We start from the raw sequence: 71,515 nt of genomic DNA on the forward strand, positions 1-71,515 counted from the left end.
TTATTGTGCCCATGTTACAGATTAGGAATAGGGTACAGGGGCCCTTATAGATAATAAGGGGCAGATGGGGACCTGAATGCAGGTCCCTTCTTCCTAGGGTCTCTCTCTAGACTAGCTTGGCTCCCCCCATGTGGTTTTGGGACTTGACTTTCTCCATTCGATCCCTGTTTTCCTCCAACACGTCTCAATGTAATGGAGCCGTGTGCCTGCTGTGATGTGCGCTCCCGATAACTTCGGCCTCTCTGTCCCCCATCCCGGCTCTCTGGTCTCAGGCCCTGACTCTCGCAGTCCTCTGTCCATGGCTGCTCTCCGTGGCCTCAGAGAAAAGTGGCTGTGAGGGTGCAGACACGGGTGGGCTGCCTCGTAGAGCAAGGGTTTCTGTGGCTCCCTGAAAACAAGGCTTACTCTGTGAGCCATGCTGCGGAGGCCAGCTGCTGGGGGAAAGCAAAGGAAAGAAAGTCTGTTTCAAAAAGCCCAGGTGAAGGTGGCCAAGACAAATACACTCAGCCGAGGGAACAGGAGGGCTGGAAGATTCCAGATGCAGAGGCCTCCCCGCACTACCACGATCTGACCAAGGGGCTGGGCAGAGGAGGGAGGGAGAGGAAGATGCCAGGCAGGGTGTCTTTACCTGCTGCCCTCTGAGCCCAGGCAGGAGACGTTCTCCTGGGGGCAGGCCCTTAGTGGGTGGGGGACTGAGCCGGATTCAACCCAACAACACAAGCTTCCTCTGGAAAACCACGGCCCCGCAACGGGAAGCAGGGGAAGGGGTGTGCAGACAACACCCGGCGTTGTCCCAGGTGATGATCAGCAAGGGAAGGTGGCTTTTTGCTCCCTCTCTTCCTCATTCTAGGCCCCTGCCTTACTCACTCTTGTGTCACGTGGCTCTTGAGCAAGAGGTGCTGAGGGAAGGTGTGGGTCCTTCTTTTATTGCTGTTCTGGGAACCAAACCTGGGCCTCACGGAAATGTATGTTCTGAAAGGACAGCTCGTGGTCTCCCAGCATGAGACATTTACCCAGGGCGGGCCCCGGTAAGTCAGGGGGCCACACGTCCCGGGAGAGATTCACGCCAGTGGGTTGCAGGCCTGAACAGTAGGGCATTTTGCTGCCGCCTCATACCTAACCCTCTCTCACGAGCACAGGGAAAGGAAGAGAAGGGCAGAACCAGCAGCAGACAACGTCGACACGAGGGAGAGGACCACACTGGCTGCAGGAAGCCCGAGGACCTGGTCGGGCCAATGCCTCTGGGGCTGGGCCACCAGGCAGAGGCTCTGGGATCTGCGACCAGTGGCCCCCTCCCTGAGTGCTGGGAGCAGATATGTGTTGGCCTGATGTCAGACACACCGGGCAGGCCCAGAGGGAGCAGGGCAGTGGGACAAAGGCCTCCATGGGCAACCTCACCATATGTCTGAGGCCTCCTGGCTAAGACCCAGGGGTCTTTTCCGAAATGTTGAAGGGCTAGCCTCTGGAAGAGAGTGATGCTGCTCTCTAGGCCCCCCCGAGGGAACTGGAGGGATGGATCAAAGAACCTGGAGACAGTTATCCTCAAAATAAGGAAGAGGGACTTCCCTGGTGGCGCAGTGGTTAAGAATCCACCTGCCAATGCAGGGGACATGGGTTCGAGCCCTGGTCCAGGAAGATCCCACATGCCGCGGAGCAACTAAGCCCGTGCGCCATGGCTACTGAGCCTGAGCTCTAGAGCCCGCAAGCCACAACTACTGAGCCTGCGTGCCACAACTACTGAAGCCTGTGCGCCTAGAGCCCGTGCTCCACCACGAGAGAAGCCACCACAATGAGAAGCCCGTGCACCGCGACCAAGAGTAGCCCCCCTCGCTGCAACTAGAGAAAGCCCGTGTGCAGCAACAGACCCAATGCAGCCAAAAATAAAGAAATAAAATAAATAAATTTACATAAAAAATGAAGAACTTGTCAGTAATTGTGAAATCTCTCTGAGGACAGATAAGGTGTTTTAGAAGATAATGAGTTTCCTTCCATTAAGTGTGTCCAAACAAAAGGTAGCAACTACTTTGGAAGGATGTTTGGAGGGGAGTCATGAATTGGATTAGTGACTGCCATAGATTTTCGTAAAGGCATGTCTCATCTACCCTGAAAGTCTTTAAGTCCCAGGAATTGAGTCAGTGACATGCACATTGGCAAGTGTTTTAATCTCACTGAGCCTCAGTTTCCCCATCTGAAAAACAACATGTCTGGGTCACATCATGATGGGGATCAAATGAGCTTTGACACTCTCAAAGCTATAGTGTCATGTAAGATATCACTAACATGGGCTCTCAGTAAATATGGGTGGCTATTAAATTATCAAGGTCAGTATCTGACACCAATGGCAAGACCCCCATATCTACTGAAGTCTCTAGTGCCAAGCCTTGCCTCATTGTTCCCTAAATCAGCAGTCAGACTGAAACACACACACACACACACACTCTCTCTCTCTCTCTCACCTCCTCCCATTCTGAAGAATCTTTCAGGTTAGTCAGGGAGCAGATCACCTTCCTCCACCTGGCTAACTTTTACTTTTTTTTAAAAAGACTGAACTCAAAGACCATCTCTTAAGTTCTTTATTACCTACTTGCCCTGTTTGGACTAGACCTTCTCGCCCGAGCTAGTATTTCTGTAGGTCTTTTGTAATGGTCTGTTTCCTTGCGTATCTTTCCCACCAGGCTGAGCTCTGGGGGCCAGAGGTGGTGTATAGTGTCATCATCAAGGCAGGAGAGTTCAATGGTAAAGACTACGTGCTTTGGAATTGAACATACCTGGGTTAGAGTCCTGGTCTGCTCTTGACTAACTGTTGCAGGACCTTGGCCTCCTTGGCAGGAACTTGAGTCTCAGTTTTCTTGCCTGTAAATGGGAAGAATAAAGTGAGGATAGGGTGGGATGAACTGGGATATCGGGACTGACGTATATACTCTATGGACAGTATGTAAAAAACTAAATAAAGTGAGGAAGATACGCTCAGAGTCATTTTGAGGATTAAAGAAAGAAGGTGTGTAGGAGTTTAGCATGGGGCCAGGTACACAGTAAACGTCCAATTGATTTAGCTATTGTGATTTTGATTATGGATTATTTGTTCCTAAGTCACAGTGGTAGTTTAGAGTGTAGGTGACTGAATGGATGGAGAAAAGACTGAACTAATAGACATTCGCCTGTCCCCTGGCTGGCAGGGCTGAACTCATAGCAACCTTCTGTGGTGGGCCTCCTGTACTCTGTCTCCCTGCGGTGGAAAGTGCACTGTGTTAGGGATCAAGGAGCAAGGAGCCCCTTAAGGCAGGGAACGGAGGGACCAAGGGGCTGAGGCTTTATCTTGGGTCCCACCAGAGCCACTCTGGAACACTTCAGAGGAGGCCCAGGAGGGCGGTCCTTGTTGGGGAGCCCTGGAAGGTCCTGGTGCCACAGCCTGGGTCCCATCCGCTCTTGTGCAATCCTCACTCCCAGGGTGACTGTTGCTTCTGGAGTTTGCTTAAGGAAAGTGGCGGAGGGAGCATGAGCCTTGGAGCCACTCGGCGTCCGCTGTGGCTGCTCAGGCAGACACACAACAAAGCAGCCCATTGAAGGCCAGAACAACCAAGTCCCATAAACAGCCTTCAGAAGGGACACCTTGTCCCACGTTTACAGAAATGCACCCAGGGTCTATTTAAAGGCCTACACACTGGAATAAGCACAAGTCGGTTTATTTCTGATTGTTCACGTGGCCCCCCCTGGGATTTTCTCTGAAGAATGAATCCCACTTCCCTATTGTCCTCACCTATCCCCAGACATTTTAGCCTCTCTGAGTCTCTTCATTAAAACGAACAAACAAACAACCTAGTCTATTAGATTTTTAAATTTTTTCTTTCTGAAACATGGTTTAGCCAGATCCCCCTTTGTGGGCTGAGCTTTGGCCAAATATAGATGTTTAAAATTTAATTATTTTGATGTTACCAAGTAGCAGAGACTTGTTTTCTTGGGGGAGGACGGGCTTGGCGGAGGTACCAGGTATGAAATATAGGCCAACTGCAAACTTGGAGCCTATGATGACTCCTCTCTGCCTGGGCAGAAAGAACTTTTAAAATACAAACAAGAGGCAAAGGACCCCTGGGCCCAAACTACCCGCTTCTAACCAGCCACTCGTAGGGAAGGAACTGAGGAAGGGAAGGGCAGTGCCAGGTGTCAAGCTCTGAGCTTGGAGTGTGTGTGTTACACACCCAGCCTGGGTGTCGCTACAGGGAGGGGCAGGGGGTGGGGAGCTCTGGGGTCAGGCAGACGGGTGTTGAAATCCTGGCTCCACCAGGGAAACGTCTTACCTCTCTGTGCCTCAGTTTCCTCGCCTGTAAAAGAGGATAACAAAAGAACCAGCTCATAAGGTGGTGGCAAGGATGACATGAAGTGATATTTGCAAAGCAGTTAGAACAGTGCCTGGGTCATGATAAATAATCAATAATTATTATTCCCACATTAGAGAGGAGGAATCAAGGCTTGCAGAGATCCGGCGAGTTGCCCAAGGTCACACAGCTAGCCAGTGGTGGAAATGGGTTTCAAGCCCGAATCAGCTCGGTCTAGAGCTAGTGGGCTTGCCCTCACCCTTTACTGCCAAGCAAAGGAAGGGGATTCCTGCTGAGTCTTGAGCTGAAGAGGCTGAGGGGGGACCTTGCCTACCCTTTCCCATGCCCACATCCTAAGGGGGCCCAGAGAAAGAAGGTGAGTCCTAGGATTCTGGGATTATTTAAACACTGACATTTAGCCAGTGCTTCCTACTGCTTATATTCAACAGGAATACAGCTTTCACTATGGGCCAGCTCTGTTCCAAGCACTTTACATGTAACTTACTCATTTAGTTCTTATAATAATCGCCTATGAGGTGGCTAGTTATTGTTATTAGCATTATTTTTCAATGAAAATCATTTATTATAAAACCACTGAAACTTTCCTTAAAAGGTCAAGCTTGCAATCACTTGAACGTGACAGAATTAAGAACGGTTTTCCCCACTCCCATCCTCAACCGCATATTTCATGGCACAAACAAAACTGGATGGAGCCTTAGCCTCCCAACCTCCAGAACAGCACTCCTGCGGGCAACACCATCCTAGTCCTGGGTCTGCCACCAGCAGTCATCTGGATAAGGGATTCTGGACCGGCCCCGGCCTTAAACGAAGCACCCCCGGCCCACGCAGAATTTAGCAGCCATCTGGTCCAGAGCGCTCGCTCGATTTCCCAGGATACGAAACTGGAAAGACATTGCCACAGTGAGGAGCGTCATAACATACTGGTAAAAGGGCGGTCCGATGATGAAGATCCAAGAGTCTGCATCCTGTGACCGCGCTGATCATGAGGAAGACCCTGAACCACATGTAGAAGGCCGTCAGCATCTTGCTGACCTGGCCAAACAATGCGGGTAACATCCACAGCTCGACGTAAATGACCTCTGGGTTGTGGCGCCTCTAATCTGTCTGACTTCGGGCACGAACAAGCCCCATGAGCCAGAGGGGCACAGGGAGGAACATGGGCCCGCTTCTACAGATGAGGAAACTGAAGCACAGAGAGGTTAAGTAGCTTGCTCAAGGTCACACAGCTAGCACATGCTGGGATTTAAACCCAGGTCTGGCTCCAGAATCCATGCTCTTAACCATCATGTCAAATGTTTTATATTCAAAAACATTTAAATCTGCAGCTTGCCCCTCCCCCCTGCCCTCAGCACCCCATTGCTTGATCCTTTGCCACTTTTTCTTTTCTCTATAGACCTTGTCACCCTCTAACTTAACATACACTTTACTTATTGATTATGTCTATTGTTTATTGTCTCCCCACTATCTTTAATGAATATAAGTACCACTAGGAGCTTGTTTTGTGCACTGATGTATCCTAGTCACCTAGAGCAGTGCCTACACGCAGTAGGCACCAATAAATACCAAATAAATCATTAGACGAAGAAGCAAAGGGCTTACGGGGGTTGTGTTGTATCAAGTACATTAAGCAATTTGTTCAAGCATTCATTTGGTTGAGTGGTGAGACAGGACTCAAACCCAGATCTGACTTGATAATGCTCTTCTTAATCATGGGTTTTCTTTTAAGAAACGATGTGTTTAACCATATATATATATATATACATTTTTTTAAACCAACAAAACTCTGAGAGAAGTCATGTTGGGGCTTATTGTTTGCTGGCAAACATAGCTAACACCAAACTTTGCAGGTGCTGTTTTGAGAAACCAAAAAGCGGAAGCAAGTTTCATAAGCAGGGCTGGGTAGAGACTTTGAAAGTTGCTATGGACCTAGAAGAATATGCCCCATATGTAATCAATATGAAAGCCACACTAAACCAATAGGAGTGTAAGGGAGGCCAACAAAATTTTCATTTGCCCTATAATAGGGACTTTGATGCTTTTTTTAGAAATGTCAAACTTCTAACTTCTTTCAAAAAAATCTTATGTGTGTGTGCCCCTGCTGTGCTGGTGTGCCAAGAGGCTGAGCTGGACTTGGGGATGACACAGTTCCTGCCCTCGCAGAACTCAGGCCAGTGGGGGCAACCAAAACGTAGTGCCTGGTGACTGTGGTGCGTGGTGTATAGAAGCTTAAGGATGAGGCGCTTGGGAGCACAGGGGTTTGGGAGCTTCAGGGAAGTCACCCAGAAGAGGGAGGGGACATTGGAACTAGTTCCTCCCATGTTCCAAAGTCCCTGAGTTTCGTCCATTTTGCACCACCCCTTGCAAGGAACAGGGGTTGACAAGGTCAGGGCTACTCACCTCCATGAGGTCCTGTAGGAACACAAGGCCTGGGATGATGCTGGTTGTCATGACCCTGCTTCCTGTAGTCTCAGAACCAAGCCCCTCCTGAGAAACTAGCGCCCCCTCCAGGCAGCATTCCCTGAACACCACCTCCAGTCTCTGCTCTTAGAACAGTTGTCCTTCCATTAGGCCCATAATTTACAGTCAACCCCGTGGGGCAGGCCTCTTTTCTCACCCACGCTGTAGCGCCCTGCCTCTTCCCTCTGCTGTGCCTGACTCGCAGCCTGCAGGTGAGCCTGCTCCAGAGATGTCCAGCTGAATGGGCTGTGCTTGTCCTTATTCAGCCCCAGAAGCATTGGTTAGTTCCCTAACAACTCACATTTGTCAACACTGGAGCTGTGTTCCTCGCTTTGCTGCTTTATCTCAATTCTCACATCAACCCAGGCATGGAGGTGCGGGCATTATTTCCATTTCACAGATGAAGTGACAGAGGCAGAGAGAGGAGTCAGGTACTGCCTGAGTCACACAGGTTACGAGGGGCAGTGCTGACCTTGATGGCAGGTTGTTGACTCTGGATCATCTGTACAGTGTCTGTACAATGTCTGTACTGCCTCCCACATGTGTAGGTGAGGGGCCTGAGGGCCTGAGCATGGGCCTGGAAGGGGCAGATGTGAGGATATCCTAGACATAGGTCCACTTCCTCAACTTAAGCTCACTCTGGACCCAGAGTGTGGGCATATTCCTGTGAGGTCTTTCCGCTCCTATCCTTAGGTGGAGGTCCAGGCAGGCCCCTTGCCTCCATCCTCCAGCTCTCCTGGGACCCCAAGATCTGATGTCCAGCAGGCTTGCCCTTTTATGGAGGTCCTGTGCTCCAGACCTTTCCTGACCCATCCTCCACCCCTGTAGGGATTCTCTGGCTTCCCAAGGTACTCACCCCACAGGAATGCATTAAAGACAACTGTCCTTCTTCCCTAAGCAGGGCTTTCTGGAGACATGGCATTATGACAAAGATGAGAATTTCAGTGGTGAATTTAGTAGGGCCTGTATCATCTTCTCCAAAGCCGACTTAAACCTTCTGATTAGAGCTCCTTCCTCCAGGACTCCTAATGCTCCTGTGCTGGTCTCCCTGTCCTCTTGCCATCTCTCCTCCTGGAGCCGTGTAAGCTCAGGAGGCTGCCTCAGCCGCAACATAAGGGCTCAGCACTCTGCTCCCTGCCAGGCCGAGGGGAGCAGCCTGTGTGAGCAGTTTGCACCTTGGGATCAGCTCCTGCTGCTTCATGCATCAGGCCTCTAGGGACTACAGGACAGAGCTTAAGCTCTTCATTCTTCAAAACTGGGAGATTTCTGGCAACCTCGGGGAAGGATTTTATATTTTGTCTCCTGTTTTTCTTTAATAGCCAAGGGATGGAAAATGTAGAAAACCCTGTGCTCAGCAAAAACCTCCTTCTATAAGGAAATAGCAGGAAACCGCGTTCCAGGATGAGCACAAGGCCAGCTTAGGTGTTTCTTGGAGCCTCTGGCTTGGTTCCATAATGCCTGATGGCCCAGCCCAGGCGAGCTGGCACCTCTGGAGCTTGGCAAGCCCACTTTGCTTTGTGAGCCCCCTGCCCTGGGCTGGCCAGGCCCTGGGAAAGGCACAGGCTTTCTCTGTGATTAACAGTTTTCTATTTAATACTGACTCCTCTTGTGCCCCTTCTTCCCTGCCCCCTGGCTCATTTTTCATGGAAAAAACAACAGTTTCCATGATGAGCTCAGCGTACAGGCAGGAACTAAACCTGTCTGGGCCTTTTGCTTCCCCATTGGAGGGGTGTGGATTAAGTGACCTGTGGTTTTTGCTTGGAGCCAACATTCCATGATTCTATGGTTTTTCTCGCGGAGGAAAGCTTCTCTCTGTTCTTGAGTCTGCAGACTGTGACTGAGGGGGAAGGCTTCCAGGCAGAGCCATCAAGTTCCCTCCTAGTTCACTGTGACTAATCCTGTCCTCTCCGCCACCTAGCAACAACACACACATACACACAGTGTATTAAGCAAGCATGCCTCACATGGGTTGCCTTCCTTCTTTCATTCATCCACCCATCCATTCATCCATCCATCCATCCATCCATCCATCCATTTATTGGCTTATTCATTCATTCCATGACTGTTACTTAAGTGCCCACTGTGTCCTGAAGACACAGAGGTGGTTGGATTCCCTGCCTGCCTTTGAACTCACAGACTGGTGGGGGAAGGGCACCATGTAGATCAGACAGGCAATGCTGAGTGAAAGGTCTAGTGCAGCAGTCTGGCAAGGGGTTGTGAGGAGAAGTGGTCACAGCATACTGGTCATATCACCACCTCCTCAATTTATGCTTGCTCACACTAGACCCAGAGTGCAGGCATACACCTGTGAGGTGCCCTAAATGCTTTGGAGACCCAATCAACCCAGGAGGGTTGGCCAAGGTTCAGGAAGGGCATGCAAGTGGGGAATTTGGGACCAAACCCAGGATCCCTGAATGTTGTCAAGTTGGGGATTCTTATCTTGATGACAGCTAGCAAGACTCAGGACTCTGAAATAAGACAGGGTGAAAAAAAAGCACTCAGGCTTCATTGTAGAATTCCAGAGCCAGCGTTGTCACCTACTTCCACTTCCTCTTGGCAGGCAAGGAAACTGAGGCATAGATCGGACAAGTCATGTGCCTAATGTCCCCAGCTAGGAAGGGGCTGAGCTGGGAGAATGCCCAGGTCTCCTGACTCCAGGCTGTTCTCCAACAGACTCTGGTTCAGCCACACTGCTGTAATTGCTTACACCCCACTTCCAAAACTTTCCCTGGGAGGTCTCGAATCAGACTGACTGGCCACAGCAAATGCTGCTGTGCTAGCAGAAGGGGTGAGCTCATCCCGTGAGGTGACGTGGCAGGATAGTGGTAGCCTGGGCTTCTGCTGCCATCTGAAATCATGGATGAAAATAGCTTGCCTGTGGTCTATTGATACCCAATACTCTATCATCAGATTGGGGAAGTCAATTAAAAGTGTCTGGTTTCCCCCCGGGGGCCTGGGAATTGCACGGAGGCCAGAGACCAGTGGCCAAAAGGAACAGGGCCATAACTCCCCTTTTACAACACCAAAGCCAGAGGCTGCAGGCTGCACCTAGCTGGTCTGCAGGAAGCAACAGGCAGCTTCCAGGGACTGGCAAAACCAGCTCTCCAGTCTGAAGAAAGGCTCAGACTCAGGTCGCAGGAACATCTGGCCCTCCTGGAATATGCACAGGAAACAGCTCAGGATGGGAGGATCCTGGGATTGCCCTGGAACTTCCTGTGGCCACTGGAGCAGAGGCCAGGAGACCAGGCTGGTATGAGTTGGGAGCCACTGTGGCTGGTTCCAAATGGGACCTCAGGGATACTGGTTAATGTTCAGACCAGGGCCGAGCTATGAGTGCCCAGGGGAATGCAAACTCCTCTCCTGTCACTTGTGAAACACAAGAATGTGGACCTCCTTCCCCTCTTCAGCAAGATGGTGACCTGGGCCAGCCAACAGGAGGCAGAACCAGGCTCTGCAAGCCCTACTCTGGCTGAAGTCAAACCGTGCCTCTTCCCCAAGACAGCCTGACTCTCTGTGGGCTGTAGGTCTGATGTAGCTCCACCTCATTACTCAGTCAGCTCCCCTTCCGCCTTTTCCCCCATTGTCCTTCCTCTTTTCAGGCCCCCAGATTCCAACTTGCCTTGGCTGGATGGTGAAAACTGTGAGAGCACAGGGGTAACATGCTGGGCCAGCGGTTTTCCGACTTGAGAATCCAACATCCGAATCATCTTTGAGGGCTTGTTAAAATAGAATGCTGGGTCCCATCCCAGACTTTCTTGGGTCCTAAGAACATGCATTTTGAGCAAATTCCTGAGTGATGCTGTTGCGGTGGGTCCAGGGACCACACTTTAAGAAACTCTGTGCTGGACAATGACCGGATAAGGAAGGGAGCAGCCTTAGCTGACATAACTGGGGAAGGCCTCCCTGAGGAGGTGACATTGAGCTGGAACTTGAAGGGCAAGGAAGAGCCAGACATGCAAAGGTCTAGGGGTTCTTAAACTCTTCTGTGCCACAGGCACTGGGACACTCTGGTGAAGCCTATGGACCCCTTCCCCAAATGATGTTCTTAAACACATAAAATGTATTACACAGGGTTACATAGGAAAACAATAAACTAAAATCCACCTCAATCTATGGAAACGCCCCCCCCACCCTGGTTAAGAACCCTGAGAGAAGGAGTGCTTGGGAGAGAGGGAAGAGCAAGTGCAAAGACCCTGGGGTGGAAATAACTCGGCAGGTTGGAACTCAGTTCAGGGGACTGAGCATAATAGGTGGAGGGGAGTAAAAGCAGGGGCCTGGGGCTGTGGCGTTGGCTTTCGCCTGTATTCCCAGCGTACTGGGAGACATCGGGGCTTTCAAACAGGGCAGAGTGGTGATCAGATTCCTGTTCTAAAAGATCACTTTGGCTGCTGGACGGAGAATGGGATGTTAGGGGGACAAGAGGGAAGGCAGGAGACCCATGCAGGGTGTTGCCAGCCCCTAGGTGATACACAGGACCTGGCTTTGACTCAGAGTACCGCAGAGAGAGAGGAGCCTGGGGAGTCAGGAGGGATCTGGGAGGTATACTTGAGTGAAATGCCTGTGTGTTGGCCACAGGGCAGAGGCAAGGGAGGACAGGGAATGGGGGTTAGAGCCTAGTGCTGACTGTTCCTAATTCACCAAGCGACCTTGGACCAATTGCTTCGTCTCCCCGGTCCTCAGGCCCTAGTGGGTAAGGGGAGGGGTGGACTAAACTCTAATTGCGAGTCTATAAGGGTTCAGTGCGGGATTGGCGAACCCTCTGGCTAAGAAGTGCTGTTTGCCCCCAGGGAGGGTGATGCCCGCGGTGGCGGCGCCCCTGTGGCTGCCCAGCCTGGCCTGCGGGCGGCTCTGCAGGCGAAGGAGGCGGCGGCCGCCGCGGCAGCCAGGTGGCGAAGCGACGAGGCGGCGACGCGGCGAGGCGCCTCGGTCCGGCTGCCAGCGGCGGCGAGGCGTGGTCCAGCAGCGCCCGCCCAGGACAGTGAGAACCCGAGGGAGCTCGGGCGGCCGCGCGGGGGCGAGGCTAGCGCCCTCCTCCTCCGCCTCTGCCGCCGCCGCCTCTTTCTCCTTCTACTCCTTCTCTGGGCAGAGCCTTTGGAAAAAAGGGAGCGGCAGAGGGGCAGAAGGCAGCTGGCCGGCTCCGCGCCGCCCACCCGGGCAGCGAGTGCTCAAGAAGAAAAACGGCCATCTCAGCCCCGGCTCCCACCTGACCCCATCCCTCCTCGCTAAGTCCACGGGCCGACCCCCGGAGGAGGAGGCTCTCCCCACCCACTGGATGCCTGAAAAGGAAATGGTTCTTCCAACTTCACTGCCACAGGCCCCTCGTTCCCCCCCCCTCAGATCCTTGAATTGCAGTCTGGAGATTGCTTCTGGGAGGCTCCGTCACTTAATCTACAAACTTTATTGAAAAACCGCTCCTTGCTGGCCCGGAGCTGGAGCCCTGGTTGCTACACAAATTAACATCCAGTCCCTGCCCTGGAAGAACACCCGTGGAACGGTGGAGACAGAAATGTGTAGTAAGATGAATTGAGCACCCACTGTTTGCCAGGTTTTGAAGGTAGGTGTATTATCCCCATTTACAGATGAGGAGACAAATACCATACATGGTGCACTAAGATAACAGATGGGTGAAATTACATTTTCAAGACAAGTATATAAAACCCGAAAGAAGTGAATCTCTTAGGATATATAGATCGCTCTTACAAAACCCACCAGAATGGCTACAATTAAAAAGACTGAAAGTATCAAGTATTGTCAGGGATAAGGAGCCACTGGAATTTTCAGACACCACTGGTAGGAGTGTAAATTGGTACAAACATTTTGGAAGATGTTTGGCAGTTGTCCATTAAAGCTAAACCTGCAAAAATCCCAATGATGCAACAATTCCACTCCCAACTGCACTGAGTGCTTATATCCATCAAAAGGCATGTTCAAGAACGTTTATAGATGCTTTATTCATGTGTAATAGCCCCAAACTGGAAACAACCCAAATGTCCAGCAACAAGAAAAAGGGTGAATAAATTGTGGTATAGGCACATGGTGGAATATTATGCAGCAATGAAAAAGAATGACCTAATGCTGCAGACAACAACACAGATGGGTCTCACGGATAATATTCAGTGCAAAAAGTACGTACCATTTAATTCCATTTTCATGAAGTTTCGGGACAGGAAAACTAATCTAAGGTGATAGAAGTCAAAATAGTGGCTACCTTAAGAGGTTACTGACTTAGGGGGACACAGGGAATCTTTGTGAGGGCTGGAAATGTTCTAAATCTTGATCTGGGCAATGGTTACACCAGTGTAAACATGTGTAAAAACGAATCAAGTTCCACACTAAAGATCTGTGCACTTTACTTTTTGAAAGTTATATCTCAATTCAAACAAAGCGAAACAAAGAGCTCCTGCCTATCAGTAAGGAAAAGCTAGGAAACACAAAGTTTGACAGGCAAAGAATACAAATTGGTAATTCACAGAAAGAGAAGAGCTAACAGGTATTTCAAAAGATGCTCAATCTTATTAGTAATAAGATGAATATGCATTGAAACATGATATCACTTGACACCCATCAGAAGGGAAAAGATTAGCAAAGTGGACAGGTACTCAGCGTTGGCCGGGATGTGGGGAGGTGGGGGCCGGAGCACTGCTGGAGGGCAGGCAGGTAACTGGCTCAGGCAGTGTGGAAGCAGTGAAGCCAGCAACCCTGGGTGATAAGAAGTAAGTGCATACCTTGGGACCCGGAGATCCAACTCAGTGCTTGTGCAGATTGGCAAGGGGACTGGAAGGATGACATGTTCACCATGACATTATTTATGGGAGTGCTGCGTTGGGCGCAACCTTGGTGTTCATCAAAGGGAGGGATAAGTAAGGTGGTGGGGACACACTATGAATGTTGCACAGTAGTTAGAAGCAGCAAACTTCTAACTGCAGAGTAGGCATAATGGAGCTCAAAAAATAAGATCAAGTGAAACAAGAAACAACTAGATTTACAGTATAGTACTATATACATAAGTTAACTCCCCCCCACCGCACACATGACAGCTCTGAGCATTTTATGAGGATATGTTCATAGTTAAGGGAATACGTTGAATATCAGAGTGGGTGCTTAAGGGACAGTGAGAGTAAAGATCGGGAATGAAGGAGCAAAATAAAATAAAATATGACCCAGCCATTCTACTTCGAGAGAGAAATGAAAGTATATGTCGAGGCTTCCCTGGTGGCGCAGTAGTTGGGAGTCCGCCTGCTGATGCAGGGGACACGGGTTCGTGCCCCGGTCTGGGAGGATCCCACGTGCCGCGGAGTGGCTGGGCCCATGGGCCATGGCCGCTGAGCCTGCGCGTCGGGAGCCTGTGCTCCGCGGCGGGAGAGGCCGCAGCAGTGAGAGGCCCACGTACCGCAAAAAAAAAAAAAAAAAAAGAAAGTATATGTCCACACAAAGTTTTCTATATACATGTTCACAGAAGTTTTATTTGTAATAGCCAAAAACTGGGAACAACTCCAATGTACATCAACAGATAAATGGACGAACAAATTGTACTATAACCATATAGTAGAATGCTACTCAACAATTAAAGAGGAAAAACCATTGATACACACAACAATATGGATGATGTGCAAAATAATTATGCTGAATGACAAAATCCAGACAGTATGATTCCATTTATATACATTTCTAGAAAACACAAGCTAGTCTATAATGACAGAAAGCAGATGAGTCGTTGCCCTCAGAGTTGGGGATAGGAGGAGGGGAGAGGAGGGAGGGAGAGATTACCAAAGGGCACGGAGAAACTTGCGGCTTGTGGGGGTGATGAATTTGTTCACTACCTGGATCACAGTGATGGTTCTTCGGGTGCGTGAACATGCCAAAACTCATCAAACTGCACACTTTAAATATTATTCTATGTCAATTAAAGCTATAAAAAAGAAATAAAATAAGAAGGGGCCTTGCATTAACTAATAGTGATCATATACCTTGAGCTAAAGGATGGAATTAACCCAGCTCTCTGTGCTTGAAATTAAAAACTAAAAACAACAACAACAACAGCAACAAAAATACAAACAAAGCAAAAAATAGAGCTTAGATGGTTAAATTATTTGCCCAGGCCTCACAGCTGGGATGCTGACTCCTAGACTATAGCCATTATACTCTGTGGCTCAGGGCTTGTACTAGTATGAGGTGCTGTACAGGCACCACACTCACCCAACCTTTAGGGGTCACCTCTGGGAAAGGAACCGGGCACTCAGAGATGGGGTGCATGGCCCTGACCTCTAGGCCCTCCCCATCCAGTTGGGGAGAGAGACTCTTAGACAGATGGTCACAATGCTGGGTAAAGTCAGGGAAGGCTTCCTGTAGGAGGTGATGCTTGCGTTCCAATAAGCACTTGGCCCAGAGTAAACACTCACTGAATGTTATCTATTTATTTTTACTATTCCCCATGATTTTAGAGAGAGGAGAGTGGAAAGGAAGATGGCATTCCAGACAGAGGGAAGTGCACCATCCAAGGCAGGTGAACATGTTGGGGAGTCACAGATGATTTGCTTTAGCTGTGACTGGGGAGTGGGGCAAAGTACCGGAGAAGTCTTTTCAGGGCTGGTTGACATCCCCCTGAAAGTGAGCCTCCCATAGGACATGCGGGCATGGGATAGTTCAGGGCCTCGTGTGATGGAGGGGTCAGAGAACACTGGGTGGCTCCCCCAACTATGTAGTTTGGCCTGGATCTTTGCATGGTTGACCAGGAATCTCAAGGGCAACCTTGGTAGCTGCCCCCCTCCTCAGCCCTGTGCAATCTAATCTGCGGGCGGCTTTAATCCATCAAGAAGGGGTGTCCTCACTGAGTCTCTTGCCTGCCTGACACATAGTAGGAAATCAACAAATGTTAGGTCCCGCTCCTGCCTCCTTCCTTTCCCTGGATGCTTGCAGACTGTGCCCAATACCTACCTTTGGGGCCACTGTCCGTACAAGACCTTGACAGAAAGTGGGCAGGCAGGCCTGGGCTGGGCCAGGTGGACCCTGAGTCTAGAAAGGGTCAGGCAAAGGCTATAGGGACCAGTAGGCTGTCGGCCGGGTGGAGAGAGGGGGCTGTTACTGATTCTCTGCCATGAAAAAGCCCCATTGTGGGGTCTTTGGGGGAGAATATATTTATTTTGTTTCCTGAGCTGTGTGAACAGTGCACTGTGCTGCCTGGGTTGAGAGGGCTCTGTGTGGCTAGGGAGGGATTACATCCCCCTCTTGGGTGGTGTGTTATGAAAAGGCCTCATTCAGCCAGGCCCGGCTGCCCACCGGCAGCCCAGGCTCCTGCGCTGTCCCTGGGGGCAGCCTGGTGTCCCTCCCTCTCTCCCTGAGGTGCAGGCTTGGGGCTGCGTGTGGATGTGAGTGTGACAGGCAGCCAGTATAGGCCCAGTCCCTGAGGGGTTGCGGCTCACCTTCAGGTAGAGTCTGTCAACTGCACACCTCAGGATGGAGCTGGCTGAGGGACTGGGGCTCAGACACAAGAGGCGTTTGGTCCGTGTCTCGACCTCAGATGTTACTTACCTTTGAGGGAGGTTTCACATCCCGTCAGAGATTTGCTGAAGGAGACCTTCACCGTACAACTTTAAATCCATGTTCATTGCTGGGCCACGTTGCCAAGGGGGCCTCTGAATGTTTGTATAATTTCTATGACTATTTTGTGAATAGCACGATTATGTGGCATTATGTTTGGGGTGTGTGTGTGTGTGTGTGTGTGTGTGTGTGTAAAGAGTGTTAATTTGTTCACAGGAAATGTTTTTAACACAACTCAATTTTTGTAACCCTGTTTGGCATTTCTTTATTTTTCAGTACCCTGGGAGCCTCAGTCCCTGGAAGTGGATGTGGATAGTCTGAATCTCTGAGGGCCCTTGGCAAAGATAGCGTGCATCCCGAGCACGTCTGGACATGAGGGGTGAGGTGAGCAGGCAGGGTGCCTGAGTCCCCGGCAGCCATGGGAGCCATGGGTAGAAGGGCTGCCTCTTGGCCAGCCAGCCCCGTGAGTAGGCAGAGAGGGCAGGAAGGGGGTCCTTCTGTGAAATTGGCTGACTCCCCAGGTGATCAGGGCCCTGGTGGGGAACATGAAGTTCAAGTCCTTGCGGGGCCGTTCCCTGCCTCTCCCGCTGTGCTGGGCTCCCAGGCCGAGCATGGGTCACCCTTCACTGGACGTGCTCCCACCCTGCTCAGACCCACACCCCATTTCTCTACTGCCTTTCTGGGCTCACACCATCCACTTGCCTCCACTACAGAACTCTTTTTACTCAAAGTTTAAGGGGCAGAACCCAGAACCCCCAAATGCCGTGGGGTCTTATCTCAGTGACAGGGTAGCTCGCTGTCACTATCCTGCCTACTGGACTGGCCCTCTGCCTTCTAGCTCCAGCTCTGTCTGTGCCTCACTGAGTGACCTTGGAAAGTCACTGAGCCTTGGTCTTCCCATCTGCACAAGGGGGAATTGCATTGGTTGGTCGCTGAGGGCCCTTGAAGCTCCAATTTCCTGTGAGTCTAGAAATCTGGATGCAGGTATCTGTGGTCAGACTGAAAATATCTTTACATGGGTACCTGGGACGTCATGCCTGGATCGTAGCCACTCTGTGTGCCCCAACACTGCCCCAAAGTGGGTTTCTCCTGGACATTTGCATCTATACTCTTGGGGAGGTTAAAGATGTTTGAATAACATACAGCCCCCTTCATCCCTCCCCCTCTTTGCAAACAATCATAGAGGAGGGCTTGATACTGGCATTTGGAGCAGAAGTGGGTGGTGGGGAAATGAGGCTAAGGAGGGAAGGAGTTGGGAGTGGGCTGCACTAGAGGGGTCACTGCTCAACTCTGGGGAGCCCTGAGCTCCCAGCTGCCTATTCTAAAATAAGGTCTGATTTCAGGTTATGGCCCATTGTGCCATTGGAGAGGCTCCCCTCCCAGAGGAGTAAGAGGGCCATTTGCTCTCCAGGAAGACTTCCTGATGGAGAGGCATCTTGGTGTGCCAGGGTGGCCCTGCATGTGCTCTTGGCCTTGGATTTGTACTCAAGGGTGAAAAGAAGGTGAGTGGAGCATCTGACTGGGCATAGCTTAAATACCTGGGGGATGCATATACCAGCAACTCTGGCTGAGATGTGACGTTACTCCGAGCTTGCAGGACAGGGATCCGGCTTCCCTGAAACATGACCTAGTCATCCCAGAGTAAGCTGGGATGTTCTCAAAGGATGAAAGATGAATTCATGGATAGATGGATAGATAAAATTAAACTGATTTGAGAGAAGAATACCTAATGACTTTCTGTAGGTGATTGTCTTATTTAACAGGAGAGGAAAACTAAATTTTATCTCAACGTTTTGAGCCTGATGAACTAAAAGAATGAGTCTGGAAGGGAGAGCTGCTGGTTAGGGTGGTGGAAAGGAGATGGATGTTTGGCATGGAGTATAGTGGGGATCAGGCAAGGATGGCTTGATTTGAGACCTGTTGAGTTTGAAGCAACAGAAGGAGAGCCAAGTGGAACAAGGGATACTTGTCAAGGTGGGGATGTAGATTTGGAAGCTTCATATATAGAGATGATAGCAGAGGTACTATGAATGAGTCAGTCCTCAAAGGAGAGACATTATGGCAAAATATGAAGAATGAGGAACCTTAGGAAGCTTGAATTAATATTGTTTGGTTTATAAATGGGCAAACTGGGCTCCAGAATTTGTCATTCATTCACCTGGCCATCCATCCATCCATCCCACTCAACAAATGTATTTATTCTGAAGCTATAACGTACAAGGTAATATATCTGAAAATGTTCATGGGTAAGAGACTGACAAGGGATAGTCAGCAAGGGGAGAGTGGAGAGAGAAGCATCTGGGAACCAAGGGAGGAGAATGTTTCAGGAAAGCCAATAACATCCAATCTTGTGGAGCTCAAAGAGCAGGAAAGCTAAGGAAAACAATTTGGATTTGCTCTCTGGTGGATCCTGGGGGAGAATTTTGGTAAACTGTTGGCAAGGGGGAGTCATGAATGAAGGGGCTAAGGAGGGATTGTCTATGCTTCTGGAAGATGGACAGGAATAGTTTTTGTCTCTAGCTTCTGCATCGTGCTTTTCAGTGGTGAAGCATTCTGTGCAACCAGCACATTCACCAATTACAGACATATTGCCTGAAATGTCTAAATAGGATTCCATTAGGACGCAGTCCCCTGAAGTAGAACAGATGCTCTATCACCTACCATCTAGTCATTTACTAGTGATAGCATGTGCTTTGGGAAAAGCCCTGTGCCAGATGTCAGAAGACCTAGTTTCAATTCCTGGCTCTGATGCCAACCAACTGGATTACCTTGGCCAGATCATTCAATAAGAGCTCTTTATCCATACACCAGCGAGGTTACTTCCCACTCCTTATCTGGTATTGTTGTTCATTTTGGACTCCCCCCAAATATATTACCTTGCAAATTGTGGCTGCTAAATAAATCCATTTGTTGTGTGGATGGATGGAAGGATAGACGGGTAGGTGGATGAGCTACAAATTCTGGAGCTCAGTTTACACATCTATAAACCAAGGGACATCAATTCAAGCTTCCTGAGATTCCTTCCATCTCCAATCATCTATGACCATGCTTTTTTTTTTAATCACAAGCAGAATTCTTCCAAAGTTGCTTAGAGCTAGCACACCTGGGCCAATTAAGCTTTTGTAGAGCATTCCATTTAATCTCCTTGAGGTTAGAGACTGGGCCATCTATTGTCACAGCTCCAAAGCCTTTCTTCTATGATCAGAGATAGGATCCTAGAAGATTGATACTAAGCGTTCATTGGAGGAAAAATAAATCACTTCCAACTATACTCTGATTCTCTAGAGACACATTTAAAGATATGTAGCATGTGGTTCTCATGGTAGAAAACATGCCATAGTGTTTGCCAGCTACTCCAAGATTGTTCTTGATGACAGGACGTGTCCCTGTAACCAGTTTCTGGTGAGACATCTGCACGCGGCTTTGCAGTTTCAGGATGTCCCTACATCCGTCAGCCCATCAACAGAGAATCTAGGAACATCAGCACAGAGTCCCAGTCACAGTGTAAAATGTAAGCTGACAGCTTGGAAAGCATCCAGAGGCGAGTGGCCAGGAAGGTGAAGGGTCTGGAAATGACCAAAAATGAGGAGTGGTTAAAAGAACTAGGGGTATTATCCAGAAGAGAAGATGACATGGTAGCTGCTGCGAATGGTGTAGTCCAAGCTAACTTGGACTAAAGTTGATACTTTCTTCTCTGCACGGGCTTCCTGAGAACAAACCTGTGACTGGTGGATGGAAGTTACGGGGAGGCTGATTTCAGCTCATTCTAAGAACTTCAGAAGATTTTTTTCAACCGAGTTATAAGAATATAGAGTTGACTGCCCTGGGAAACAGGCAGTGGGTGACAATTGCCAAGGATGGAGGAAAGACCAGGTGACTTCGGAGGTCTCTTTCAGTGTGGAGATTCCAGGATTCCAAAGAATTTAGAACTGGAGTAAAGAGAAAGCTCTTTGCTTTGTCAGTTTAGAAACCATCTGCTGCTCTTCACTGTGCTTCATCTCATTCCCAGCTGATCTCCTCCAAACACAGTTCTCTATTCAGCAGTTCTAGTCTCCCATCTGAAGTGATTATAAACCTCTCTACTCTCTTTAAAAAAAAAAAAAAAAAAGGATCTTTTCTTTTCCAAATAAAGAGCTTAGGAGGTCTCAGCAAGACTGTACCTACAAGGAGAAATCCCATAAGAAATAATTAAATAATTAAGTAAACAAACAAATAATAAACCTCCAAGCCAAAATTATATAGCAGTGAAGGCCACACCCCCCAAATTCAGGTTGTCTGGCTGTCCAGAACACAGAGCTTTTGTCTGTCTTCAGGGATGATGGATTTGTCTGACCCAAGATTGGACCTCTTAAATTCAGTTCTGGGCACGGGTAGGTGGGAAACCCTCTGAAGCCCACACCCCCTGAAGGTGGATAGAGAGGGAGAAACTCTGTCTCCATGGAAACTAGGGGTCCCAAGCATAAACAATCTTTTTTTTCACCTGGAGCCAAGTCTTCGAAAAGTGACTCAGCCTGAGGTTTGCACACCGGGGGCCTCCTATCTGGTGGTGTTGATGTCAGTGGAGCCTCTGATGGAGAGATTTTCTTGGAATTATTCAGAGTGGCCCACAAAATAGAAATTAATCTATCAAATGCAAGGCCTAAAATAAAAACTGATTCACAACCACTTTATTTGTGACAACACCACTGGCAACTAGAAGTAGCCCTTGGCTCCCCGACCCAGGGTTCAATTGGAATTTTTTTCACAGTAGCACAAACGTCCAAGCCAGAATGGCTATTCGGGATGATTCAACCCCCTCATTTTACAGATGAGGTTTTGTTTGAAGCTTAGTTCCAAGCAGGATTGGTATCCAACAGGAAAGCATTAACATTTTCCAGAAGCAGCCCTTGCCTCCCAGCTGAAGGCTACTTTAACACGGAAGTCCAAGTCTTCTTTCAATTAGCTCGGGTGCTCTGGGCACAATTACTAGAAAATGGGTGAGTGAGGGGGAGACCCCAGGTAAAAAAGCCTGGTGATGTGTCCACGGTCACCAACTGAGCCCTCACTTGTGTGGTTGGTGATGGAGGGAGCAGCTCGTTCTAGGTGGCAGCTACCAGTCATCGGGGGCCACTCTGGGAGAGGCATCTGAGGGACAGGGCGCAGGTAGAGGTGGCAGCTTCTGTCTCCATCAAGCTGGGTATCAGATGCAAGGGCGCCACCTACTGGTCGAGGAGATCAAGGGGCTCTCTGCATCCACTGTGGGCAAAGAAACTGTACTGAGCTACATGTGCTGGGCTGCTTCTCCAGGGCTCTGACCTGTTTGGAGAGGAGCCTTTTCTCCAGCTGCGTCCCCAGCACCCTCCCCCCTCCACCAACCTTGGCTCCTGCACCTGCTCCATCTGACAGGCGAACTAGGTTCCACCACACTGACCAGGTGTCGCAGAGGAGGGGCTCCAATTCCCTGGGTCATGGGCTCTCTATGAACTCACAGAAGACCCTGCCTGCATGGGTTTCTCTTCCACGCGCGTGCGCGTGCGTGTGCGTGTGTGTGTGTGTGTGTGTGTGTGTGTGTGTGTGTTTGGGGGAAAGGAAGGCGGAGTGAGGGACGTTGTGTTGTGCTGACAATGCAGGTCTGTTCTGAAGCCCAGAGGAAAACATTAGTACAAAGTAAAAGAAAGAAAATGTTGGTGTTTCCAAGAATACTTAAATAATTGCTGCTATTCTGGCCCTCAGATTGGTGGTGTGTCTGAGTAATAGTTCTGGCCTGAGTCCTTTATACCACACTGTGTCCCAGAGGGCAGGCTGGCTCTGTCATGTCTGTAAGGATTTACCCAGGGTGTGTGGTGCTCTGGGGGACTCCACGGCGACACAGAGGAGCCAAACACTGGGCTATAAGGAGAGACAGTGAAGATGGCACTTCACTGTTGAGGGACACTCCTCGGAGCTCACAATTCATAGCACTTCAGACATGTGGAGGCTTCTGGGGGGCCTCCTCAGTTCCACTCCAGGCTCCTCCTCCATGGGGAAGGTTGGCTCCATGCCTGCATCCCTTCTGGGTCAGAAGACACTTACTGGGCTGCCTTGGGGCCACTCAGGCCCCGGAATTCGGCCCCCCCCAGTCATTCCCGCTCTGCCACCCCGGGCCCCTCCCCAGTCCCGGGTGCATCCTCAGGGCTGTCACCTGCCAGAGGGCCAGCAGGTGCCTCCTCTTTCAGCTCCTGCCCTTAAGAGGGGGCTTATGATCTGTTCATCTTCCACCCGCTCCCTGGGATGCCCTGAAAGCCTCCACATCAGCAACCAGACACGACATCCTTGTTCACTTCCAATCCTTCCTTCCCGGCTTGGACACTAATCACCAATCTCCCAGGCCAGAAAAATCTTCGCTCAGGTAGTACTACTCCTCGATCTTTTCAGACTCCCACCTGGAGGGAAGCTTTGGAGTTTAAGAGCCAAACATTATGTTAATTTATTCTGTGGTTCCCCCAGGATGTTTCACCTTGGAGTAATGCTGAGTTGGTGTCTCCCTATCCAAGTGGGGAAGAGTCACATTTTAAGGCAAAACTGGGGGGAGGGGATTCAAAACAGTTCCTACTACACATGTCATCTTGTCCCCACTGCCTTGCTCTCACCCCATGGCTTATCCCTCTTCTGGGTGGGGCTGTGTCACCTCAGATGGCAGCTCCTTCTAGTGACGGCTGCAGGGAGGAAAGGCGGGGATACGTGTCTCTTCGGGTTGCTGTGGAAGGAGCCCATGGCCCTAAAGGTGTGTCCTGGGTTCCCAGAGCCTGAGCTTTGGTCCTGGGCTCCCACCCACGGACCCTGCTGAAATTCTGGGCTGCAGAGCAAAGGGTTCAAACCCATGGCTTTGGCATTTGTATCTGGGTTTCCCACACCCTAGCCATGCCACCTTAGGGAAGGACTTAATTCCCCCAACCTTAGTTTTCTCATCTGTAAAATGGGGTTAGCAGTACAATCCACAGTCCCTTTTCTGAAATCCTTGGGGTCAGATATGCTCCAGAATTCAGAATTTTTCAGCTTCAATCACGTAACTTGGTGTATCTACTCTATAGGACATAATTACCACTGGGGTCTGAAGGCACCTTGTAATCAAACACATTAGTGTTTCTGACACTGAACTTTTGAGCAGTCACACTACATAAAATAAAGACCATAAATTGTCTTGTGTCTGTTCAGTTCAAATTTTGTTACCAAACAATTTTTGTTCAGTTTTCAGAGCCTTGAAGGGTTGTAGTTACAGATAAGGGTCAGGCTACCCTGTGTCTCTGTAGATAATGGCATGCCGCACAAAGAGGTAAAAAAATGTTCATGGTTTGATGCCAGACCAAACACAGCTGTGAACCTTGGGATAAGACAAGTCTCCTGAGAAGGCCAAGGGTGATGGGTGGGGAGAATCATTCTGCAGCAGCAGTGCCATTACCCAAGTGTGTGGACAATTGGTTCGAGCTCCAGAGATCTTGAGCCTCAGCCATCACAGACCTCTGAGACTTTCCAGGCGTCTGATCAATCCTCCTCCAGAGCCGAATCTTCCTCTGGTGGGTCCTCGGTGAAGACCACTGCCATGTTGGTGGCAGTGACCAGTAGGACCAGAACGACCACCACATAATCGTCCGCAGGCCTGGGCTCCTCAACCATTATGGGTTGCTGCCTCCGACGGCTGCAGCTGCTCTCCACCTGCGTGGCCTTCTCCCTGGGAGCCAGCGTGGGCACCTGGAAGGGGACCATAGGTAACTGGTCCATGTTCATCTGGTGCTTCTGCTTCGTCGTGACCCTCATCAACCTCATAGTCGAGTTATGTGAGCTCGAGGATCACTTCCCCTTCTCCTGGGACAACTTTCTCATCACCTGCAACTGCTACTCTGCCCTCCTCTGCCTCTCGGCCTCCATCATCTACCCCACCACCTACATTCAGTTCTTGCCCGATAGCCGCTACCGGGACCGCACTATCACCTCCACTGCATTCTCCTGCCTTGCTTTTGTGGCTTATGCCATGGAAGTGGCCTGCACTAGGGCCCAGCCCAACATGATCACAGGCTATATGGCCACCGTGCCAGGCCTGCTCAAGGGGCTGGAGACCACTGTGGCCTGTGTCATCTTTATCTTCATCAGCAGCCCCTACCTGTACCTGCACCAGCCGGCCCTGGTGTGGTGCGTGGCCGTGTACTCCATCTGCTTTCTCATGTCATCTGTGGCCCTTCTGCTGAACCTGGGCAAGTGTGACAACAGGCTGCCCATCCCCTTCCCCATTTTCCAGGTTGTGCTCACTCTGCTCTCCGTCCTCCTCTATGCCACCACTCTGGTCCTCTGGCCGCTCTACCAGTTCAACCAGAAGTTCGGCGGCCAGCCCCAGCGGTCCAGCGATGTGAGCTGCAGCGATAGACTCACCTCCTTGGTGTGTACCTGGAACCAACGACTGGCTGTGGCCAGTCTGACAGCCATCAACCTGCTGATTTATGTGACTGACCTGGTGTTCTCGGTCCACCTGGATTTTGTCAGTGGCTGAGGCTTTGCCCAGGGGCTCCTGATTCCTCTTCTCACCTGAAGTTCGTTTCCAAGCCCTGACGTCCTCTGATGTGCTCTTCCTGGCTCCCCTCTCTCCCTGCTCACATCCTTCCCCAACCATCTTGCTCTCTTTTCTGCTCCCTTCCCTCCTTCTGCTCTGTCTCCTTCCTGTTTTGTGTGGTTGCCCACATTCTGTTTTGCCTCTTTCTCTTTTCACTCTCTTATTTTCTACATTTTCTGCTTTTTGGCCCTTTTCTGGTCATTTTTGTTTTCTCATCTCCTGTGTCCTGACCGCCTCTTCCCCTTTTCCTTCTTCTGATCCACCGGGACCCTGAGCTTCTTCCTCCTCTGCCCACCGCCCCCGTCCCACCTCCTAAGGTGCTGACTCCACATCACACAGCCCTCTGTGCAGCTGTTCACACCCTGGGCCTCCGGAGGGGCCTCACAGCCAAAGTATGCCTGTGCCCCTGGTGGCGCCTTTGTTGGTGTGTGTATATGGGTTTGGGGTGTGCCGGTGAGTAGGTAGGGATTGGGCCTCACTTCCTCCCAGTGGAGGGGGGTGTACAGTGCACCTTCCCTTTATTTAAAAAAAAAAATCTCTGGAGGGCAATAATTTCCGGTGGTCAGGAGGCTTAAAGCAGAGACCCTGGGTCCCTAGGCCCCAGCTGGTGCTCGGCCCTGCCTGACACTGGCTCCAGAATTTTTCCCGGCTTACTAAAACCCACCTCCTAGAGGTCATCTTAAAAGACGCAAGGGCTGAATGCCTTCCATCTGAACTACTCTCTTGGGGATCAAAATAGGAGCTGGCAAAAAACTGCATGGTCTTGAAGACAACTGTCTGAAGTATTTGTGAGGGGCAGCGATGTGGCCCTCCTGCCTCAGAGTTCAAAACAGCATGTCCTGCCTCTGCGGGGAGAAGAAAATGGCCCCTGCCAGCCTTAAAGCTGATGTTAGACTGGAATTTTTCTTTTTGTGTGAGTGGTCAGGAGGTCAAAAATTACTGGATGGCCCTGTTCTTTTTTTTTTTTCCTAACAAAGATAAGATTGAGTTTAATTGTTTGTCTTTGGATTTTTTTTCTTTTTTAAAAAAAAATCTTTATTAGAGTCTAATGGCTTTACAATGTTGTGTTAGTTTCTGCTGTACAACAAACAAAGTGAAACAGCTATATGTATACATATATTCCCCATATCTCCTCCCTCTTGCGCCTCCCTCCCACCCTCCCTATCCCACCCCTCTAGGTCCTCGCAAAGTATCAAGCTGATCTCCCTGTGCTATGCAACAGCTTCCCACTAGACGGCCCCGTTCTTAAAGGCAGAGTTTGTTTTCTATTTTGGAGGGGAAGGTGGGTTGAATGGGTGGGGATTTCCGCTGCTGCAGTCAAAGGAACTGCAGTGCTTGAGTATGTGGTGCACACACGTGTTTCTGTATGTCAGTGGTTGCTGCTTTTTGTTGCTGCTTCCTGCTTCCCTGGGACTCATGCATAAAGTGACCTATATAAATGTAGAAATATATAAATATATATATATTTTTTCTTTTTCTTTTAATTACCTGGAGCTTCTGGTCCCCATCAGTCCCTGCTGTCAATCATAGAGGGAAATCTTGTCCTTTCTGCCACATCCATAACGATCTTTTTTTAAAACCTCAATACAAAGATAAAAGAAAAAAAGAAAACAAAAATGAGACCAACAAAATCCACAGATCCTAACTGCCCCAAGTTTGACTAGAAATCAGAAGCAGCCTAGCTTTTAAAGGGGCCTTGCCAGCTCCTCGATGCCTCTCTTTAAAGGGGTGTGCTTTGTGCATACTGAGTGTGTAGTTGTGTGCATGTGTCAGTGGGCATGCATGCATTAAGACCAGCAGCCCTTTATATAACTGTTGGCAGGGAAGTCACCCCAAGCCTTCTTCCTCTCCTGTTTTCGGCCACAAAGGCTCAGAGTCCAGCATCCTAGTGTCACCAGGGCCAGAGAAGCCAGGCAAGTAGAGCTGTGGGGAAGAGGCAGGGGAAGGACCTGCACTGCTGCCACTCACTCCTGTACTGGGATGAAGCAAGAAGCAGGCAAATCTTAAGAAGGAATGAAATAAAATTCTTATTTTAAGACGAGACAAGAAAAGTTTATTTGGCCAAATTCACTTAAAGCTGGGATAAAAAGTTAAACAGATTTCTTTATTGCAGGACTTCTTAGGACCTTGTATAGATTAGTATGCATTACAAAATTACCAAAAGAGGTATATAGCAGTAAGTGATTCCCCAACTTATGTGATCAGGGAACTCTTTCTTTTCGTGGAACATCAGGGACTAGTGGTCCATGGGATACCCTTTGGGAACCATCCGTCACATCTCCCCCCGCCCCCCACTGCCCCCAGACTGGTTCAACAGCTTGGCTTGAAAGGCTCTCACAAAATCACCTCCCGCAGTGGTCCATCTCCTCTGGGGCAGCTTTCATTCCTTAGGGGGTGCAAAGCCCACTTGCCCTGCTCTCTGGACTTGCACAGAGAATTTCAATCCCTGTTCAGCTGGAGAGTTCTCTGAAAAGTTCTCAAGTGTCCTTGTGTTTCCTGTCCTTACGTGCTCTAGACTGAATGTCTCTGCATTAAGTCAGGTGCTCCTTCAGGGCAGGAACTGGGCTTTGCTCTGCAGTGCCCAACACACAGTAAACACATGGTAAATAGTTTTTTAGGACAGAGATGAATAGAACCTCCACAGTTCTCTCATGCACACCTCAACTGTGCTCCCATCTCCAGACCTTCCACGGTCCTGGCTGCCTGTGTTGATGGGCTGTGGAGTCACACATGGTGGCTCACATGTTTCCTGTGACATTCAGTCTCCAATGCTCATTGCTCCTTGCATAATTGACTCTCCAGATCCCACAACTCTCTTACACGTAATCTCACGATGGCATCTTGATCCCTCCTCAACGCCTTTGCACAAGCTGTTCCTTTGCCTGGGACATGGCCACCTCTTTATCAGTCTTCAGATCTCTGCTGAAACGTCACCTGCGTAGAAGGATCTTCCAAAAGTACATCTGCCCATCATGCTACGTCCTAAGACCCTGTTTGTTCTCTTCATCGTGCTGGTCACTACCTGAAGTTTTCTTGTAACAGTATTTAACAAGTTTATGGGTTTGTCATCTAACGCCTCCACCAGATGTTCCACGCAGACAGATGTCTAGTCTCTGCTGTCACCTCTGTGTCTCTGGGCCAAGTCAGTCCTGGGCATGGTGTGGACACAGTACATTTTGGACAAATGAACAACTGAAATCAGTAATCATTGGGGGAAGGGGGAGTTCTTATCACATGCACACAAAATGATAATTATTACAATAAAGGGGGTGGGAGGAAACTTTGGAGGCGATGAATATGTTTATGGCCTTGATAGTGGTGATGGTTTCATGAGTATATATTTATCCCCAAACTCATAGAGTTGTATACATTAAATATTTACATATGTTTACATGTCAATTATATCTCAATAAAATTGCTTCTTAAAAAATAAAATGTAGTTAAAAGTGCTACACAGTAACATGGGAAAGTGAGTAGAATATTTAAAAGACAAATCACATGTAGTACAATTATAATAATATAAAAATAAGTTTTTATGTTGAGATAAGTTACAAAGAAATACATGTTTCTATTACTTAAAAAAAAAAAAATCAATCATGGAGGTCTTTTCGTCCAAGATGGCTCAGACTCTCTTTCCACATTTCATCATAAACGCTTCTGTCACTCTTCAGTCAGACTCCAAGGGGCAGAGCGAGGCTTTGGGTCGCTGACGTTCTAACAGAGACTGATTCATGAGGAGCCGCCTCTGGCTGCCTGGCCAGCTCCGTGCAGTAGAGCCTGTGAAAGACCCTTGTCATGTTTCACCGTGTGGTCCTTCACTAGGATTGGCTAGACTGACCGAGAATTTTAATTTTTTGAAAAAATTCAAACCATCTTGAAACACACAAGCCAAGCATCCAGGTGCAGGTGGGAAGGATGAGCATGTTTATTGGGAGGCTCCTCAAGGAGATGCAGAGGCAGGAACCCAGGCTGCCTCCCTGATCCTCTGGCTGGTGTACCCCTTTCCTAGACTCCCTTCCCAAAGCACTCAGTACCCGGGTGCCCAGAGGGAGGGGCGGGGGTGCTGGGAGCACCTGGCATGGGGTCTGAGAAGGTTAAGGGAGCAGGAGGGAGATGTGAGGCTACAGTTGCCCTGGGGGGCATCAAATGTCTGGCACTCTTGGCCCCTCCCCATCATCAAGACCAGGTGAATGCTTGTTCCCTGAATATTTCATAAGTCTGCCCCCATTTTCCACCTCTGAAAGTGTCTTTGCTCAAGGCCCATCATTACACACCTCGACTGTGGAATTAGCCCGGAAACTGGCCACCCAGCTTCTTGGCCGGCCTCCATTCTGTTTTCCTCCTAACGGCCAGAGTGACAGTTCCAAGGTGGGAATGTGATTGATCAGCCCCTTCTTACAGAATGTCAGTGAGGCATCATCACTTACAGCTAAAATCCAACTTATTTTTCAGGTGTTCAGGCCCATCCACTTTGGACCCTGTCTGCTGTACCTGCAATACCTCCCTTACTCCCTGCCTCACTTGTTGTGCTCAGATAAGACCTAGGAGCTTGTGGTGACCTGCCCACACCAGGCTCCTTCACAGAAGTGTCAGTCTGGGAGCAATGGAAGATGGAGTTGGTGGAATCAAGTTAGGCTTCCTGGAGGAGGTGATTAAGGGTCAAGTCTTAAAAGACAAATAAAGGTTAACAAGGCAAAGAAGAGAGGAAGAGTTTTGGGTTTTACGATTTGCTCAAGGATCTCATGAATCTTCAGTGGTGAAGTTGATGTGACTGCGGCTTGTGTGTGGGAGAGGGAGGGAGAAGGGAGAATTGAGCGTGGCCAACTGGAGGCCAGTCTATATGCCCACTTGGGTCAGGAATGAGGCTGTGGGGTGGCACAAGGTAAGGAGTTGGAGCTGAGACACTTTGGAAAAGCCAGGACCGTGTGGCCTGCAGCCTCAGAGCAAGAGTAGACAAGGAAAACCATGTCCTTCAGCAAGAGGAAATGTCAAGGCTGATATCCGCCTCCACTGGAGGTTTGGATTTTTTTTTTTTAAGTCTCCACAGAAGAAATCAAAATCTCAGGGCTTCAGTTCTTGTGAAGTGGGCCCAAATGTGCATGATCTCTGAGGTCCAACAACTCTAACCTGGGAAATTAACTCAATCAGTGCCCAACAGACGACTGGCCTGGAGGGTCCTGAGCAGAAGCAGGTGCAGTTATTCTGGGTGAAGCTCCTAACCCAGGCAGCAGGATCCTCCCAGGAAAAAGGGGTCCTGTAAAAGGGGGCTCTGAGTTTGTTGACAAAGTACACGAGGGAACAATCCACTGTGAGTCACAAGAGCTCCAGTGAACAGACACCAATCTGAAAGAGAAAACAAACAAATACACTTAATACAATTAAGCACATTAGAAAAAGACACCATGAAGAGAAGACAGGAGGATATGAAAGAGAACCCTAATGGGTTGAAGAATGTCCTCCTAAAATTCATGTCTACTCAGAACTTCAGAATGTGGCCTTATTTAGAAATAGGGTCTTTGTAGAAATGATTATTTAAGAATCTTGAGACGGAAATCATCCTGGATGGAGGGTGGGCCCACAATCCAGTGACTAGAGTCTTTAAAAGAGAAAGGACAGAGAGATTTGCACACACAGAGTTGAGAGAAGATGAGCACGTGAAGGTGGAGACAGAGATGCAGTTAAGCGGCCACAAGCTAAGGGGCCTCCAGAAGCTAAAAGAACAAAGGAATGACCCTCCCCTGGAGTATCAGAAGCAGCATGGCCCTCCTGACCCCTTGATTTCACACTTCTGGCCGCCAGGACTGTGAGAGAATACATTTCTGTTGTTTTAAACCACCAATCTCGTGGTAACTTGTTGCAGTAGCCCTAGGAAACAAAGATGAATTAAAAAATGGAAAATAGAGCCTTTGTCATATTTTTATAAATTTCCAGAAAAGCTTGCCCACTTCTGGTTCCAGAGCATGGTGGTCACATGGATCCAAGGACCCCTTGTCCTAAAACTGTGGTGCCCCAGTGTGTGAGACTCACAGGGTAGGATCCACTAATCTAGAGAAGGGTGGTCGGTCTAAAGGCCCACAGGAGCCAGCGGGGGAGGAGGTAAGTAAAGGGGATGGAGACGACTAAGGCCCACTGGAGAGGACCACCTGCATCTGCCGGGGGATAGTAGAAAAGCAAGATGCACTGTGCATGACACGGTCTCCTGTTTATAAAATGGGAAAAAAATTTACAGATACCCCTGCAAACATGTGTGCATAAATGTACACACATCTAAATATGATTTCAGAGCATGTGAAATGTGTTGAAGGCTGTATATGAGGTTGAGGACATGGATGCTCCCTGGACGGAGGGGTGGACACTCCTATTAGCAGGGAGGAAGGCTGGCCACGCCGAAGGGAGGAAACTGGGCACATGTGATGTGATCATATTCCTGCTTTATGTCAATTATACATGAGAATAAGAAAATATAGAAAATACTAAACAGACATGAAGAATGAAAAGCAATATAAAGTAAAGGGGGTAGCAGCTGCTCAGCTCCAGCCACCAACCCACCACCCACTAGGGAACATAGCCCAGTGTCACAAGATCACGTCAACATGCCTGGCTGCTGGGCAGGCAGGGCTCAGCCACATCTAGGATGTGCTCTGACGGAGGCACCATTTCCACGCTCACAGATCAGAATGGTGGAGGTGCTGGTGGGAAACAGGCAAACCTGTTGCTTCACAGGTGGAGGTATTGCGGCACAGAGAGGGCACATGCCTTACCCAGGGTCACATAGCTGGAACCCCCATGCCTCTCCTCCAAGTTCTGCTTCTGTGGCATTAAATTGATCCAAAGTTGTCATTTAGCCCTAAGCCCTCACTTTGTGGAGGTAAGTTGGGAACAAATTCGGGGACAGACAGCATGACACCCTCAGCTGCCCTCAGGCCAGTGCCCCTCCCCCCACCCCTGGCAGTGTCCACTGGAAGGCCAGCAGGCTCCAGGGTTCCACTGGCAACTGGGGCTGAAGAAGCTTTGTGAGTCCAGGTAGGTTCTCGGGGTTTGCTCTGTGTTTCTCTTTCCAGCCTCAGCTTTTCCCAGGGTTTATTATCAGCAAAGGTGACAAGGCCCCTGATGGCAGGAAGCTGGCTGCTGACCCTTAAGCCCTGGGGGCACCTCTCGGCCAATAGTCCCTTTGAAACAGGGCAGCTATCCCTGAGGAGGGAGCGGGCTGGGGAGGAGCTCTCAGTCCCCCACACCCTGGGACCCTTGCAGGAGGCCCTGTGTGAGGCAGGACTGCAGCCCTGCTGGCAGGACTGTCTTGGGCAGGTGACCTGGGCGATTCCCTGGTCTCTATGGTCCTTGCCATGCTCGCCACGTGTCCCCTGTCCCAACCCTGAAACCCCTTTAGGCCCCCGTCCTCCCTCTTTCAGTTCCACTCCAGGCCCCTCCTCCATGGGGAAGGTTGGCTCCATGCCTGCATCCCTTCTGGGTCAGAACACACCTACTGGGTTGCCTTGGGGCCACTCAGACCCTGGAAACCTCCCCAGCTCATCTCCACTCTGCCGCCCCCGCCCCAGTCCCAAGTGCATCCTCAGGGCTGTCACCTGCCAGAGGGCCAGCAGGTGCCTCCTCTTTCAGCTCCTGCCCTTAAGAGGGGGCTTATAATCTGTTCATCCTCCACCCCCTCCCTCCCCGGGATGCCCTGAAAGCCTCGACATCAGCATCCAGACGCAACATCCTTATCCATTTCCACTCCCTTCTTCCCAGCTTGGAAGCTGCTAACCAGTCTCCCAGGCCAGAAAAATCCTCACTCAGGTAGGACTATTGCTAGATCCTTCCAGACTCGCACCTGGATGGCAGCTCTAGAGTTTAAAAGCCAAACATACGTTAATTTATTCTGTGGTTCTCCCAGGATGCTCCACCTTGGAGTAATGCTGGGTTGGTGTCTTTTTTCCCAAATGGAGAAGAGTCACATGTTAAGACAAAATTGGGGTGTGGGGTGTGGGATTCAAACAGTTCCTGCTTCCCATATCATCTTGTCCCTGCTGCCTTGCTCTTACACCATGGCTTATCTCTGTTCACCCCTGAAGCTGCTGGGTCACCGGGTGGGGCTGGGTCGCCTCAGATGGCAGCTCCTTCTAGTGACGGCTGCAGGGAGGAAAGGCCGGGACACATGTCTCTTCAGGTTGCTGTGGAAGGAGGCCATGGCCCTGAAGGTGTGTCCTGGGTCCCAGAGCCTGAGTTTTGGTCCTGGGCTCCCACCCACATGCCCTGCTGAAATGCTGGGCTGTAGAGCAAAGGGTTCAAATGCACAGCTATGGCAGTTTTATCTGGGGCTCCCACTTTCTAGCCATGCAATCTTAGGGAAGTACTGAAGTCCCTGAGCCTTAGTTTTCTCATCTGTAAAACGCGGTTAGCAGTACAATCCATGATCCTTTTTCTGAAACACTTCAGGTCCGATATGATTCAGAATTCAGAATTTTTCAGCTTCAATCATGCAACATGGTGTATCTACTCTATAGGACATAACACCCCACCGGAGTCTGAAAGCACCTTGTAATCAAACACATTAGTGTTTCTGCCACCGACCTTTTGAGCGTTCACACTAAGTGAAATAAATAAAAAACATAAATTATCTCACATCTGTGCAGGTCAAATTTTGTTACCAAATGAATTTTTTAAAAATTCTTGTTCCATTTTCAGAGACTTGAAGGGTTGGGATTGTAGATAAGGACCATCCTAAGCATCCTGTCTGCGTAGATAACGGCACACAGCTCAAAGGGATTAAACAAATGTTCATGGTTTGAGGCCAGACCAAACATGGCTGTGAGCTTTGGGATAAGACAAGTCTCCTGAGAAGGCCAAGGGTGGTGGGTGGGGAGAGTCATTCTGGAGTAGCTGTGCTGTTACCCAAGTGTCTGGGCCATTGGTTCAAACTCCACTGACCCTGGGCCTCAGCCGTCACAGGCCCCTGAGCCTTTTCCAGGAGTCTGACTCCAGAGCTGGATTTTTCACTGGGGGGTCCTCAGCAAAGACCACTGCCGTGTCGAGAACATAGACCTGCACGACCATCATGACCTCCACACGGTTGTCCTCAGCTCTTTGACCATCACGGGCTACTTCCTCAACCTGCTGCAGCTGCTCTCCACCTGTGTGGCCGTCTCCCTGGTGGTCAGTGTGGGCACCTGGAGGGGGGCCATGGGTAACTGGTCCATGTTTGGTGCTTCTGCTTCGTTGTGACCTTAACATCTTCATAGTTTGGTTACGTGGGCTCCAGACCCGCCTCCACCTCTTCTGGGACAGCCTTCTCGTCACCTGTGCCTGCCATGCCACCCTCTTATGCCTCTCGGCCTCCATCGTCTTTGCCATCACCTACATCCAGTACTTGCCTCACAGCCCCTTTCAGGACCACACCATTGCTGCCACTGCATTCTCTTGGATGGTTTCTGTGGTCTGGACCTGTGCCCTGACTGGCGAGTTCTCCTGCTATACGCTCACCTTGTCAGGCCTGCTCAACAGGCTGGAGATCTTCATGGCCTGTGTCACCTTCGCTTTCATCAACAACCCCTACCTGTATCAGCAGCGGCCCTGGTGTGATGCGTGGCCGTGTACCCCATCTGCTTCCTCTTGGCAGCCACGGCCATCTTGCTGAATTGGTGCAACTGGAACTACAGGCTTCCTATCCCCTCCCCCATTTTCCATTTGGGGCTCACCCTGCTTTCCGTCCTCCTCTACACCTCCGCTGTGGTCCTCTGGCCGCTCTACCAGTTCGTCGAGAAGTTCAGCAGGCAGCCCCAGTGATCCAGTGATGTGAATTGCCATGATAGACTCACCTCCTGTGTGTGCGTCTGGGAACCATGACCGCCTATGGCCATCTTGACAGCCATCAACCTGCTGATTTATGTGGTTGACCCGGTGGATTTGGCCCGCCGGTTTTTTTTTATCAGGTTCTGAGGCTCTGCGCAGGGCTTCCCGATTCCCTCTTGTCAATGGAGGTTTCTACACCAAGCCCTGACGTCTTCTGATGTCCTCTTCCTGGCTCCCCTCTCTCCCTGCTCACATCCTTCCCCAACCATCTCGCTCTCTTTTCTGTTTCCTTCCCTCCTTCTGCTCTGTCTCCTTCCTGTTTTGTGTGGTTGCCCAGATCCTGTTTTGCCTCTTTCTCTTGCTGCTCTCATCTTTTCTACATTTTCTACTTTGGGGCCCATTTTTGGTCATCTTTGTTTTCTCGTCTCCTGTGTCCTGACCGCCTCTTCCCCTTTTCCTTCTTCTGATCCATCGGGACCCTGAGCTTCTTCCTCCTCTGCCCACCTCCTAAGGTGCTGACTCCACATCACACAGCCCTCTGTGCAGCTGTTCACACCCTGGGCCTCCGGAGGGGTCTCACAGCCAAAGCATGCCTGTGCCCCTGGCTGTGCCTTCGTTGGGGTGTGTGTGTGCAGGTTTGGGGTGTGGGGTGGGTAGCTAGGCACTGGGCCTCCTTTCTTCCAGTGGAGGGGGGTGTACAGTGCACCTCCCCTTTAAGTTAAAAAAAAAAAAACCTAGAGGTCAATAATTCTCAGTGGGTGGGAGACTTAAAGCAGAGACTTGGACCACTTGGCCCCCCCTCGTGCTCAGCGCCACCTGAGATTGGCTCCAGAAGTTTTGCAGGCTTACTAAAACCCACCGCCTAGAGGCCATTTAGAGGAAGCAAAGAGTGGATGCCTTTCATTCCAGCTACTCTCAGAGGAATCAAAAAAGGAGCTGGTGAAGAACTGCAGGGTCTTGAAGACAACTGTCTGAAGTATTTGTGAAGGCCAGTGTTCAAAACCCTGCTCTCCTGCCTCAGTGTTCAAAACAGCATGTCCGGGGCTTCCCTGGTGGCGCAGTGGTTGAGAATCTGCCGCCAATGCAGGGGACACGGGTTCGAGCCCTGGTCTGGGAGGATCCCACATACCATGGAGCAACTGGGCTTGTGAGCCACAACTACTGAGCCTGAGCGTCCGGAGCCTGTGCTCCGCAACAAGAGAGGTGGCGACAGTGAGAGGCCCGCGCACCGCAATGAAGAGTAGCCCCCGCTCGCCGCAACTAGGGAAAGCCCTCGCACGGAAACGAAGACCCAACATAGCCAAAATAAATAAATATAAATAAATAGCATTCCCTTTAAAAAAAAAAAAAAAAAGAATCCTCCTGCCAATGCAGGGAACATGGGTTCGAGCCCTGGTCTGGGAAGGTCCCACATGCCATGGAGCAACTAAGCCCATGTGCCACAACTACTGAGCCCGCATGCCACAACTACTGAAGCCCGTGAGCCTAGAGCCCGTGCTCCGCAACAAGAGAAGCCACTGCAATGAGAAGCCCACGCACCACAACGGAGAGAAGTCCCCGCTCGCCACAACTAGTGAAAGCCCATGCACAGCAACGAAGACCCAACACAGCCAAAAATAAAAACAAATAGATAAATAAATTTATAAAAAAAAAACAAACAGCATGTCCTGCCTCTGCAGGGAGAACAAAATGGCCACTGCCAGCCTTAAAGGTGATGTTAGGTTGGGGTTTTTTTTGTTGTTTTTCTTTTCTTTTGCTGGTCAGGAGGGCAAAAATTTGTGAATAGCCCTATTCCTAAAGGGGAAGTTTCTTTTCATTTTTTGTTTTTTCAGAGGGGTGGCTTTGGAGGGTGGGGATCGCTTCTACCATAGTGAAAGGAATCGCATGGCTTGACTGGGTGGAGCACACAGAGGTGTGTTTCTGTGTGCCAGTTGCTTTTTCTGCTGCTTTGTGCTTCTCTGGGACTCATGAATAAGGTGATCTATATGAATGTATAAATGTATATATATATATCTTATTTCCAGGAGCTTCTGGTTTGCATCAGTCCCTGCTGTCAATCATAGCGAAAAGCCCTGTCCCTTCTCACATATGTAGTTTTTTTTTAACCTCAATATAGAGATAAACAAAACAAAACAAAAAACCAAAAAAATAACCCCAAATCAACAGATTCTAATTGACCCAAATTTGTCTAGATCTCACAAGAGGCCTAGCAGATTTCCCTCCTCACCCAAACCACCTTCTATGGGAGCCCCTCCCACTGTTTCCACACCCACACCTGAGCCAGAGCTTAGGGAGTGGCCCATCCCTGGGAAACTAGAGGTTGGGCCCCATCCCAATGCCCAACATCCTGTCCGCTAACTCTTAAAAGGCCTCTGCCAGCCCCTGGATGCCTCTCTTTAAAGGTGTGTGCCTGTCTGCCTGCTCAGTGTGCGCGTTTGCCTGTGTATGTGCATGTGTGTCCGTGTGCACGCCAGCATTGGCACCATCAGCCCTTTACAGTAACTGGTGGTTGTGAAGACACCAAAGCCTTCTTCCTCTCCTGTTCTCAGCCACAAAGCCTCAGCAGCTTTTGAGTCACCAGGCCCAGAGGGGCCAGGCAAGCAGAGCTGTTGGGGGAGGGGCAGAGGAAGGACCCCCCCCCCCACTGCTGCCATTCACTCCTGTACTGGGATGAAGCATGTGATCTTCACCTAGTGGCAGGTTAGGTGGAGGGGGAGAGCTCCCAGGAGGGGGTCCCCATGACAGGCAAATCTTAAGAAACAATGCAGTAAAATTCATATTTTAAGGCAAGACAAGAAAAATTTCAACATAGAAATTTTCTCTGCCCATTTGGGGCTCCTCCCTCCCCTCTGGTGTGCATTGTGTGCTAACTAGACCTCCCTAAGGGCAGAAATACCTGCTCCACCATAAAGAGCAATTTTCTTCTTTTGGCCTCAGCCTTGTAACTCCTTAGAAGATAACGCTACTTACTTATGACCTGATTAACGTCACAGGCTATATTATTTGCACTCTGCCTTTTTTACAAGATAATTGTTTCTTGCATTAACAAATGTGTGATTGAGTCTCTGATAAAAATATGATGACCAGGTGACTTGAAATGATCGAACATATGTATAGTCTATAAGACCCATGATTATAATAGTGACACTCTAGATTTGGAAAGAAGCAACAGGAGGGAACCATTTCCTGGAGCTGACAGACTAGTAAGACACGTGGTCCAGAGGATTTCGGCTACTGTCACGAGGACTAGGTGAGTAACAGCACCTTGAGTGCCCTGAAATGGGCATTCCTAGCGCTTTGGGACAAATTTGCGATGAAATGCCTCCCAAACCCTGGTCAAAATTAAGGCCGAAAGAGAGAGGATTGTGAAATAAAAAATGTTGCCCACCACGCAGTTCTGCAAGAATCAAGTCATTAGCCACTGCAGTCGCTGACCTACAATCCACCCTGAAGGGAATTTAGGTCGAACATCAGGATGAGACACAATGATCTGGGAACACTGGCAGAACTGGCCATCAGATAGCCAGTTTTGCAGGAGATATTTTTATGAACCCAGTTTCTTGCATCTTCCCATACTTAGAAAAGCACTAAAACCATTAATTATGGTCTCTGGTCTTTTCAAAGACCAATAACTTTGCCAGGATGTGTGATTGGTTTCATGTACTCCTTCCCCCAAATCACATACATACTGGGCTCCTGCCTTACCTGTTCAGAACAGTTCTCAGAGCTTCCTGAAAGACTGTCTCTTGGGTCATATTCCTCAGGCTGGCTCAAATAAAATTTTCCATTTCTTTCTTAGATTGACTATTGATTAATTTTTCATCAAAAAAGCTAGTATGGGGCTTCCCTGGTGGCGCAGTGGTTGAGAGTCCGCCTGCCGATGCAGGGGACACGGGTTCGTGCCCCGGTCCAGGAGGATCCCACATGCCGCGGAGCGGCTGGGCCTGTGAGCCATGGCTGCTGAGCCTGCATGTCCGGAGCCTGTGCTCCGCAACGGGAGAGGCCACAACAGTGAGAGGCCCGCGTACCGCAAAAAAAACCCACCAAAAAACAAAAACAAAAACAAAAAAAAAAAAAAAAAAAAGCTAGTATGCATTGACCTCCCCCCAGTCTGTGTGCAGGAATGTCATATTCTTCTATTTTCCTGAATCAAATTGAACATAGCCCTGGGACCTCACTGCTCAGGAGGATGGAAATGTCTCTGTGGTTTAGTAAAAGAATTGCCAAGGATGTGCTCACCTGAGGCGCTCACTGTACAAGCCTCATGGTTCATGAGGGCAGCAACTCCATCCCTCTTATTTGGTGGGGGTTAAGGGTCATTTGTCACAATTCCAAAGCAAGGTCCAGTCCTCGCACTATGGACCTCAAAAGAAAATTTACAGGTCCTCTGCTTAATTCAACCCTCTTGTCACAGAGAAGGTGCAGCTGGACCCCAGGGAGGGGGCAGGATTTGTCCAGAGTCACACCGTGTATGGCAGAGTCAAAAACAGGACCCAGGTTTCCTGGTTCCCAGGCCGGCTGCCTTTCCACTGCCACACGTTGCTTGTTACAAGTGTGGCAGCAGCATCCTCCAGGCTGGGCTTATGCCCCATCCACCCTAGTTCTGCCACAAACCTGCCACGTCACCCTGAGGAGGTCACTCACTGCTGGGTGAGTCAGTTTCCTCATCTACAAGATGGGGGAGGGGGTGCCAGAGACCCCTGGTCCCCTCCCAACCCTGCCTCTTCCCGGTGCCCCTGGACTGTGCCAGTCTGGGAGACTCAGACGTGGAGGTGGAAGCCAGCTCCCTCCCCTCTGTCCACCATCTGCTTGGCTGTTACATCCTGTTTTTGGTTACATCCTTCCTGATTAGACAGACCCTCCTTCACCACAACCTCTGCTTGGCAGTAAACATACTTCTCTTTCACAACATGAGTTTCCTCAGTCACTTACCGGTAGTCAGACTGTCCAGTGATTCTTTTCAAAAACACAAACTGCTTCCAGGTACCTCCACAGTCTGAGGTCCCCCAGACGCCCTTGTTCCTGCACATTCTTGACTTCCCACTTCTTCAGAGTCCAGCTCAGCAGCCCCAGTGCTCTCGCCCTGTTTAGGGACCTCGTGTTCCTTTAGGGAACGCAAAGTCCTTTCTGCTGGGATACAGAGGGGCTGATCCCAAGCAGAGCAAGAGGAAACGGAAGTCCAGAGTGAGAGAGAGGCAGATCCAGGGTCCTCGGCTGGGTCCACAGTCACACGTGGTCCTGCCTCCGGTGAAGTGGCCCCACTGCCCTGGTCTGGTCCCCCTGGGGATGAACCGTGAGTAGTCTGGAGGGCAGAGCCCAAGAGATCTGGTTTCTAGTTCCAATTCTGCCCCAGGGTAACTCATGACCACAGGTGAGTCTAGTCCCTGCTCTGAGCCTCAGTTTCCTACTCATAAGGTGAGCAGATTGGTCTAAAATTGTGGTCTGGAGCACTAGGGTTCTGGTGAGGCAGTGGGGTAGCAAGTAGGGTGTTGGCCTCACCCAGCACCTTCTCTACCCCGAGCAGCCTGGCGCAAATCAAGCTCCGCCCAAGATCTCATTTGAAATAAGATTGGACACAACCATTGCTCATCTTTAGGATGCTGGTTCATAAACCAAGGTACAGACGGAAGAGGGAGTACTATACAGCTGGAAAAAATGAGGATGCTCTCAAAATAATAATAAGGAAATATCTCCAGAATATATTTACTCAAAACAGTAAGATACAAAACGATGTCTAGTATGCTATTTGTATGTAACAAAATGGGGAGAAAAAAAATTAACCTGTATGAACTTGATCTGCATCAAGAAGCACGGGAAGGACTCCCGTGAGTGCCGTGGAGCAGTTACCTGATACTGATGGGAGAGGGGAGCTGAGGGGAGAGTGGATGGAGCCCCAGGTAGAAGCAAGGTTTCTCACTGTATGGCTTTTTAGAGCATTTTGATTTTGAAACATGTAAGGAAATTACTTTTTATGACAACAAAATTTAAGTTTGAAAAATATACCATGTGGAGAAGAAGGGTCAGGGAAAGGATAGTTGGCCAGATGGTCTCCATATTCCCCGCAGCCTTGATGGACAGGCTGGGGGAGGAGCTGAAAGATGCCCACACATGCCTGTCTGCAAAGGCAGAGGGATGGGAGGCCCCTTAGGCCCCGGGGTCTGGGGCAGAGGAGCTGTGGCACCCAAGCCCACCTGCTGGGTGGTCAGGGCCTCCCCCAGCCCTTTAGCACACACAGCTGATGGACAAGTCCCCGGTTCCAAGGCTCAGGCCCTTTCCTAGCTCTCTGCCTGGCCTGGGCTCCCTGTCTGCGGGGCAGCGGCCAGAGCCGCCCCACCCAGTGGGTGGAGCCTCCTCCACACAGCCATGACTCCAGCTGACGCCAGCCCCAGACTGTGGCCTGAGCCGCGTCCAAAACAGAGTCCAGGGCACAGATGTTCCCATTTTCTGGCTCTGGACCAGCTTCTTGGAAAAATCACGGAGCCGGCCTTCCTCAATTTACCTTTGAGTGGAGAGAAGAGGGACCCTTTTCTCCTGCGGCCTCGGACACCTGGCTCTCTGCCCTGGTTGGGGGCAGCACTGCTGGCTGCCAATCCATGCGGCCCTTGTCTGTGTGGCTGGCTCCTGTCTGAAGGTCCCTGTGCAGAAGAGGGTGGGTGGAAAGAGGATGGTGAGGTTCCAATCAGCCCCTGCCAAAAGTCTCCACACTCCTGGCATTTTCTGGCTGGCTTGCCAATAGGAAGTGGTCTGGCTGAGATGGGAGCGTGGCTGCAGGACCTATGGGTGGGGCCCTGCAGTCACAGCAGGACACACAGGAGCAAGGAGATGACTCCTGGAACCAAGAGAAGAGGGAAAGGGCTCAGCATTTACCGAGGTTCTACTACCTGCTGAGCTTTGCAAGGAGACAGACCTGTATTCAAACCCAGGCTCTGTCAGGGAGTAGCTGTGTGACCTTGTTTAAATTACATAATGTACTTTCTGAGCCTCAGTTTCATAATCTATAAAATGGGGATGACAATAATAGTATCCCTGAAGATGAAATAAAATAGATGTAATAAGTCACCTAATCAGACATTTTGTACGAAAAAGTATTGGCTACTCTCTCCCTTTGGGTATAAACTTCAAGGTCAATGCCAACCAGAGTTTAAGATCCTAAAGCCGCATGCCTGGGTTCAAATCCCAGCTCTGCCACTTACTACCTGTGTGATCTTGGGCCAGCTAACCTCTCTGTGCCTGTGAAAATGGGGACAGTGAGTACATAGTTCACAGGGCTGCTGGGAAGAACAAATGAATCCAGAGCAGTGCTTGACCTTCAGTAAGCACGATACTTGTGACCTCTTATAATTGTTGTGTCAACGACAGCCCAGCTGCAGCCCAAGTTCTCATGGACCCTTTCTTAGCTGACAAAATGTGTGAGCTGTAATCTGAGGTCTCTTCCAGAGACAGCTGGGCTGGTGAGGGTTCATCCTAGTTGGCCTTTTCTGGGTCTGCTTCTGACCAGGGGTGGGGAGATGGGGGGTGGATGCTCAGGCCAAGCCCATCCTCTCACCTCCACTCCAACCAGCATCTGTTTCCCATAAAAACGGTCCAGCGCTTCGCCTGGAAGGAGAGTGAGCTTCCTCAGGAAACAAAGTTCTCCAAAACCACCCATCTGGGCAACCAGGCTGCTCATGGGGTGGGAGTGTAGGTCCCTCTGGGCCTCCTTCCCTCCTTATATTGGCCCTGACAAGCCTTAGGGCCAATGACACTCTCTTAGCACTACTGTCAAGGGAAGTCACTCCCCTTGTCCCAGCTGCAGCCGGCCTGCCCCTCAGGCTCCCGGCTGCCCACTGCTGCCAGCAGCACAGCATCCCTCAGGCCACCTGGTGACTGCAGTGGTCCAAGTCCGTGCTGAGCCGGGGCCAGCTGCCCATCAGCCCAGACCACTCCCCCCAGTAACACTCTTGTTGCTAGTCTGGGACCACTCCTTATGCAAAATGAAAGAGCTTGTGGTTCTTTCTGTCACTTTGGGCAGAAGGAGGCACTTCCAGAATATTCTGTTGCTGCACCCTGGCAGAGGCTGGCAGGGTCCCAGATTCCTCCATCATTTCTTTCACCCTCTGCCCCCTACCACAGCACCCTGGCACCCCAGCTTTCTTCTTCCCCCCAAACTCAGTTTAAGCTTTGTTCCTGTTGTCAACCGGAACTTGCTCAAATATAGGCACATAAAGACACCATTTTCTATATCTTCAAGTAAATAGGGCAGGTCAGCCAGCAGCCCATTAGTAGGAAGCCATAACTTTTGTCTTGAAGTAAGCCTGATATGTTATGAGTATATTATTATGGCCCTCTTATAAAATAGAACGCAAAACTCTACATTTACTTTCAAGTAAAACAGGAGACTTCAAAGATAAACACTAGAATATAGATCCACCAAGTAAGAGTATTGTCTCTTTTGTTCATTACTATATTCTCAGTGCTGAGAAGAGGGCCTGGAACGTGGCAGATGTTTGCTGACTGTATATAGCACAAGAGTACAGCCTGAGGATCCAGGCTGGACCTCCTGACCTATGCATTCCAGCCCTCTGCCTTTAGGGAAAATGTTTGAGAATCAGTGATTCGTGTGTTATTTCATTTCATCCCCCTAACAACTCCAAGGTATTGTGTGATGCACACCTCCCTGCATGGATCCACTGAGAACCTGAAGTCCCCACCGTATTTGAGGATGCCTCCCTCTTGTGAGTCGTGGTGAGAGACTGGGCCTCACCCTAATAAGAAACTTAAAAGGCCAGACAAATATTTGACCTGACCCACAAGTGGGGCCTGGACACACACCTAAGGAACAGGTGACACACAGACACCAGGTCACATCAGAATTCCTTCTGCTGGGGCTTGAAGTAGCTAGCATCCAGTGTGTGCTTCCAGTGGCCAAGGTGCCTGGACCAGCCTGCCCAGCACCACTCCTTCCTGGTCTGAGACTGTTCTCAGGCTGGTCCCTCCCTAATAATTCTCCAAGCTACCCAGCATCCTTCTAGTATAGTTGTTCTCTGCTTAAGTTGCCAGAGAGGTTTTCTGCAGGGAGTAATCAAGAATCTTCATGTCTAAAAGCAAGTGCTATTATTTCCATTTTCTGGATGAGGAAACTGAGGCTTACAGTAGCATTGCTTGAGCACAGTACTAATTGTGCCAGGCTGTCCTCTGGTCTCAGTTCAGGGATGGGGGGCAGGTTAGGCATGTAAGAGGAAAGGCCCTGAGATGACAAAGAGGAATTGGAAGAGTTCTCAGTGGCTGGAGAGAGGGAAGTGATTAGCCTGTAGAAGTAGAAAGGGCTCAGAGCATACTGGGCTTTGGAGGTGAGGCTTTGGAGTTTGTGTTTCATCCTAAGAGAAGCCGTCAAAGGTATCTTAGTTTTTCAGTCCAAAGAGAAATTGAGGGAAAGGATGGAAATAGAGGCATCAGCTGGAAGCTTATGGCAGGTGTCCAGGTGAGAGGGATGAATGGATCACAAGTACATCTTTGTTGAAGGCTGCCTTTCACTGGGCAAGCCTCTGTGACCACCCCTCCACTTCATTGTCTCTGACCCTCACACTAACACTGGGGGGGTTATTATTACCCCCAATCTACAGATCAGGAACAAGAACCTCAGCAGGGCTAGCACTCAGGACCTCCCAGCCCAGAAACCACTGAGCGGGGCCTGGCCTCCAGCCCTCTGCCCACCAGGTCCCGCCCTTCCCTTGACTGCACCTCGGGCCAGGCTCCTGGGGCTTCCAAATGGCAGGGGAGCTTCAGCCGTGGTCGCTGTCTTCCAGCCTTTTCCTTCCCTTAGAGGAAAGATGCTAGCTCACATAGAAAGAACTTTTATTAAAAGTCTGCCCCTCCTTTCCGTAGACTCCAGTGAGTCCCGGGTGCAGTTAACTCTGAACCTCCAGGCCCGGCCAACTCCCCCTTAGCCTGAGCTCTTCCTCCAGACGGAGGGTCTTGGGTGGGGGTCCGTCAAGCAGAACCGCTCCCGCCTCCACTGGAGGACACCTCGGGAGCAGAGCTGGGACTGGCTGGCAGGGCGGAGTCTGTATCCCTCTCCCTCTGTCCGAGCCCTAAACACTGGGGGGATGGGCAGGGCAATGAAGAGGTGAGGATGTCCAGTCTTGAGCGAGAGACCAGCTTAGTGCCCTAAACTCAGGTCCCCAACAGCATCCCTTGGGCTCCCCAGCACCTGGGAACAGAGGCCAGAGGTTCTGCCAGGAAACACAGCACATCGCTTGAACTCAGGTTGCTGGGCCCAGGCCAGCGTTTGCCTTTTCTTCCACGTCTCAGCAAAGCTACTCAAACCCTCTCAACCCCCAGCAGGAAAAGCATATGTTCTTTCCATATAGAGGAGAAATTGTTCCACGAGTGAGTAAGGTTCTTGGGCGTGGAGCCAGGCTCAGCCCGCAGCATGCTGGGCAGGAAGCAGGCAGCATTCGTACCACTCCTGGAACCAGACTGGGCTGCATCCTCACCTTCCAAGATCTTTGGATGGGGCCGGGCTCTGGGGAGCAGGGGCGGGACGTGTACCAGAAGACAGTTAGCAGGTCAGGGTAGAGAATCCTTTCCCTGCATAGAAGCTCTTTTCTCCATTCGGGCTGGGCTGTGGGCAGAGGAGGGAAGGAAGGAGGGAAGGCTACGGGGTTTGAGAGGGGTGGGCGCCCTTTCCAATCCCTTCCTCATTCCAGCAGCAAACAGGTCTGAGTCAGAGATGACCCCGGTGAGCTCAGAGAGGCAGGGCCACTTTAGACTGTCCTTTCCAAACACCCCAGATTCCCCTTGATGCCTTCAGGGTGAGGGGGCAGGAGATGATCACGTCCCTGTGTCATAGTTCATTCTGCCAGAGCCCCGTGAACGTACAGGTCTTTCCAAAGGCAGCCCTGGGCTGGAGGACGCAGCTGCTTCCCTGGGCTCAACTGAGTCCTGGTGTCTATTTGACTTATTTGTTAAGAATCCACTGAGAATGGGGCTGGGGAATTGGGCAGAGAAGGGACAGGGAGGCCAGTGTTGGGGTGGGTGGAGGGGCAGAGGGGAAATTGGTCAGACTCCACATAAGGGAAAACATTGAAGAAACTGGGGATGTTTAACCTGGAAAGTCGGAGACTCAGGGTTGAGACGGGAGACATGAAGATGATGTGAAGATGGGTGACAGGTCACCATGTAGAGGTGACACTGGATTTATCCTGGTTGGAAGCTTCAGTGGGGAAGCCCTGTGTGTATAGATCAGGGACCTCAGCCCTCCCTCTGAGCAGAGCTTAGTAGGCAGTGAATCATCTGTCCTTGGACATATCCAGGCCAAGGGTCCATGGCCCCCTGGTGAAAGGAGTCAGGTGGTAGGGGGGAGGTGGAGTAGGGTTCAGGCCTCAACCTGGTGGCCTGTGGTCCAGAGACAGCCCTGATGATGTTCCCATGGGCCAGGGTTTCTGCACAGCCAAGGTCAGCTGGGCCGAGTGGCAACTGCCCAGTGCAGCCGGGCCTGCATTCCTAGTTCTGACAAATATCAGGCCTGGGTCACTCACTTGTTCCCAGATGGGCCCCTTAGGCATTTGGGTTGTGAGCCCTGACCACACTCATCAGGCTCCGCCTCTCTAGGTTCACCCGCAGGCCCACCTGGGGCAGGAGGGGAGGCGGCAGGACCTTCCCACAGGCTCAGGTGGGAGCACATGGCACGAGTGCCCGGCCATGACTGTGATGCCAGATGGCATCTGGACCCCACCCGGCTTGAGACCCTCCACTGCCCACCCCTCCTCCCCGTCCACACTCTGCCACACTGCCAGGGTCTATCATGGTCTCAGGGATGGGTTGTTTCCACCCAGGGCAGCAGGGTCACACATGGGGCCTCCTGCCCTGGAGCAGAGACAGTCCCCAGGACAGGTGCTCTGTGAGCTGAGATGAGGGACAACATAAGGACGTGTGCCCTCCCCCTGGCCCAGGAGGACGGCCCAGGGCAGGATGCCGGCAGCAGTGGGGGAGATGGAAGGTGACCGGTGGACTAGGGGGCAAAGGGGACTGGACACTAACCTGGGGAAGCACAGTGGGGCAGCTAAAGGGATAGGGAAGAAGAGACCGGAAGGCAAGGTGGTGCTGAGAAGCCCAGCTCTCCCTTCTCCCTCTTGCCTGGGATGGACCCTGTCCTACGCTTTTCAGATCTGAGGGCAGAAGACCAGGAGGGAGTGGTCTTCATGGGGAGGAGATTCCAGCTGATGCCTGACCAGACTGGGGCAGATTTCACCGTGGCCCCATTTGTTTCCATGACGGCTACAGGAGTTGGGACTAATATCCCCATTTTACAGAGGAGGAGACTGAGGTGAGACTTGCCCAGGGATGAGTAGAGCCACTAGGTAACAGCAGGGCTCCTGGGTGTGTCCCAGGTCTGCTCTCTGAGGATCTGCTCTGGGCCACTGGGAGTGGGTCTGCTGAGCTCACAGAGGGAGACACTCAAGCCAGGTCAGCTGACTGAAGCTGGGGTCCCTCTGGAGCATCAACCCATGTGCCTCCCACGTGACTGTGCTTCCCTTCACTGAGAAGCTGGCTGTGCAGGAGGCAGGGAGCTCATGCTTTGAGAAGCACTGCCCAAGCAACAGGTGACTATAATGTGCAGCTACGGATGAGCCACCGGCCTAAGGACTGAGCACCACCGGGTGGACACCTATCACCGGTCCAGCCTAGCCCCTTGGGAAGTGGAGTAGGGCCATTTCCCTTGGCTGCCTGTTCATACAGAGAGTGGCCACTGCCTTGCAGGATGTGTCCTAAATAGCCCACTGCATGGAAGGGGGCTCCAGGTGAGGTTAAGAACCCAAGGGATTCAAATCCAGGCCCATCCGACCCCAAACTCCAGTACTTTTCAGTCAGACATCTTTACAATGGCAGCCTCCCATTTGTAGCACTGACCTCTGGGGACCTGGTCTGGGAGGGCAGGGAGGTGCAGCCTGACCTCTCTGGTCTCTCTCCTGCCCTGGGTCTAGGGTTTAGGGTCTTGATTTCTGCTTTTATTATTTTTATGAACCTTGGAAGCAGGTCGGGGGTGGGGGGTGGGGGGGAGGGGGGAGGGCTGGCTGCCTGTCTGGCTGTGCGTGGCCACCAGGTGGAGCCCTTGGGCCGTCTCCCCACAGACTGCTTTGCAGGCAGAACCAGCAGGAGGGACACTCTGGCAGGAGGTGTGAGGAGCTGGGTCTTTAACATGGTTAGGCGGCTGCTCCAGGGACCCTCTAGATGCCCTCGCTCAGCCACTGAGCTGCTCAGAGGGGACTAGTGCAGTGGCCCTGAGAGGTCTAGTGATGAGAAGGTAAATACACCTTGAGTTGCCAACATGGTGCTCACTGGTGACCTGGTGAGAACGGTTTCCATGGAGAGGTGGGAACAGAAGTCAGAGCCGGGGTTAAAGCAAGTGGGAGGAGGGAAAAATGGAGAGGGGGGGTGTAGATCGTGTGCAGGATGCTTGTGGAGAAAGGGTGCAAAGGACAATAGCTTGGCAGGTGTAGGATGAAGTGTTTTCTCTTGTTGAAGGATTTTCTTCCAGCCTGGCCTGGAAGGTGAGCCCAGGCTCCCTGACTCCCAGCCCAAGGTTCCTTCCAGGGCTTCAGGCTTCCTTGAAAGGAGAGGAACAAGGATTCCAGAGGAAAAGCTTTCCCAAAGGAAATCTCTAACCAGACCTCCTGCTTCTGGCTCTGGAGTTTGGATGCCCCCAGGGGAGAGAAAAACTGGGGAGGCCCCCCTACCTCCCAGGTGGGCCCCGAGGTGAGGGTCAGTCCCCAGAGGGCAGCGTGTGCTGTGGCCCCGGCCCCTCTCCTGGGCTCCCTGCCTCCTGCCCAGCCAGCTTCTCAGAGGAGGGAAGCACAGTCACGTGGGAAGCACATGGGCTGATGCTCTAGAGAGACTCCAGTTTCAGTCAGCAGACCTGGCTTGAGTGTCTCCCTCTGTGAGCTCAGGGTCCCCGGCTGTCAAAGGGGCTGAGAAGGGGACTGAGATCCCATAGGCAGGGTGTCCAGCCCCGGGCTGGGGGTGGTGGGGACCCATAAACAGCACCATCACTACTGATCCTAATAGAAGGAAGAGCTGCTCCTGCTGCCCCTCTAGACTCCTGACCTCCCTGGGTCCCCACCTACCTGGGGTCGTGCTGGCTGGTTTCCCTCTCTCCTCCTCACTCTCCTGTGAGATCCTTGAGGTCAGGGCTGCTCCAGCGCTCATCTCATTATTCCCAGAACTTGCCACAGGCCCTGGTGCTCTGTCAGGGAGTGAGGAGATGGATGGAGTGATGGAAGGAAAGGAGGACGGAGGGATGAATCCATTCTCACCCGGCACTGGAATAAGAAGTCTGGTGTCTGACCTAAACATCCTTTCCTCCTTAAGCTCCCCCACCTGACAGAGCTCCTCTCCTTCCCTCAGCGATCACACATCACACAGCCCAGCACAGCATGAGGACCAAGTAACACAGTGGCCGACATTTATCAAGGGCTCGCTGGGCACCAGGCACAGTTCTAGGTGCCTCACATGTATAATCTCATGTATAGAAGATGCTATTATTCTGCTCATTTTATGATGAGGAAGCTGAGGTACAGGGAGGTTGAGTAACTTGACCAAAGTTATACAGAGATTAAGTGTTAAGTCTAGGACTGGAATCACATTAGGGGAAAAGATGCTTGGGAATTCCTCACCGTGTAGGGGAACTGACAAATCAAATCTTCTGTAGCAGCACAAGTCCCATCCCTGGCTTGGAGAGGAAAGTATCCCAGGACAATGGGTGAGTGAGAGTCAGCACTCAGGGGTCCTGGTTTCAGCACCAGGCACTGGAAAATGGAATTCAACCAATATTTATTGGTATCTGTTCTGTGCAATGCATGTTGTAGCTTCTCCTAGTTTAAAACAAAACAAAAGCAAACACTCGATTCTACATCCTTCCAGCTATTGTCCTTTGCACCCTTTCTCCACAAGCATCCTGAACACGATCTACACCCCCCCTCCATTTTCCCTCCTCCCACTTGCTCTAACCCCGGCTCTGACTTCTGTTCCCACCTCTCCATGGAAACCGTTCTCACCAGGTCACCAGTGAGCACCATGTTGGCAACTCAAGGTGTATTTACCTTCTCATCACTAGACCTCTCAGCATAATTCACCTGAGTCAGGAAGCCCTTCTCTGGAGAGACTTTCCTCCTGCTGCTCAGCCTCTCCTCCCTCTTTCTCTCCCTCTTCTCTTCCTCCTCTCCTATCATCTGAGTGTTTCGGGTACTCAGGACTCGGGCCTAGCAAACACCTGCCGTGTACCACGTCCTCTTCTCAGCCCTGGGAATACATTAATGAACAAAGGAGAGGTTACCTCTACTTGATGGATCTATGTTCTGGTGTTTATCTTTGAAGCCTCATGTTTTACTTGAAAGCGAATGCAGCATTTTGCATTCTATTTTGTAACAGGGCCATAGTAATATGCCCATAACATATCAGGGTTTGTTTTCATACAAAAGCAGTGGCTTCCTGCTCTTGGGATCTTGGCTGCCCCGACTATTTGCTCAAAGATACAGAAAACTGACTTTATCTGCCTATGTTTGACACAAAGAACAAAGCTTTCCTGGGTGTGTGGGAGGGGAGAAGAAAAAGCTGGGGTGCCAAGGCCCTTGGGAAGGGTGGGTCAGAGGGTGAGAGAGATGATGGAGGGATCTGGGGACCTGCCAGCCTCTGCCAGGGTCCAGGAACAGAATATTCTGGAAGTGCCTCCTTTTCCCTAAAACACCAGAAAAAGCCACAGGCTTATCATTAAAAAGTTTACAAATAACAAATGCTGGAGAGGGTGTGGAGAAAAGGGAACCCTCTTACCCTGTTCGTGGGAATGTAAGTTGGTGCAGGCATTGTGGAAAACAGTATGGAAGTTCCTCACTAAACTAAAAATAGAGTTGCCATATGGTCCAGCAATTCCACTCCTGGGCATATACCTATACAAAGCTATAATTCAAAAAGATACATGCACCCCAATGTTCATAGCAGCACTGTTTACAATAGCCAAGACATGGAAGCAACCTAAATGTTTGTCGTCATATGAATGGATAAAGATGTGGTATATATATATATATATATATACCAAATAGTGCCGCAACTTGGATGGACCTAGAGATTATCATACTAAATGAAGTAAGTCAGAAAGAGAAAGACAAATACCATATGATATCATTTATATCTGAATCTAAAATATGACAAATCAACATATCTATTAAAAAAAACCATACTCAGATATAGAGAACAGACCTGTGGTTGCCAAGAGGGATGGGGAGTGGTGAGGGATGGATTGGGAGTTTGGGATTAGCAGAGGCAAACTATGATACACAGAATGGATAAACAACAAGGTCCTACTGTGTAGCACAGGGAACTACAATTAAGAGTGATAAACCAAAATGGAAAAGAATATGAAAAGGAATATATACACATGTAACTGAGTCACCTTGCTGTACAGAAAAAATTAACACAACATTGTAAATCAACTATACTTCAATCAAATAAAATTTAAAAGCCACAGTCTTTCTTTTATGGGATTTGCGTAAGGAGTGGTCCAAGACTAGCAACAAGAGTGTTAAGGGGGGCAGTGATCTGGGCTGATGGGCAGCTGGCCCCGGCTCAGCACGGACTTGGACCACTGCAGTCACCAGGTGGCCTGAGGGATGCTGTGCTGCTGGCAGCAGTGGACAGCTAGGAGCCTGAGGGCCAGGCGGGCTGCATCTAGGACCAGGGGAGTGACTTCCCTTGGTGGTAGTGCCAGGAGAGTGTCATTGGCCCTAAGGTTAGTCAGGGACAATGTAAGGAGGGAAGAAGGCCCAGAGGGACCCACACTCCCACACCATGAGCAGCCTGGTTGCCCAAATGGGTGGTTTTGGAGAACTTTGTTTCCTGAGGAAGCTCACTCTCCTTCCAGGCAAAGCGCTGGAAGGATTTATGGAAAACAGATGCTGGTTGGAGTGGAGGTGAGGGGATGGGCTTGATCTGAGCATCCGCCCCCCATCTCACCATCCCTGGTCAGAAGCAGACCCAGAAAAGGCCGACTAGGATGAACCCTCACCAGCTCAGCCTGGCTCCAGAAGAGACCTCAGATTACAGCTCACACATTTTGTCAGCTAAGAAAGGGGGTCCATGAGAACTTGGGCTGCAGCTGGGCTGTCGTTGACACAATTATAAGAGGTCATACGTGTTGTGTTCACTGAAGGTCAAGCACTGCTCTGGATTCATTTGTTCTTCCCAGCAGCCCTGTGAACTATGTACTCACTGTCCCCATTTTCACAGGCACAGATAGGTTAGCTGGCCCAAGATCACACAGGTAGTAAGTGGCAGAGCTGGGATTTGAACCCGGGCACTTGGATTTAGGATATTAAACTCTGCTTAGCATTAACATTGCACCTTATACCTAAGAAAGATAGAGTAGCCAATCTTTTTCAGCACCATCTGTCTGACTTATTACATCTATTTTATTTCATCTTCAGGGATATTATTATTGTCATCTCCAATTTGTATATGATGAAACTGAGGCTCAGAGAATATGTTATGTAACTTGTTCAAGGTCACACAGTTACCCTCTGACAGAGCCCGGGTTTGAATACAAATCTGTCTCACTGCAGAGCTCAGCACATAATAGAACCTCAGTAAATGCTGAGTCCCTTCCCTCTTCTCTTGGGTCCAGGAATCATCTCCTGGGTCCTGTGTATTCTGTTTGGGCTGCAGTGCCCCACCCAGAGGTCCTGCATCAGTACTCCCATCTCAGCCAGACCACTTCCTATTGGCAAACCAGCCAAAAAGAAGGATTGAGAGCATGGAGACCTTAGACAGTGGCTGACTGGAGCCTCTTCACCTGTCATCAGTCCACCTACATCCCTAGAGGGACCAGCCACACAGACAAGGGCCACATGGATTGGCTGCCTACACAAGCCCCTGAGGCAGGCAGCCAGGTACCGAAGACCACAGGAGAGAAGGGTCCCTCTTCCCTCCACTCAAAGGTGGATTGAGCAAGGCTGGCTCCATGAAAGAAGCTCATCCAGAGCCAGAGAATGGGAACATATGTGCCCTGGGCTCTGTTCTGTGCTCAGGCCACAGTCTGGGGTTGGTGTCACCTGGAGTCACCCCTTCGTGGAGGAGGCTCTGGCTGGCCAGCAGATGAGGGCAGCCTCTGGCCACTGCCCCGGGAGACAGCAAGCCCAGGCCAGGCAGGGAGCAAGGGAAGGGCCTGCGGCTTGGGCATCAGAGGGCTTCTCCATTAACTGTGTGTGCTAAAGGGCTGGGGGAGGCCCTGGTCACTCAGCAGGTGGGCTTGGGGCCACAGAACCTCCTCCCCAGACCCCTGGACCCAAGATGCCTCCCATCCCTCTGCCTTTGGAGACAGGCATGTGTGGGCATCTTTCAGCTCCTCCCCCAGCCTGTCCATCAAGGCTGCAGGGAATATGGAGACCATCTGGCCAACTATCCTTCCCCTGACTCTTCTTCTCCTATTGGTATATTTTTCAAACTTAAATTTAATTTTCTTAAAAAGGTAATATATTTATGTTTCAAAATTAAAATGTCCTAAAAAGCCATACATTGAGAGATCTGGCTTCTACCTGTGGCTCCATCCACTCTCCCCTCAGGTCCCCTCCCCCACCAGGACCAGGTATCTGTTCCAGTGGACTCATGGGAATCGTTCCTGGTCTTCTTGATGTAACTGAAATATATACAGGGTATGTCAATTTTTATTTCTCCCCAATTTATTACACAGTAAATGGTATGTAGTGATTACATACTACACATTGATCTATAGCTTACTGCTTTTACTAAATATCCCGCACATATTTCCTTATCATTATTTTGAGAACATCTTCATGTTTTCCAGCTGTATAATATTCCTTCTTGTGGCTACACCATGGTTTATTAACCTGCATCCTAAAGATGAACACATGGGTTGTTTCCAAACTTTCTAATCTTATTCTTAAATGAGATCATGAGTGGGAGCTTGATTCGAGCCAGGCTGCTCGGGGTAGAGAATGTGGTTGGTGACACCAACACCCTATTTAAATCCGCTCCCACCACACCAGAACCCTAGGGCTTCAGAGAGCACAGCTCAATAAACTACGATTTTAGCCTAATCTCCTCCTTTTGTAAATGAAAACAAGCTCAGATCAGGGACAAGACTCACCTGTGGTCATGAGTTACCCTGGGGCAGAATTGGAACTAGAAACCAGATCTCTTGGGCTCTGCCCTCCAGACTACTCACGGTTCATCCCCAGGGGGACCAGACCAGGGCAGTGGGGCCACCTCACCGGAGGCAGGACCACGTGTGACTGTGGACCCAGCCGTGGACCCCGGATATGCTTCCCTCTCACTCTGGGCTTCTGTTTCCTCTTGCTCTGCTTGGGATCAGCCCCTCTGTATCCCAGCAGAAAGGACTTTGCGTTCCCTAAAGGAACACGAGGTCCCTAAACAGGGTGAGAGCACTGGGGCTGCTGAGCTGGACTCTGAAGAAGTGGGAAGTCGAGAATGTGCAGGAACAAGGGCGTCTGGGGGACCTCAGACTGTGGAGGTACCTGGAAGCAGTTTGTGTTTTTGAAAAGAATCACTGGACAGTCTGACTACCGGTAAGTGACTGAGGAAACTCATGTTGTGAAGGAGAAGTATGTTTACTGCCAAGCAGAGGTTGTGGTGAAGGAGGGTCTGTCTAATCAGGAAGGATGTAACCAATAAACAGGATGCAACAGCCAAGAGGGAAACAAGCAGATGGTGGACAGAGGGGAGGGAGCTGGCTTCCACCTCCACGTCTGAGTCTCCCAGACTGGCACAGTCCAGGGGCACCGGGAAGAGGCAGGGTTGGGAGGGGACCAGGGGTCTCTGGCACCCCCTCCCCCATCTTGTAGATGAGGAAACTGACTCACCCAGCAGTGAGTGACCTCCTCAGGGTGACGTGGCAGGTTTGTGGCAGAACTAGGGTGGATGGGGCATAAGCCCAGCCTGGAGGATGCTGCTGCCACACTTGTAACAAGCAACGTGTGGCAGTGGAAAGGCAGCCGGCCTGGGAACCAGGAAACCTGGGTCCTGTTTTTGACTCTGCCATACACGGTGTGACTCTGGACAAATCCTGCCCCCTCCCTGGGGTCCAGCTGCACTTCCTCTATGACAACAGGGTTGGACAAAGCAGAGGACCTTTACACTCTTTTGAGGTCCATAGTGAGAGGACTGGACCTTGCCTTGGAATTGTAACAAATTAAATTTTAACCTTTAATCCAAACCAAATAAGAGGGATGGAGCAGCTGCCTACATGAACTGTGAGACTTGAACAATGAGCGCTTCAGTTGAGCCCATTCTGGCCAATTCTTGTACTAAACCACAGAGGCATTTCCATCCTCCTGGGAAGTGAAGTCTCAGGGTTGTATTCAATTTGATTTGGGAAATATAAGAATATGAAATCAGTTGCACCAAGGCTTGTGGATCAATGTATACTTGCTTTCTCAATGAAAAAAATTAATCAATAGTCAATCTAAGAAAGAAATGGAAATTTTATTCCCACCAACCTGAGGATTATAACCTGGGACACAGTCTTTCAGAAAGCTCTAAGAACTGTTCCAAAGAGGTAAGGAGTGGGTAGCCAGTAGGTATGTGATTTCGGTGAGGGGTGCGTGCAGTCAAGCACACATTTTGTTAGAAGGTTACTGTTATTTGCTAGGAACAGATACCTTAGTTAATGGCGTTCCTGTTTTTCTAAGTATGAGAAGATGCAAGAAACCGGGTTCATAAAAAATTTCTCCTGCGAATATCTAACTGAGGGCCAGTTCTGCCAATTTTCCCAGAGCATAGAGTGCCTCATCCCGATCTTAGCCCTGCATTGCTTTCAGGGTGGCTTGCAGGTCAGCGACTGCAGTGGCTAATGACTTGATTCTTGTACAGCTGGGTGGTGGGCAGCATTCCCTCCCTTTCAGTCTTAGTTTGGGAGACATCTTTGACCAATTTGTCTCAAGGGTTAGGAATGCTCACTCCCAGGTCAGATGAGGACTTCATTGATAGACCACTCAAGTGCTGTTTCTCATCTAGTCCTGGTAGCACTAGCCTTAATCCTCTGGACTGGCTGTCTCAATAGTCTGTCAACTCTAGGAAATGGTTCCCTCCTGTTGCTTCTTCCCATATCTGGGGTCACACTATTACAATCATGGATCTTATAGACTATACATCAGGTCAATCGTTTCAACTCACTTGGTCATCATTATTTTTCGCATAGGCTCAGTTACACATTTGGTAATGCAAGAAATAATAATCTTGTAAAATAGGCAGAATACAAGTAATACAGCCAGTGATATTAGTAAAGTCATAAGTAAGCATTGTTATCTTCTAAGGAGTTCATGGTTGGCACCAGAAGAAGAAAAATTCATCTTTATGGTGGAGCAAGTATTTCTTCCCTCGGGGAGGTTGGTTAACACATAATACAGAGGCACAATGCACACTAGAGGGGAGGGAGGAGACCAAATGGGCAGAGGAAAATTTTATGTTTAAATTTTCCCGGTCTTGCCTTAAAATATGAATTTTTATGAAAATTGATATTTTGTTGCTATTTTATCCTCTGGGTTTCCCTTGCATGTTTTAGCTGTAGGAAGATTCCCTTGAACCTGGAGATTTGGGACCCATGGAATGGGTAGCACGAACTGTTACTTTAAAGGGTCTGCATTTGCTCACCCAACCTCACCAATCCTCTCGACACCAAGAGTGTCCAGCCTTATGTCTCATCCAGCTGTGGGTGTGGATGTGGTCAATCCAGGTTGCATCACAGCCTCTGAACGAATTTTGTAAGAATTTCACTATCTTTGTTTTTTGTAATTTATATTTATAATGGGGTTTAGCTGATTTTCAATGCTGTGTTTATGCTGCTTTACACCCACTTGATTCTCTTACAGAGAGATATCAATAAATACTTTTTAAGATTCTTACTACGCAGATATATTCTTCTCCAGTGAATAGGGTGTGTTGAGTCCAGTTCACTGAGCAATGAGTAGGTCTTGTCTATTACATATTTGGTTGATAGAACGGTATCTGTGCTAATTTCACACTCTGGTTTTATGTATCACCCCACCTCTCCTTTCCCCTTAAGCAGCCATAAGTGTGTTTTCTAAATGTGCGACTCTGTTCTGTTTTGCAATTCATTTCATGTGTAGCGATTTTTACGTTCCCTCTGTAAGTGATATCTTATGATAAGTTTCTTTTTCTGTGTGACTTATTTCACTTAGAATCATCGTACCTAAATCCACTCATTGTGCTGCCACTAGCCTTATGACATTGATTTCATGGCTGAGTGATATTCCATTGTACATAAGTACCACAACTTTTTTATCCATTTTTTTCTTTCCTGGGATATTTAAGGTGTACCCGAGTCTAGGTTCTTGTAAACAGAGCAGCCCTAAACTTTGGGGTGCCTGTGGATTTTTGGTTTTCCGAATATATATGACCATGAGTGCAAGTGCCCTATCCTCTGTAGCTCATTTTTTAGATGTTTAGTAAACACAATACACTTCTCCAGAGTGGCCGTTGGCAATTTACATTTCCACTATCAGCCTCACAGGGTTCCCTTTTCTCCTCGCCCTGTCCTGCATTTCTGGTGTTTACACTTTATGAGGATGGCTCTTCTGACTGATGCGAAGTGATGCCTTTTGTAGTATTGATTTCCAGTGCCCACCTGTTGGTTGGCTAAAAAGGGTGTATGCTCTTTTCTTGAATATATTCAGAAAAAATGCATACGCCCTTTTTGGCCAACTGCAGCGTTGGTGATGTTCAGCCCCTCTTCTTGTGCTTTAATGGTGAGTCCTTTCTACCTCTTCAAATCCCTTTCCTGCCATTCTCCCTTGCTTACAAGTCCTTTTTGGTGACCTACCTCAAGACATTTTTCGATGATAGATATTTTCAACTCTCCAGTTTCGTGAATTTTAGTGCCCCTGAGTTCCATTTTTCAACTTGTGTTTTTGGGAACTGGCCACAAAACAGCGGGATTTCCTCAAGCCCTATTCTGTTTCTGTGGGCAATCCTAGCTTTTGGTCAATTCGTCTTCCTGATTGGAAATTAGAGTGACATGTGCCTGTCCGAACACTTAGGACTTGTCTCTCATTGTTTCTCATCCTTCCGCTTCATCCTCTGGACAGATTCCAAACTGTGCGCAACAGGATGTTGACGGTGCTGACGTCCCCAAGTGGGGAGATTGTTAGGAAAGACGCTGGAGGGGTGAACCCGAGCACCGGGAGATGCGGAGATGAGATGCCTTTTCCAAACTCTTCCCGATCAAACGGTGTACCATCCTCTGGGTGTGACAGGCATGTTTTAGCAGTAGGAAGGGTCCCGTGCATGTAAGGAGAACACCAGGATTTTTTCCAAATCAGTGTCTCCCCAAACCCCAACCTGGGGAATTTTTAAGCTACGGCTACACGTATGTTCATTAAGGGCCTTGGGAAGTAGCAGAGTCCGAACTTTAGATGATTGAAGTCTTCAGGGTCAGAAGCGCTCACCATCGGCTTCCATTAGGTTACATTTTATCTGTAGTTGATAGATGATGTCGATAAAAATATTTATTCTTTTTCAGATTATTTCCCCTTATAGGTTATTGCAAAATATTGAGTGTAGTTCCCTGTGCTATACAGTAGTTCCTTGTTGATGATTTATTTTATACATAGCAGTGTATATGTGTTAATCCCAAACTGTTAATTTATCCCTCCTCCCACCTTTCCCCTCTGGTAATAATAAATTATAAGATTTTATACTTCTCAGAAATGGGGGAGCTGAAAGAGAGGTATCATTTTCAATGGAAAAGCATTCAAAACAAGATTGAAGCTTCAGCCAAGATTATTAGATGTACATCCTTGGAAAGAAATCACTTCATTTCTCTAATGTTGACCTGACAAATAAGACAAACCTCTTCACTGAACTTGCTTGTAATAAAGTGATGGAAATATCAAATGGAAGTGTTGGAAACATCTTATTTTACCCGAGCCTTATACACTGCTCTATGTTAATTACACTTTGGCTCACACATCTGTTCATTGAAGTTACAATGTTCTCAAATTCTGTTACTGATCCTCCAGAGTGGGCCCCAACAAAGTTCTCCCTGCCCAGTGTCATTGGAGCCAACAGATCGAGACTGAGTTTGGTTCAGAAGCAAAGGAAACTTTATATTTTGATCAGAGAATGGAGAGGTGAGAGCGTGCGCTCCCCTGCGGGCTGTGGGCGGGGCTGTTGTGTAGGGATCCCGGCAGCGTCAGCGGGAGGGAAGGGGCGGAGCTCTCGAGGGCCGGGTTGGCTGCAGCTCAGGCTTTATGTCGCGGAGTCTGCACGGGGCCCTCGAGCTGAGGTGTCGACCCATCCATTCTGCACTAGGAAATCGGGTCTGAAGTGCCGGGTGTGGGACCTCTGCATGCGGAACCCTAGGAGCACGTGAGATTAGACAAAGCACAAAGGAAAAAAAGGTTAGACTTTTATTTTATTGCCCAGATTCTACTTTTATCTCCCAGAAATTTTTAATGGGCTTTGCCGGTGACAAACCCCTCCTCTGCCTTTTGTCCCGTTCCTCATTCTTGGGGCGCCGAGGGTGCAGACCCTTCTTCTGTAACTGCTTCGTGCTGAGTTGGGAGTCCTCATACCCGGGTGGGAGGGGCAGAACTTCTCCCCAGCAGCCTCCAGGTGAGGTTGATTGTCCCCAGGCCTCCTGCCTCACTGCTCGTCCGCCTGAGCACCAGCATTGTAAGTGTTATACATTCTAATGACCTTTAAGGGTCCAGGAAACAGATGCGCAAAGACGCTGGGGGGACCGGTTTTACCCCGCCCCACATTTGTTCGGCCACCTTAGGCTGACGGTTTCTGCCAGCCTAGATGCTCTGACCAGTAGTCTGCGCTTTCTTCAATTAGGCCCCTGAATTAACGTGCAAACAGCACCAGGTGTCACAGCCCTGCCTGCTCAACTCCCAGACAGTCCAGGGCCGGTGGTGATCCAGGACCATGATGGCCACTGAGTCAACGGCCTTTTGAAGGAGTCAGGAGTCCAGCCGGTCTCATTGGCTGCCCTCACCGCGGTGTCTGTAGGATTTTCTATGGTGACAGCGTGATATACGGTTCCCCTGCCAAGCTTATTAGCTCCCCTCTGGGTGCAGTAAGTCCTGCAAGCAGTAGTCTGCTCTTTTGGGGCACACTCTTGTTGTTTTCTGAGAGAAGCTCCATGTCAAGTGATGGTCACACGAGTCGTCATGGGGGCCGGGTTGTCTCTCTGGAGGTTGGAGTTGGAGGGCCTCCTCACTCAAGGTCAGTGTGCCCACGGAGCAACTCCTGCAACTTCAGGGCATGGTGGGTGGTTAAGATCACCACGTGGGGTCCTTTTCCCTTAGGAGGGAGCTGGCCTTGCGGGCTGCTGATTTCCAGGTTTTTAGATACCCCCAAGTATCCTGGCCGGATGGGCGGCTGGCCAAGCCCTTGGTGACAGTAGCTTCTCCTACCTGGACAGCATACTTGAGTTGTTTCAGTTCAAGTGGTCCCAGTTTTTGCACTAATACTCCAAGGGTGATTCACCTTCTACCGGGAATGTAAAGGTCAAAGGGTTTAGCTAAATTAGGGAGTTCCAGAGCAAGGGTCTGAATTAACTGCTCTTTCCATTCTTGAAAGACAGCTTCTGGATTCTATTCGAAAAGATCATCATCTTTTCCTTTCAGTGTTTCATATAGAGGCCCACCTATTAGACTGTAGTTAGGGATCCAGATGCAGCAAACCCCGGCCTCCCCAGGAACCCCTAAGCTGTCTTCTAGTTTTAGAAGGGGTAAGGCTGCAAATGGCTTCTTCCCTTTCCTGGGATGCGCTTCTCCGACCTTCTGTGAGAATGAAGTCCAGGCAGGTCACCTTAGTCTGTGATATTTGAGCCTTTCTCTTGGACACCTTCTATCCTTTATTGGCTGGGTAGTTCAGAGGCCTCCTTAGTAGGGCTGGTGATCAGAATGTTGTCTGCATATTGAAGGAGGGTTCCCTTCCCCAGAGGTAGATATTTTAGGTTTTAGTTAAGTTTCCCCAAAGGTGGTGTGGGAATTTTTGAACCCTTGGGGCAGGACGGCCCCAGCAGTATTGTCTTCGTTGTATGTTGAGTCCTGCCAATCACAAGCCAAAATTTCTTGTGACTCTGGGACTAATGGAATACAGAAGTAGGCATCATCTAAGTCTAATACAGAATACCATGTCCTGGTGGATGGTAGAATGACCAGCAGGGTGTAGGAATTAGGAACTACTGGATGTCTATCCTCGGTGGCTTCACTGACTGTCCTGACGTCCTTTACCAGGTACCCAGTAGCCCACGGAGCTCTCGTGGTCAGGCCCCTCCCAGGATATGGAGCTCACCTGGGCAGGTACCCAGCAGCTCACGGGACTCTCATGGTCAGGCCCCTCCAGGATTTGGAGCTCACCTGGGCAGGTACCCATCAGCCCACGGGGCTCTCGTGGTCAGGCCCCTCCCAGGATATGGAGCTCACCTGTGCAGGTACCCAGCAGCCCATGGGGTTCTCGTGGTCAGGCCCCTCCCCAGGTATGGAGCTCACCTGGGCAGGCACCCAGCAAGCCTGGGCACACAGGAACCGTGCACATAGCCCTCAGTGCAGAGGACCCCCAGCCCACCTGTCGGTCAGGGCTGACACAGAGCACCTCAGAGCAGGACTTGAACTGACAAACAGCAGCTCTGACAGGTCTGTGACCCTGGGCATCACTCTGTGCAGCCTCCCTCTGCCTGGTCTTCCAGAGACTTCCACTGCAGTCGGGGAGCCAGGCCTCTGTCTCCACCCACCACCCCTCCTCTCCCTGACTCCTGGGTTCCTCTCATTAGGAGAGGGTCTTCTTTTTTTTTTTTTTTTTCAATTAATTTGACTTTTATTGTGTCGAAGAATAAAAGCGCAACAAATGGAACTGGCGGCTGGGAGCTGTTCTCCTCCCACCCCTTCCCCCAGGGAGGTTCCAGAGACACCGGGGAATGGACGGATTGGGCCAGGTCTTGGCCGAGGGAGGCTGAGAGGCAGAAACAGCGGCGCCGAGGGAGTCCTGAGAGCCAGCCCTGACGGGCAAAGAAATCGAAATTAGGCTCATTTGGAGGATACTTCAAGAACACTGCGGAGGGCAGCCCCTGGAGCCGTCACCCTCCCCACCACCACCACCACCCCCCCCCCCACACACACACACACGCGCGCGCGCGCACGCGTCCACACGGGCCCAGCCTCCTAGGATGCGGTAGGGGTCCTGCTGCGGCCGGCCCCTGCCTCTGGGGCTCTACAACCGAAGCTGAGCAAAAGGAATTTGTGAATTTGCGAATTTCGCTTTCTTTTTCGTGTCCTTCCGACCTTCCTTTTGTAATTATTGGTTTACTGGGACAGTTGCAGCCGGGACCTCCGCTGCCGGGGGGATCGGTGGGCAGCCAGCTCGCCGCTCCGGTCGGTTTCGCTGGAAGCTGTCTAGGTGGTATTGTAAACGGTTCGGAGCCTGCGGGCCACAAAGCGGTGCAGCATCACTGACTTTCCTTGCCAAAGAAACTCGGTGCTCACTGGCCGCATCCTCCTCCACCTCCTCTGTTGCCGGTTTCTGAGGAAGTTAAATCTTGGAGGGTTTGTCTATGCCCCAGGCCGCTGACAATCCCGGCTCTTTCCCCAGCGCCTCATTTCCGACTTTTTCACATGCTAAGTCGTTTAACAACTCCGAGCAGCTAGTTAGGGCTTCTTTATTTATAGGTTCCCTGTTATTTTACATCTTTTTTATTTCTCTCGGCAACTATTCTAATAGATTAATCAATAGCCATTTTCTGACCTTCGGGAACCCCAACTGATGCTGCTGTGGCCAGGAGAGGGTCTTCTTGAAGTTGTCTCCCACTCATGGGCCAGATAAAATGATTAGAAAACAAGCCAGGGCTGCAACCCCTTGTCTATCCTGACCCTCAGGACCCTACACCTGTTCCTTGGACCTGGCCGGTTCAGCAAGGTCCATTTTCTGCAACTGTGAGCCCCTGAGGGGTGAGGATTGTCTGGCCTGGGCAGCCTCGCCCTGCCGGCCAGCCCTCCCCAGGTGTGCCTGGGTTGAGGGCAATATAAACACCCCTCCAGGCAGCAAGAGCCCCTGCAGCTGTGCCTGACGCCATATTCTCTGCCCCGTCAGCAGTCTTGGGGCTGGGCTGGTGGGAGGGAGTGAGGGGCCACGGCTTTGTGGGTGGCCCGGTGTGAGTGGGGCTCTGCTGGACTTTCTGCAGGAGTTGCCAGGCTGCCACCTCCTAAAGAAGAGGATGTGTCACCCATACCTGCCGCTGGAATTTCTCCCCGGGCAGAGGTGAGGAAGGAAAAAAGCACTGGGGGCCGGGACGGGAGGGGTACCTCAGGGAAATGGAAAGCTTCCAGAAGAGCGCCCGGGGCCAGGACCATCCTGGCTGGCCTGCAAGTACCAAGTCGGCCTGTGGGCTGTGGCTGGTGTGGCTCCACGGCCCTTCTTCTAGGCTTTCAAGTCCTTGCACACATTCAGGTGTTTTACCTGGGACAAGTGGGAACAGTTCAGTAGCAGCTGGCCTGGGGCTCAGCTCACGTTTACTCACAGACGCCTAGGCACGGTCCCCCAGCTCTGCAATGAGGACGCTCCTTGCAGGGGGGCTGCTGGCTGCATGGGAGACGATTCCCCACCTCTGACCAACTTCAGAATTGTTTACCACTGGAGCAAGTGCCCTGATAGGGTTTTTCTCTGTATAACTGGTGGGTTCTGTTTTTTTTTTCCTTTTTTCTTTTTTGGTTCAAGGTAGGTTTTATTCCTCTTTTTTGTATTTATAGATATAAGCATGGAAATAATTAATTCATATAAATACATCTATGGGAAGGGAAGAACTATTTTTTCTCTTTTATTTTTTTAAATTTTATTTATTTTTTTAATTTTATTTATTTTTTTATACAGCAGGTTCTTATTGGTTATCTATTTTATACATATAACTGTATACATGTCAATCCCAATCTCCCAATTCATCCCACCACCCCCCAACGGCTTTCCTCCCTTGGTGTCCATACATTTGTTCTCTACATCTGTGTCTCTATTTCTGCCCTGCAAACCGGTTCATCTGTACCATTTTTCTTGGTTCCACATATATGCATTAATATAAAATATTTGTTTTTCTCTTTCTGACTTACTTCACTCTGTATGACAGTCTCTAGATCCATCGACGTCTCTACAAATGACCCAATTTCATTCCTTTTTATGGCTGAGTAATATTCCATTTTATATATGTACTACATCTTTATCCATTCGTCTGTCTGTGGGCATTTAGGTTGCTTCCATTACCTGGCTATTGTAAATAGTGCTGCAGTGAACATTGTGGTGAATGTGTCTTTTTGATTTATGGTTTTCTCTGGGTATATGCCCAGTAGTGGGATTACTGGATCATATGGTAATTCTATTTTTAGTATTTTAAGGAACCTCCGTACTGTTCTCCATAGTGACTGTATCAATTTACATTCCCACCAATAGTGGAAGAGGGTTCCTTTTCTCCACACCCTCTCCAGCATTTGTTGTTTGTAGATTTTCTGATGATGCCCGTTCTAACAGGTGTGAGGTGATACCTCATTGTAGTTTTGATTTGCATTTCTCTAATAATTAGTGATGTTGAGCAGCTTTTCATGTGCTTCTTGGCCATCTCTATGTCTTCTTGGAAGAAATATCTATTTAGATCCTCTGACCATTTTTCTATTGGGTTGTTTGTTCTTTTTTAATATTGAGCTGCATGAGCTGTTTATATATATTGGAGATTAATCCTTTGTTGATTCATTTGCAAATATTTTCTCCCATTCTGAGGGTTGTGTTTTCATCTTATTTGTAGTTTCCTTTGCTTTGCAAAAGCTTTTACGTTTCATTAGGTCCCATTTGTTTATTTTTCTTTTTTATTGTATTACTCTAGGAGATGGGTCAAAAAAGATCTTGCTGTGATTTATGTCAGAGTATTCTTCCTATGTTTTCCTCTAAGAGTTTTATACTGTCCAGTCTTACATTAAGGTCTCTAACCCATTTTGAATTTATTTTTGTGTATGGTGTTAGGGAGTGTTCTAATTTCATTCTTTTACATGTAGCTGTCCATTTTTCCCAGCACCACTGATTGAAGAGACTGTCTTTTCTCCATTGTATAGAATTGCCTCCTTTGTCATAGATTAGTTGACCATAGGTGTGTAGGTTTATTTCTGGGCTTTTTTTTTTCCTTTTACACCTTTATTAGAGTATAATTGCTTTACAATGGTGTGACAGTTTCTGCTGTATAACAAAGTGAATCAACTATACATATACATATATCACCATATCCCCTCCCTCTTGCATCTCCCTCCCACCCTCCGTATCCCACCCCTTTAGGTGGTCACAAAGCACCGAGCTGATCTCCCTGTGCTATGTGGCTGCTTCCCAGTAGCTATCTACGTTACATTTGGTAATGTATATATGTCCATGCCACTCTCTCACTTTGTCCCAGCTTACCCTTCCCCCTCCCCGTGTCCTCAAGTCCTTTCTCTACGTCTGTGTCCTTAATCCTGTCCTGCCCCTAGTTTCTTCACGAACTTTTTTTTTCTTTATATTCCATATATCTGTGTTAGCATACGGTATTTGATTTTCTCTTTCTGACTTACTTCGCTGTGTAGGGCAGACTCTAAGTCCATCCACCTCACTACAAATAACTCAGTTTTGTTTCTTTTTATGGCTGAGTAATATTCCATTGTATATATGCGCCAGATCTTCTTTATCCATTCATCTGTCGATGGACACTTAGGTTGTTTCCATGTCCTGGCTATTGTAAATAGAGCTGCAATGAACATTGTTGTACATAACTCTTTTTGAATTATGTTTTTCTCAGGGTAAATGACCAGTAGTTGGATTGCTGGGTCGTATGGTATTTCTATTTTTAGCTTTTCAAGGAACCTCCATACTGTTCTCTCTAGTGGCTGTATCAATTTACATTCCCACCAACAGTGCAAGAGGGTTCCCTTTTCTCCAATAAATGGCTCTCCAGCATTTATTGTTTGTAGATTTTTTGATGATTGCCATTCTGACTACTGTGAGGTGTTACCTCACTGTAGTTTTGATTTGCATTTCTCTAATGATTAGTGATGTTCAGCATCCTTTCATGTGTTTGTTGGCAACCAGTATATCTTCTTTGGAGAAATGTCTATTTAGGTCTTCTGCCCATTTTTGGACTGGGTTGTTAGTTTTTGTGATATTGAGCTACATGAGCTGCTTGTAAATTTTGGAGATTAATCCTTTGTCATTTGCTTCATTTGAAAATATTTTCTCCCATTCTGAGGGCTGTCTTTTCGTCTTGTTTATATTTTCCTTTGCTGTGCAAAAGCTTTTAAGTTTCATTAGGTCCCATTTGTTTATTTTTGTTTTTATTTCCATTTCTCTAAGAGGTGGGTCAAAAAGGATCTTGCTGTGATTTATGTCATAGAGTGTTCTGCCTATGTTTTCCTCTAAGAGTTTTATAGTGTCTGGTCTTACATTTAGGTCTCTAATCCATTTTGAGTTTATTTTTTTGTATGGTGTTATGGAGTGTTCTAATTTCATTCTTTTACGTGTAGTTGTCCAGTTTTCCCAGCACCACTTACTGAAGAGACTCTCTTTTCTCCATTGTATATCCTTGCCTCCTTTGTCATAGATGAGTTAGCCATAGGTACATAGGTTTATCTCTGGGCTTTCTATCCTGTTCCATTGATCTATATTTCTGTTTTTGTGCCAGTACCATATAGTCTTGATTACTGTATAGTATAGTCTGAAGTCAGGAAGTCTGATTCCTCCAGCTCTTTTAATTTCCCTCAAGACTGCTTTGGCTATTCAGGGTCTTTTGTGTCTCCATACAAATTTTAAGATATCTTTGTTCTAGTTTTGTAGAAAATGCCACTGGCAATTTGATAGGGATTGCATTGAATCTATAGATTGCTTTGGGTAGTATAGTCATTTTCACAATATTGATTCTTCTAACCCAGGAACATGGTTTATACCTCCATCTGTTTATATCATCTTTGATTTCTTTCAGCAGTGTCTTATAGTTTTCTGAGTGCAGGTCTTTTACCTCCTTAGGTAGGTTCATTCCTACGTATTTTATTCTTTTTGTTGCAATGGTGAATGGGAGTGTTTCCTTAATTTCTCTTTCTGATCTTTCATTGTTAGTGTATAGGAATGCAAGAGATTTCTGCGCATTAATTTTGTATCCTGCAACTTTACCAAATTCATTGATTAGCTCTAGTAGTTTTCTGGTGTCATCTTTAGGAGTCACTATGTATAGTATCGTGTCATTTGCAAACAGTGACAATTTTACTTCTTCTTTTCCAATTTGTATTCCTTTTATTTCTTTTTCTTCTCTGCTTGCTGTGTCTAGGACTTGCAAAACTATGTTGAATAATGGTGGTGAGAGTGGACATCCTTGTCTTGTTCCTGATCTTAGAGGAAATGCTTCTAGTTTTTCACCATTGAGAATGATGTTGGCTGTGGGTTTGTCATATATGGCCTTTATTATGTTGAGGTAGATTCCCTCTATGCCCACTTTCTGGAGACTTTTTATCATAAATGGGTGTTGAATTTTGTCAAAAGCTTTCCCTGAATCTATTGAGATGATAATATTTTTATTCTACAATTTGTTAATATGGTGTATCACATTGATTGTGTATATTGAAGAATCCGTGCATCCCTGGAATAAACCCCACCTGATCATGGTGTATGATCCTTTTAATGTGTTGTTCAATTCTGTTTGCTAGTATTTTGTTAAGGATTTTTACATCTATATTCATCAGTGATATTGGTCTATAATTTTCTTTTTTTGTAGTATCATTGTCTGGTTTTGGTATCAGGGTGATGGTGGCCTCATAGAATGAGTTTGGGAGTGTTTCTTCCCCTGCAAATTTCTGAAGAGTTTGAGAAGGTTTGGTGTTAGCTCTTGTCTAAATGTTTCATAGAATTCACCTCTGATGCCATCTGGTTCTGGACTTTTGTTTGTTGGAAGATTTTTAATCACAGTTTCAATTTCATTATTTGTGATTGGTCTGTTCATATTTTCTATTTCTTCCTGGTTCAGTCTTGGAAGGTTATACCTTTCTAAGAATTTGTCCATTTCTTCCAGGTTGTCCATTTTATTGGCATAGAGTTGCTTGTAGTAGTCTCTGAGGATGCTTTGTATTTCTGTGGTGTCTGTTGCAACTTCTCCTTTTTCATTTCTAATTATATTGATTTGAGTCCGCTCCCTCTTTTTCTTGAGACTGGCTAAAGGTTTATCATTTTTGTTTATCTTCTCAAAGAACCAGTTTTTAGTTTTATTGATCTTTGCTATTGTTTACTTTGTTTCTATTTCATTTATTTCTGCTCTGATCTTTATGATTTCTTTCCTTCTACTAACGTTGGGTTTTGTTCTTCTTTCTCTAGATCCTTTAGGTGTAAGGTTAGATTGTTTATTTGAGATTTTTCTTGTTTCTTGAGGTAGGCTTGTATTGCTATAATCTTCCCTCTTAGAACTGCTTTTTCTGAACCCCATAGGTTTTGGATCATCATGTTTTTGTTGTCATTTGTCTCTAGGTAGTTTTTTTTTTCCTTTTTTTGTGGTACGTGGACCTCTCACTGTTGTGGTCTCTCCATTGCAGAGCACAGGCTCCGGACGTGCAAGCTCAGTGGCCATGGCTCACGGGCCCAGCTGCTCCGTGACATGTGGGATGCTCCCAGTCCAGGGCATGAACCCGTGTCCCCTGCATCGGTAGGCAGACTCTCAACCACTGCGCCACTAGGGAAGCCCTGTAGGTAGTTTTTGATTTCCTCTCATATTTCTTCAGTGATCTCTTGGTTATTTAGTAACGTATTGTTAAGCCTCCATATGTTTGGGTTTTTTTACGTTTTTTTTTCCCCCTGTAATTGATTTCTAATCTCATAGCCTTGTGGTCGGAACAGATGCTTGATATGATTTCAGTTTTCTTAAATTTACTGAGTCTTTATTTGTGACCCAAGATGTGATCTATCCTGGAGAATGTTCTGTGTGCAGTTGAGAAGAATGTGTAATCTGCTGTTTTTGGATGGAATGTCCTATAAATATCAATTAAATCTATTTGGTCTATTGTGTCATTTAAAGCTCGTGTTTCCTTATTAATTTTCTGTCTGGATGATCTCCATTGGTATAAGTAAAGTGTTAACGTCCCCTGCTATTATTGTGTTACTGTTGATTTCCTCTTTTACAGCTGTTAGCAGTTGCCTTATGTATTGAGGTGCTCCTATGTTGGGTACATATATATTTATAATTGTTATATCTTCTTCTTTGATTGATCCCTTGATCATTATGTAGGGCCCTTCCTTGTCTCTTGTAACATTCTTTATTTTAAAGTCTATTTTATCTGATATGAGTATTGCTACTCCAGCTTTCTTTTGATTTTCATTTGCATGGAATATCCCTTTCCATCCCCTCACTTTCAGTCTGTATGTGTCCCTAGGTCTGAAATCGGTCTCTTATAGACAGCATATATATGGATCTTGTTTATGTATCCATTCAGCAAGCCTGTGTCTTTTGGTTGGAGCATTTAATCCATTCACATTTAAGGTAAATATTGATATGTATGTTCCTATTACTATTTTCTTAATTGTTATGGCTTTGTTTTTGTAGATCCTTTTCTTCTCTTGTGTTTCCCACTTCGAGAGTTTCCTTTAGCATTTGTTGTAGAGCTGGTTTTGTGGTGCTGTGTTCTCTTAGCTTTTGCTTGTCTGTAAAGCTTTTGATTTCTCCATTGAATCTGAATGAGATCCTTGCCGGGTAGAGTTCTCTTGGTTGTGGGTTCTTCCCTCTCATCACTTTAAATATATCATGCCACTCCCTTCTGGTTTGTAGAGTTTCTGCTGAGAAATTAGCTGTTAACCTTATGGGGGTTCCACTGTATGTTATTTGTCATTTTTCCCTTGTTGCTTTCAATAATCTTTCTTTGTCTTTAATTTTTGTCAATTTGGTTACTATGTGTCTCGGCATTTTTCTCCTTGGGTTTATCCTACCTGGGACTTTCTGTGCTTCCTGGACTTGGGTGGCTATTTCCTTTCCCATGCTAGGGAAGTTTTCGACTACAATGTCTTCAGATATGTTCTTGGGTCCTTTCTCTCTCTCTTCTCCTTCTGGGACCCCTATAATGTGAATGTTGTTGCGTTTAATGTTATCCTAGAGGTCCCTTAGGCTGTCTTCATTTCTTTTCATTCTTTTTTCTTTATTCTGTTCTGCAGCAGTGAATTCCACCTTTCTGTCTTCCAGGTCACTTATCCGTTCTTCTGCCTCAGTTTTTCTGCTATTGATTCCTTCTAGTGTATTTTTCATTTCAGTTATTGTATTGTTCATCTCTGTTTTTTTGTTCTTTAATTCTTCTGGGTCTATGTTAAGCATTTCTTGCATTTTCTTGATCTTTGCCTCCGTTCTTTTTCCAAGGTCTTGTATCATCTTCACTATCATTATTCTGAATTCTTTTTCTGGAAGGTTGCCTATCTCCACCTCATTTAGTTGTTTTTCTGGGGTTTTATCTTGTTCCTTCATCTGGTACAAATTCCTCTGCCTTTTCATTTTGTCTATCTTTCTGTGAATGTGGTTTTCCTTCCACAGGCTGCAGAATTGTGGTTCTTCTTGCTTCTGCTGTCTGCCCTCTGGTGGATGAGTCTCTCTTAGAGGCTTGTGCAACCTTCTTGATGTGAGGGACTAGTGGTGGGTAGAGCTCAATAAAACTTTAATCCGCTTGTCTGCTGAAGCATGGGGCTGAGTGCCCTCTCTGTTGGTTGTTTGGCCTGAGACGACCCAGCATTGGAGCCTACCTGGCTCTTTGGTGGGGCTAATGGCAGACTTTGGGAGGGCTCATGCCAAGGAGGACTTCCCAGAACTTCTGCTGCCAGTGTCCTTGTCCCCACAGTGAGCCACAGTCACCCCCTACCTCTGCAGGAGACCCTCTAAAACTAGCAGGTAGGTCTGCTCAGTCTCCTATGGGGTCATTGCTCCTTCCCTTGTGTCCTGAGGTGCACACTACTGTTGTGTGCCCTCCAAGAATGGAGTCTGTTGTGACTCTACATCTCTGAGTAGAGTTGAGACTCTGAGTGGAGACTCACAGACTCTGGGTCCTGTGAAGCTTCGATGCTTTCTGGTTGTGGAAATCCTATAGGAGACAGTCCACAGCAGGTGAAGCTAATGCTGTCAGTGGAGGTGGTGGAGCCAAAGATCTGCAGTTCAGAGTAAAGGTGCTGATGTACATACAGGACAAAACCATCTCATGTGAATGTAGTTCAGGCACGTTTAACATAAATATAGTCAGGATAATGCCTAACATCTTCTATCTTGTGCCTCCCCTCAGAGACCCCCCTCCTCATTTCCTGAGGCTCCTGTAACTCATGTACAGGGGAATGGAGAGTGGGCTGTGTCCAGTCTGAGCCCTGAGTTACCCTGTGTGTATCTTTGGATACTTTGTATTTCTGTGGTGTCTGTTGTAACATCATCACTTTCATTTCTCATTTATTTGGGCCCTCTCTTTTTAAAAACACATATTACTATTGTCTTTTATTCTTTACAGAAGCTTAATAAATGTTTGATCTACTACCCTTACTCTATGTATACTTTTTGCAGTGAAACTTTTGTTCGTTTTCTTGTTACTATCAATAATTAGTGAGACTTCTTTTAAGCTTAAGTAAATTCCTTCAACATTGCATATAAGGCTGGTTTATTAACAATGAACTCTTTTAGCTTTTGCTAGTCTGGGAAACTCTTGATCTCTCCTTCAATTCTTTTATTTTTTCCATAAATTTATTTATTTATTTATTTTTGGCTGCGTTAGGTCTTCATTGCAGTGCGTGGGCTTTTCTCTAGTTGTGGCAAGTGGAGGCTACT

The 71,515-nt window shown here is 48.8% G+C and overlaps 1 protein-coding gene and 1 pseudogene across 1 annotated transcript; both read left to right on the top strand.

The window, feature by feature from the left end:
- The first annotated feature begins 23,886 nt into the window (after positions 1-23,886).
- On the top strand, positions 23,887-24,828 carry LOC132418627 (myeloid-associated differentiation marker-like). The gene is given in 2 exon segments (XM_069540353.1): positions 23,887-24,163; positions 24,275-24,828. Coding segments are annotated over 2 exon segments (831 nt in total).
- Positions 24,829-32,930: 8,102 nt separating this feature from the next.
- LOC132418636 (myeloid-associated differentiation marker-like) lies at positions 32,931-34,668 on the top strand (annotated as a pseudogene).
- The last annotated feature ends 36,847 nt before the right edge of the window (positions 34,669-71,515 follow it).

This window comes from Delphinus delphis, chromosome 2 (genome assembly GCF_949987515.2).
Source record: "Delphinus delphis chromosome 2, mDelDel1.2, whole genome shotgun sequence".
In the NCBI taxonomy this organism is placed as follows: Eukaryota; Metazoa; Chordata; class Mammalia; order Artiodactyla; family Delphinidae; genus Delphinus; species Delphinus delphis.